Here is a 70,781-nt window from a genome sequence, read left to right on the forward strand (position 1 = left end):
CTCCCTCCCAGGTTGGTGGGATCCGGTTCCTCTATGACAACCTGGTGGAGTCTCTGGAGCGCTACAAGGGCAGCAGCGGGTTTGGCTGTATCCTGGCCCACAGCATGGGCCTGGGCAAGACCCTGCAGGTCATCTCCTTCATAGACATCCTGCTGCGACACACCGGGGCCCACACCGTACTGGCCATCGTCCCTGTGAGTTCACCGATAGGGAGAGTGGTTGGGTGTGTGGTTTGAGTGAGTGTGTGTGTGTGTGTTTCTCTTTGTCTCTCTTCCTTTCTCTCTCCCTCTGCTCTCTCTCTGTGTGTGTGTGTGTGTGCATCTATCTAGCTTTTTCTCTCTCCCCCAGGTGAACACGCTCCAGAACTGGTTGGCAGAGTTTAACCTGTGGCTCCCATCACAAGAGGCCCTGCCCCCTGATAGTGACCCTGCCACAGTCGCAGGACGCACCTTCAGAGTCCACATCCTCAATGACGAGCACAAGTATGTAACATTATATAGTAGAGCTAGCTAACACACTGGTGTGTGTTATCTCCATAACACAAAACACACTAACTAGTATGTGTGCGTGTTTACCAATTTTGACTTGTGTGTGTGTGTGCGCCCTACAGAACCACGGTGGCCCGGGCTAAGGTAGTGGAGGACTGGTCACGTGGCGGGGGCGTGCTCCTGATGGGTTATGAGATGTACCGCCTGTTGTCCCTGAAGAAGAGCTTTGTGGCGGGCAGGAAGAAGAAGTCCAAGAAGCCCCAGGGACCCGTCATCATCGACCTGGACGAAGAGGACAGGCAGCAAGAGCTCATGAAAGGTCAGGGGTTAGAGGTCGCTGCAGGGCCAGCTGTAGGTGCTCTAGGGCCTGTAGTAGTCTGAGTAGGAGTGCTGATCTAGGATCAGGTCCCACCTGTCCATCTAATATTATTCATAGTGATCTAGAAGGCAAATCTGATCCTAGATCAGAACTCTTCCGTGAGACCCCTGAAAATGAGAAATTGCATACCAGTATAACGAGGAAACAATACAGTATAGTGAGTTGACGTTGGAGAATAATGCGTTATCGACATCTGCATAAATGACCATTATTCAAATGCCAAGGCTGATGTATTTTCTGCACATCAATAACATCATAGTAAATGAAAATGATGGTATTAATCACTACTGATAGTACATTAGAGAACGGTGTTATTTAATTTATTCATCAGGCATTCCCGTAAGCTTTGTTTTACTCTCTCCTTTCTCACACACCTACACACACATACACTCTCTCTACTCCTCAATACATTTCCTCAACCTGTGCTTTGCGCTCTCTCTACCCCTCCTCTCCACCTACCCACCCAGGTATCGAGAAGGCGCTGGCCAGGCCCGGTCCAGACGTGGTGATCTGTGACGAGGGCCACCGCATCAAGAACTACCACGCCAGCACCTCACAGGCCCTGAAGAACATTCGCTCCAGGCGACGTGTGGTCCTCACGGGCTACCCTCTCCAGAACAACCTGATAGAGTACTGGTGCATGGTGGACTTTGTCAGGCCTGACTTCCTGGGCACCAGGCAGGAGTTCAGTAACATGTTCGAGAGGCCCATTCTGAACGGGCAGTGTGTGGACAGCACGCCACAGGACGCCAGGTTGATGAGATACAGAAGCCACGTGCTGCATAGCCTGCTGGAGGGGTTCGTCCAGAGGTAAGTTCCACGAATAGGATTTCTCCTGACTTGATCAAGAATTCCCACTTTGCTCACATTATCCTCCATTCACATATTATTTGTACAACCCTTTCCCCTGACTTAACCAAAATCCTGATCTCAAGTTGTCCAGTAGCCATATGTATCGCGGGTCTCAAAGTAGCAGTGCTGGTCTAGGATCATCTGTCTATGTAATCTTGTTCATTGTGACCTAAAGGGCAAAGCTGATCCTAAGTCAGTACTCCGGCTCTGCTACATACATACATATACGACCCATTATCGCATTACTCAAGAGCAGAGAACAGCCTTACTGGTGTTTAGGGAGAAGATTTTGGGTGACCCAGGCATCATCCCCAATCCCAAATCAACCCCTAGCCCCTACTCTCTCCTATAGCTCTTTTGAATTGTCTAGGTATACTTTCTAGTAATAAGCTGATCTTTGCGCGTTGTTTCCTCCGTGTCTGTCCCAGGCGAGGCCACGACGTGCTGAGGGACCAGCTGCCCTCCAAGGACGAGCACGTGATCATGGTGCGCCTGTCGCCCCTGCAGAGGGCCCTTTACGCTGAGTTTATGGACCGCTTCAGAGAGGCAGGCAACAGCGGCTGGCTGGGCCTCAACCCGCTCAAGGCCTTCTGCGTCTGCTGCAAGGTTAGTCTGAGATGGCTTCACTGGTGCTGTGGGGTTAGACAGACAGACAGACAGATACAGAGAGMCAGACAGACAGATACAGAGAGCCAGGTAACAGCAGCTACACAATTTCGGATGATTTGGAGATGAAACGCAGGGACAAATGCTAAAACTGGGGATATTATCTTGCATTGGATTTGTGCTACAAATTCTAAAAAGTTAGCATTTGGAGACAGTGGCCAGGTAAACAAAACCGAAGCATGGATTGCTGTCATAGCTTGTCCATAGACTGCTTACAGGATAAGGAAACCAATATGTAATTTGGGTGAACTGTCCCTTTAAGCAGTCAGGCTAATCAGCCTAATCTTGACACCTGGACCAGAGTAACATTATTGTAGTCCGTTCATTAATCGTGTGTGTGTGTTTAGATCTGGAACCACCCTGACGTGCTCTATGAGACCCTTCAGAAGGAGAACCTGGCCAACGAGCAGGATTTGGACTTGGATGACATCACGGCGGCCGCTAACCCCCGCTGCCCTGGCGCTGGCCTGAAGGCCAAAGCGGCCGACTTGGCCAACAGCCGGTCCAACGTTACCCTGCCCCCGCTCAACCCCATCCAGGAGAGAGCCAATCAGGTCATCACCTACGAATGGGTACGCCTTGACACCTCTCTCTGTCTCTGTCCTCCCCACCCACCCGCTGGTTGGTTGGCTGGAATTATGTCATGTGCTTCTCCTGAGTTAGTCTGGTCAAACCACACCGAATGTTGCTGTGTCTAGTACCAGGCTACCTTAGTGTTGGGAAAAATGTAAAATAACACCATTATTGCATGAATTTCCACTGTGGGGATTCTAACGTAGGGCTGTTACTTTGACTGTATTTACGCCACACCAGCAGTCACGAGTCATGATGGCAGTCAAATTCCATGTGACCCTTTAGTCATGGTAATTAGGCTTTTCCAAGCTCTGATGCTGCTGATGGTCATTCGTAGCCTACCATACTTGCTAACTGCCTGGTACTCAGCACTCTATTGTCCCTCTAATCACTCTGACATCAATGCAAATGTTCTCAAATATCTAATCAAACACTTCATGAGAGTCCATGTTTACAAATGAAGCATTTGTTTTTATGTGAGTCCACCAGATCAGAGGCAGTAGGGATGAGCAGGGATGTTTTCTTGATAAGTGTGTGAAATTGACCATTTTCCTCCATTCAAAATGTAACGAGTCCTTTTGGGTGTCAGGGAAATGTATGGAGTAAAAAGTACATTATTTTCTTTTGGAATGTAGTGAATTAAAAGTAAAAGTTGTCAAAAATGGTAAAGTACAAATACCCCCAAAAACTACTTAAGTAGTACTTTAAAGTATTTTTACTTAAGTACTTTACACCACTGGTTTCGAGTTTGGGGATGATAATTTTCAACATCAAAATGCACCTTTTAATAAAAGCATTACGTGCGTAATCGTATTTGTGTGCACATTTGCGCTTGTGATCTACTGTCGTGTGGGCATTGCTGTGCTTATTAATGTGAAGAAATAGTCTAATAGTTTATCAACATTTTATGCTAAACGTTCTCATCTGCTGCGTCAGGCTCATTGCTTAACTTTTTTTTTTATGATGGTGATTGTATTAATTGGGATCTATCGCATCCCACAACTGTCCCGGACTATGTTTGGAATATTTATTTCTCGCACAGAATAGGTAAACTTTTGTACTATGGGGGATAATAGATTGACATAGGCTAGTGCTTTTGCTGTTCGTTAGGCCTACTCATCTTTTTGGTAAATGTGGACAGTTCTTCCGATTACCTTATATGTACCTCGGAATTTGATAAGGACGAGCGCAGTTGCGTCTCCGATGTGTCTGTCTTCACTTGTAGCCTGTGAGAAAGACCCGATCACGTGACTGAGAGCCATGTGAGCGAGAGAGGTGCTTCGGCACGCAGTGGGGAAAAGGAAATTCTAATTATTATATTCAGCCCAAGGGCACAATGGCCACTGGCTGCAAAAGGCATGGATTTTTTTAGGTGGCATTACGGCCACACAAAGATGATGCAGCCTGGAAATTTGAGGCATTATCAAGTACTTTTCAAATTGTGAATGAGAGACTGGTGAAGTGTGTACAGCCTGCGCAAGAAAACTAAGCAGAGCTCAAACCTTTCAAGCTACTTTTTTCAAATCATCATTAGTTGCATCATGCAGCCTTAGAATGTATTAAAAATCAAAACATATAGCCCAATGTTTGTATCACAACTAAAGTTACATTAATAACTCTAAATTAAGCATATTGGAGGACCTGTTTCTTTGTTAATCGCTCAACACAGAATAGCCACAAGCGCGCACTCCCTCAAATCGTTTGGAGAAAATATCCTTCATTTTATTCAGCTATGTTCAATTGTATTCTTCATACTATAATATAAAATAATGCCAYGGAATTCTAAGCAAATCTTGTCTGCTAAATGAACTAGTGTAGCCCATAGCCATATTGCATAGCCAGATCAGGGCCTAAAATAAAGACAACTCCGTTTGCTATTCTGTTCTTCTGAAATAGACTACATTTTCTTCATATGATGTTTCTTTAGACCTGTCWAMAAAAAAAAAAGTGATTTATTGTGATGGTGTAGGCTATATTATATGGATTTATTATACATTTTAAAATGTAGATGTTCCAAAGGTTTGCATCACTGGCTTGTAGGCTATGCGTGGAAGCCAGGAGATGCTAAATGTTYTTATGTTAAYTAACAGTCAWTTACCGTGAWACCGGCAGTTATTTACTTGACAATCACCGGCTGACAATGTGACCGACCACAGCCCTATTCTAACGTTATATTGTAAAACGTTAGACCTTCCCTTGGTGTGGAAGAATGGAAAGCTTCACTCACCCACTTCCTGTCCTGTTCCATCTCTGTTCAGGCCAAGGACATCATGAGCAACTACCAGACTGGAGTTCTGGAGAACTCCGCCAAGATGCTGCTGCTCTTCCATCTGATCGATGAGAGCGTGATCAGAGGAGACAAGATCCTGGTCTTCAGGTTGGACCTATTCCTACAGCTGTTTCGGAGTGTGTTTATGTACATCATCGGTTTGAATGAAGTGTTTTCTCTATGAGCGTACCCTTATACTCTAACGATGTTGACCTTTTTTCTTGCAGAGGACGGAAATGTGTGTTTTTGCTTTTTAACCTAGAAGTATCCATATGGTTGTAGTTAACTGACTTGAATGTGTTTTTAACGTGTGTGTGTGTGTGTGACCATCAGCCAGAGCTTGTCCACCCTGACTGTCATTGAAGACTTCCTGACCAGACGACCAATGCCAGCAGGCCGTGTCTCCCCGGACAACCATGGCCAGAACCATACCTGGGTCCGCAACATCAACTACTACAGTGAGTCGTCGCCATCGTCCACATGACCCTGTTCCCATGGCAACCACTACTCCCGGGGCGGTGTCAGTGTCGTCGTTCCCATGGCAACCCTTTGACTCTCTTTCTGTGTCAGCTCAGCTGTGAACCAAGATCCAATTTAGATGCCCACTAACGTACTCTGTTGTTCCAGACTATTAGACCGGAGTTGTTTTCACGGCAAATTGTCCTGTGACATGTACTTGGCTTCAAACTGATAACTTTACTCATCTACACTCTCACTTCGACATCTCAACCATCAGGGCCCATATTCATAATCTCAGAATGGGAGTGCTGATCTAGGATCAGGTCACCTCTCTCCATTCGTTATAATCTCAGCCCGAAAAAACAATGAATGGATCTGAGCGGGCCAGGTGTTTTATTTTTCTTTATGAAGTCATACGGCCCCTTACTGCACTGACCACCGCACTACACTAGATCCACTAGTGAAGTATTTTTGCATCCCAAATGGCACCCTATTCCCTACATAGTKTACTACTTTTTACCAGAGCCCTACATGGGGAAATAGGGTGCCATTTGGAACGCAAGACGATTTGACTGGAATCGTCCCATGATGCTGATGTGGTGAATGTGTCTTGTCTGTCAACCCCCAGGGTTGGATGGGAGTACGTCTGCTTCAGAGCGAGAGAGACTCATCAACCAGTTCAACGACCCAGAGAACACCTCCACGTGGGTCTTCCTCCTGTCAACGAGGTACTAGACTGTACACACACACACTGATATGCATAGAAGTGAAATTGCTGTGATCTGATGGCTTCTGCCCTTTCTAATAATTATATTTCTATGCTTATATATTGTTCAATCAAATACACAACAAATGCAGTGTTAACACAGGCAGCCCAATTCTGATTGTTTTTCCTCTAATTGGTCTTTTGACCAATCAGATCAGCTCGTTTGCCTATAATTGGGCAAACGATCAGAATTGGGCTACCTGTGCAAACGAAGACAAATACACTCAATTAGACACACTCACTCGCACAGATATTTTTTCACACACACAATTGCATATATTCCCCCTTTTGCATACACTTGATCAGCCGTTCACTTAGGCATATATACACACACACACACACAGGGTAACACACACACACACACTTGTGCATGTTGTTAATAAGCCTGTGTTGTGTGACTTGCAGGGCGGGCTGCTTGGGGGTGAACCTGATCGGGGCCAACCGGGTGGTGGTGTTTGATGCGTCGTGGAACCCGTGTCATGACGCCCAGGCGGTGTGTCGAGTGTACCGCTATGGCCAGAAGAAGCCCTGCCACATCTACCGCCTGGTCTGTGACTTTACCCTGGAGAAGAAGATTTACGACCGACAGGTCTCCAAGCAGGGCATGTCTGGTAAGAGGGGGGGGTACAGTGATGCACGATATGACTGTGTGTGGAAATTGCTGTGTGTGGGAATTAATTTGAGATACTTAAATCGGAATGAATGGCAGCGTGTAGAATTTGAAGTTGAATTATGAATGACGGCATAGTACAAGCCAGGAGAGTCTAATTAAGCAATTGGGCCCTTGGAGGTGTGCTATATGGCGAATATACCACGGCTAAGGGCTGTTCTTTTGCATGATGCAACGCGGAGTGCCTGGACACAGCCCTTAGTCGTGGTATATTGGCCATATATCACAAACCCACCAAACAGCCTTATTACTATTATAAACTGATTACCAACATAATTAGAGCAGTAAAACTAAACGTTTTGTCATACCCGTGGTATACGTTCTGATATACCATGGCTTTCAGTCAATAAGAATTCAGGGCTCAAACCACCCAGTTTTTATAGTTGGTCAGTAACACACTGTGATTGGTTGTGTCCAGACCGCGTGGTGGATGACCTGAACCCGGTTCTGACGTTCACCCGCAAGGAGGTGGAGTCTCTGCTGCACTTTGCAGAGGAGGAGCCTAACCCGACCAAAGCCCCTCCCCAGCCCCACAAAGAGATGGAGACGGTCATCAGCCAAGCCTGTCAGCTCTACCCCCACCTCATCACTAAGGTACGCTCACACACTCACTCTCTCACAGATAAACACTGTCATGCATCACTGTACATCATTACTATGGTACACGCGCAATCAATCAACCCTGTTGATCTGTACCCTACCAGGAACCCTTCCACCACGAGTCTCTGCTGGTGGACCGGAAGGAGTCCAAGCTCACTAAAGCAGAGAAGAGAGCCGCTAAGAAGAGCTACGAGGACGAGAAGCGTGCCTCCGTGCCCTACTCTCGCCCCTCCTACGCCCACTACTACCCAACCAGTGACCAGACCCTCATCAACATCCCAGCCTTTAACCAGCGCAACTGGTGAGTGACAATCTCTCTCCATTCTCTTACCTGCGCTATCACAGCACTAACAGACAGGTAACTGCCAAAATAAAGGAAACACCAGCATTGTATCTTAGTAGGGCATTGGGCCACCACGAGCCAGAACAGCTTCATTGCTCCTTATACACATGGAATTATAGATATACCTCTCCTTAATGCAACTGCTGTGTCAGATTTTGAAAAAACGTTACGGAAAAAACAAAAACCATGCAATAATCTGAGACGGCGCTCAGAACAATAGCCAAATTAGCCGCCATGTTGGAGTCAACAGAAATACGAAATTACATCATAAATATTCCCTTACCTTTGATTATCTTCATCAGAATGCAGTGCCAGGAATCCTAGTTCCACAATAAATTGTTGTTTTGTTCGATAATGTCCATTACTWATGTCCAATTAGCTAATTTTGCTAGCATGTGTAGTACACGTGTCCAAACGCTCACGCAGATGCAGGCAAACGTTGGACGAAAACTTCAAAAAGTTATATTACAAGTCGAATAAACTGGTCAAACTTAGTAGAGAATCAATCTTCAGGATGTTGTTATCATATATATCCAATAATGTTCCTACCGGAGCATTCTTTTCAGTCTCTAGAAGTAATGGAACGCATGGCGATATCATGAGGAAAGTGCGTGACCAAGAACTGGCACTCTGCCAGACCACTGACTCAAACACCTCCCATCCGGTCCCACAACACAGCATAAGCTTCATTCCACGTTCTACTGACTGTTSACATCTAGTGGCGTAGGAAGTGCAAACAGATCCATATATTACGGGGAATTGAATAGGCGATGACTTTAACATCGACCACTCTCAGAATTCTCACTTCCTGTTTGGATTTTTTCTCAGGTTCTTGCCTGCCATATGAGTTCTGTTATACTCACAGACACAATTCAAACAGTTTTAGAAACTTCAGAGCGTTTTCTATCTAATACTAATAATAATATGCATACATTAGTAACTGGGACTGAGGAGCAGGCCGTTTACTCTGGGCACCTTTCATCCAAGCTACTCAATACTGYCCCTGCAGCCATAAGAAGTTAAGGACAACAAAGTCAAGGTATTGGAGTGGCCATCACAAAGCCCTGACCTTAATCCTACAGACAATTTGTGGGCAGAACTGAAAAAGCGTGTGTGAGCAAGGAGGCCTACAAACCTGACTCATTTACACCAGCTCTGTCAGGAGGAATGGGCCAAAATTCACCCAACTTATTGTGGGAAGCTATGGAAGGCTACCCGAAATGTTTGACCTAAGTTTAAATTGTTTAACCTCTTACGTCTGAAATCCCATTAATTAGCCATTTTGCCACAACTTTGGAAGTATGCTCCAGGTCATTGTCCATTTGGAAGACCCATTTGCAACCAAGCTTTAACTTCCTGACTAATGTTGCTTCAATATATCCACATAATTTTCCTGCCTCATGTTGCCATCTATTTTGTGAAGTGCACCTGACCCTCCTGCAGCAAAGCAGCAAACCACAACATGATGCTGCCACCCCCAGTGCTTCATGGTTGGGATGGTGTTCTTCGGCTTGCCAAGTCCCCTCCCCCTTTTCCTCCAAACATAACGAATGTCATTATGGCCAAACAGTTCTATTTTTGTTTCATCAGACCAGAGGACATTTCTCAAAAAAGTATGATCTTTGTCCCCATGTGCAGTTGCAAACCGTAGTCTGGCTTTTTATGACGTTTTGGAGCAGTGGCTTCTTCCTTGCTAAGCGGACTTTCAGGTTATGACGATATAGAACTCGTTTTACTGTGGATATAGATACTTTTGTACCCGTTTCCTCCAGCATCTTCACAAGGTCCTTTGCTTTGTTTTCTGGGATTGATTTGCACTTTTCGCACCAAAGTACGTCATCTCTAGGAGACAGAACGCGTCTCCTTCCTGAGCGTATGATGTGCTGCGTGGTCCCATGGTGTTATACTTGCTACATTGTTTGTACAGATGAACGTGGTACCTTCAGGCGTTTGAAAATTTTGTGGACTTGTGGAGGTCTACAAAAAAATGTCGAGCTCTTGGCTGATTTCTTTTGATTTTCCCATGTGTCAAGCAAAGAGGCACTGATTTGAAGGTGGGCCTTGAAATACATCCACAAGTGTACACTTCCAATTGACTCAAATTATGTCATTTAGCCTATCAGAAGCTTCTAAAGCCATGACATCCATTTTCTGGAATTTTCCAAGCTGTTTAAAGGCACAGTCAATTTAGTGTATGTAAACTTCTGACCCACTGGAATTGTGTGATATAAGTGAAATAATCTGTAAACAATTTTGGAAAAATTACTTGTGTCATGCACAAATTAGTGTCCTAACCGACTTGCCAAAACTATAGTTTGTTAACAAGAAATTTGTTAGTGGTTGAAAAACGTGTTTTTAATGACTCCCAACCGTAGTAACTTCCGACTTCAACTGTAAGTGTGCTGCCATCCTGTTAGAAGGTAACAGATTATTTTATTACAATGTTAAGATGGATTTTCATTGTGTTCCATTGGTGTATTTGCCCCTAGTGGAGCTTTCTTTACTTAGACTGTACGCAAACAGGAAGTAGAGAATTCGTTCTGCACTCATAGAAGCAGCTAAAAACAACCTACGGTGCAGGTCTTTCAGTGTGTATTTCTTGTCACGCTCAGCCTTGGAAAATATTTTGTAAATTCGATTCAAGCATTTAGCTAATGATGATAATTTGTTGATTGATAGAGTTTTTACATATCAATGTTTGGTTGCATTTACTCACACAAATTGCAATGCCTTTCATGTATGATGTTAGCTGTATTACTTTGCTCGTGCGTCATGCAAACGAATTGTAAAATATACAATACTGTATTTTTTACTGTTTCTAGTGTAATATGCTTTGTTATTCTACATAGATGGTTGTACATTATTAGATAATGAAAGGAGTTAGTCAATTACCATATGAGAAAGCAATTAGCTATATTGTTTGGCATCAGCCAGATGCATGGTACGTAGCACTGCTTTGTATCATGACACTTCAAATGTTAAGTTACAGCTACAGTATTCGGTGTGAATTGAATACATAAGAAATATATCTTTCTGTGTTTTGCAGTTTACAACAAACGTTTTCAATATTTCATTCAAGAAGTCACGCCTTGGAGTTTTTGAAAGCTTATTTTAGCTATCTGTCTAGTTTTGCATGGGAACCAACTCAAGGCAGAATAGTAAGTGTTCAATTGGGTTGAGATCTGGTGACTGAGACCACACACTCTTTAAACCCCCCATGGTCATTTGAGACCTCTCTTTCAAAGTCACAGATGTTTTATTCTAGCCATAGTAGGTCAAAAACATTGGGCAACTGGGTATTTTTATACATGACTCTAAGCATGATGATGTTTATTGCTTAATTAACTCAGGAACCACACCCGTGTGGAAGCACCTGCAAATACTTCAATAGGGCTGTGCAAGCCTAAACTACTACCTATCCAAACAAATGATCCCTTTTAAAATCATTGTAACAACTGGCATTTGACAACAAAAATCACCAAATTCCTCTTGGATCACTTGAATTAGGATCTGTATTTGTCTATTTCGTAATATTAATATGTTTATATATCAGATATTATGCATTTTATCACAATTTCCACCGTTTTCAAAGCCCCAAAAGTTGTAAACAAACCAATTTCTAATAATTTAACATTGCTCGCCTAATGAAAAGGCCTGAGTCGGACATAATTCATAGATTTCAAATGTAATTGTTAGAAGGTATTTTCTCATTACCTTAATGAATCTTGTTTTCTGTCATCTTCTGAATCTTCTTTTTTGTCAAAATAACTAGGTTTTCTGTAGGGTGTTCACCCATAAAATGATTTAATTCATTGTTTATGAATCGTACATGGTTTAAAAGTTAGACGGTTTACTCAGAGGATTAAGCACGATTTAAAGTAAATAGTATGTCATTATGGCCATGGTCAAAGAGTGGTCGCTGCTCAATAGAACACTGGCACTGCTCCATGGGCAGAATGGCAGTAACTTCAAACGTCAAGTGACAAGCTAGCTAGTGGCTGCAGCCTCGTGTGTGTGATAACATGGGCTTCTCTAAATGAAATCCACAGAATACCAAACAAAATTGAGCCTGACTTTTTCCACATTTTGTTATATTACAGCCTTATTCTAAAATGGATTGAATAGTTTTTCCCCCCTCATTAATCTACACACAATAACCATAATGACAAAGCAAAAAACAGGTTTTTAGAAATGTTTGCAAATTTAATATCACATTTACATACGTATTCAGACCCTTTACTCAGTACTTTGGCACCTTTGGCAGCGATTACAGCCTCGAGTCTTCTTGGGTATGATGCTACAAGCTTGGCAGAGTTTCCCCCATTCCCATTTGGGGAGTTTCTCCCATTCTTCTCTGCAGATCCTCTCAAGCTCTGTCCAGTTGGATGGGGAGCGTCGCTGCACAGACATTTTCAGGTCTCTCCAGAGATGTTTGCTCGGGTTCAAGTCCGAGCTCTGGCTGGGCCACTCAAGGACATTCAGAGTCTTGTCCCGAAGCCACACCTGCGTTGTCTTGGCTGTGTGCTTAGGGTCGTTGTCCTATTGGAAGGTGAACCTTCACCCCAGTCTGAGGTCTTGATCGGAGCAGGTTTTCATCAAGGATCTCTCTGTACTTTGCTCCGTTCATCTTTGCCTCGATCCTGACTAGTCTCCCAGTCCCTGCCKCTGAAAAACATCCCCACAGCATGATGCTGCCACCCATACTTCACTCTCGGGATGGTGCCAGGTTTCCTCCAGACGTGACGTTTGGCATTCAGGTCAAAGAGTTCAATCTTGGTTTCATCAGACCAGAGAGTCTTGTTTCTCATGTTCTGCGAGTCTTTAGGGGCCTTATGGCAAACACCAAGCAGGCTGTCATGTGCCTTTTACTGAGTAGTGGCTTCCGTCTGGCCACTACCATAAAGGCTTGATTGGTGGAGTGCTGCAGAGATGGTTGTCCTTCTGGAAGGTTCTCTCTTCTCCACAGAGGAACTCTGGAGCTCTGTCAGTGACCATGGGGTTTTTGGTCACCTCCCTGACCAAGGCCCTTCTCCCTTGATGCTCGGTTTGGCCGGACAGCCAGATCTTTGGAAGAGTCTATGTGGTTCCAAACTACTTCCATTTAAGAATGATGGAGGCCACTGTGTTCTTGGGGACCTTTCAATGCTGCAGAAATGTTTTGGTACCTTTCCTTAGATCTGTGCCTCGACACAATCCTGTCTTGGAGCTCTACGGCGGTTCCTTAGACCTCGTGGCTTTGTTTTTGATCTGACATGCACTGTCAACTGTGGGACCTTTATATAGACAGGTGTGTGCCGGTCAATTGAATTTATCACAAGTGGACTCCAATCAAGTTGTAGAAACATCTCAAGGATGATCAATGGAAACGGGATGCACCTGAGCTCAATTTCGAGTGTCATAGCAAAGGGTCATGGTAATGAGGCCCTTAGCTAAATCTGCAAATAATAGGAGACAACCATTATGAGTCAGCAAACAATTGACCACATCACTAAAGCCCATTCATACATGTTGGTACGGTAATGGTTTGAAGGCATACAAGCAAAGAAATGAACTTAAAGGTGCTTCACATAGAGGTTCTGCATTGTGTAATTTCAGAAAATGTCCATAATATATCTCGCGCTAATAGTGGAATGATGGTGTTTGACAGTATTACTTACCCGCCAGTGTGGTGATTGGGTGTGATATTCACCTTTTGATTTCTCCCGCTAGAGCGGCATCAGTTGCTGTTCTGTAGCACCTTTTTAGCTTGCGCTCATCTAAGGACTACTCATCTAGATGATGCATCATGGGTGAATAAAATTGTATTTAAAAACTGATTGAGGTTTTACAGGATCTTGAAAAAGTGTTACGGTAATGAGACATGTCCACAGACACTGTTTTTATGTAATAAATATTTTAGTCAAATGTAAACTTCAGCTAGTTTACCGTTGTTATGAATTATGGAAATACTACAGCGACATTGTGTTTTATTATAATAAGTTTGTTTTTTCTAAATTAAATTWGTATAAAATGACCTGAGAATTTAATCCGGACGCATTTCGGTAATGAGAACGTTTACAAAATTTAGAATTTACAAAATTCTAAAGAAAATATATAAAAAATTTGACACTTTAACATAAACTATGCATCTTACTCTTGAGAACAATAGTATATTTTTGCAGGTGCATCATGGTTTTGTAACTATTTTCTACAGACATGGTTAAAACTGGTTTCATGAGATTCATCCTTCTAGCCTCCAAATTCAACCATGCCATCTGAACCACATCAGACTGTGTATGATCCTCATCCTTGTGTGTTTTGAATCCACTAGGCGTCCCAGAGCTCGGGGTGATGAGAAGCCCGTGGCCAGCGTCCGGCCCGTCCAGTCCACCCCCATTCCTATGATGCCTCGCATGGCGGGCATGGGCGTGGCAGGCTCCAGCTCAGGAGTCGGCTACCCCGTCAACTACCTGCAGAAGGCTGGCGTCTACGTCCAGAGGATTGTCACTACCACTGGTACAATACATTTCCCTGCGGGGACATTTAAAAGTTTGAATTTAAWAGAATTGGTGTTGATTAACACTGATACGCTTGCCCTGGTCCTGTTCATTAGGGCACGCTGTAGCAAAATGGTTTGCGACGTAAAATGGAAATGAGCTTTTCTTATTGGATTACGTTTAGATAGTACCTCCCCTTTTCAGAGCACTTTCTTACATGTTGTGCCTACTGAACACGGCCTAAGGGTAGGTTTAAGAATTGAAGGAATAATTGAAACACTGTGGGGCTGCATTAGGATAGACCGGTGTTATAGGGTCTATGTCCCAAATAGTACCCTATTCCCTATATAGTTCACTACTTTTGACCAGCATAGGGAATAGGGTGCCATTTGTCATGCAGCTATGTTAAGTTGACCATTCCAACTTGAAGCAATTTTAGAAGGTTAGAATAATTTCATTAAAAAAAAAAATTATACAAAATCAGTATGTCTTTAACTCCTTGTTTTTGACCTCTCAGATATAGTGATCCCAGGAGCCAACAGCACCACTGATGTCCAGGCCCGTATCGGTGCAGGAGAGAGTATCCACATGATCAAAGGTTCAAAAGGTAACAAGAACACAGCCTACAGAGCCTTCAGAAATTATTCATACCTCTTGACTTATTCCACATTTTGTTACAGCCTGAATTCAAAATTGATTAGATTTTTTTAATCACCCATCTACACACAATACCCAATAATGACAAAGTGAAAACGTGCTTTTAGAAATGTTAGCACATTTTATTGAAAATGAAATATCAAATTTACATAAATATTTACACTCCTGAGTCAATACTTTGTAGAAGCATCTTCAGCTGCGACTACGAGGTCCTTCTTGCCCAGTTGCTCAGGTTGGTCGGACGGCCAGCTCTAGGCAGAGTCTGGGTTTTTCCATATTTTTTCCATTTGCCAATGGAGACCACTGTGCTCTTGGAAACTTTCAACACTCTAGAAAAAAAATTATACTCTTCCCCAGAGAWTTTTTTTTAAATAATCCATTTTGAATTCAGGCTGTAACACAACAAAATGTGGAATATGTCAAGGGGTTTGAATACTTTCTGAAGGCACTATATACAGTGCATTTGAAAAGTATTCAGACCCCTTCTTTTTCCCCACATTTTGTTACATTACAGCCTTAATCTAAAATGTATTAAATACATTTTTTTCTTTCATCAATCTACACATAATACCCCATAATGACAGAGGGAAAACAGATTTTTAGAAATGTATGCAAATGTATAAAAAATATACCTTATTTACATAAGTATTCAGACTCTTTGCTATGAGACTCGAAATTGAGGTCAGGTGCATCCTGTTTCCATTGATAATTTTTTATATGTTTCTACAACTTGATTGGAGTCCACCTGTGGTAAATTCAATTGATTGGGCATGATTTGGAAAGGCACACACCTGTCTATATAAGGTCCCGGAGTTGACAGTGCATGTCAGAGCAAAAACCAAGCCATGAGGTCGAAGGAATTGTCGGTAGTGCTCCGAGACAGGATTGTGTCAAGGCACAGATCTGGGGAAGGGTACCAAAACATGTCTGCAGCATTGAAAGGTCCGCAAGAACACAGTGGCCTCCATCATATTTAAATGGAAGAAGTTTGGAACCACCTAAACTCATCCTAAAGCTGGCCCCCTGGCCAAACTGAGCAATCGGGGGAGCAGGGCCTTGGTCAAGGAGGTGACCAAGAACCCGATGGTCACTCTGACAGAGCTCCAGAGTTCCTCTGTGGAGATGGGAGAACCTTCCAGAAGGACAACCATCTCTGCAGCACTCCACCAATCAGGCCTTTATGGTAGTTGCCATACAGAAGCCACTCCTCAGTAAAGGGCACATCATCCCTACGGTGAAGCATGGTGGTGGCAGCATCATGCTGTGGGGATGTTTTTCAGCGGCAGGGACTGGGAGACTAGTCGGGATCGAGGGAAAGATGAACGAAGGGAAGTACAGAGAGATCCTTGATGAAAACCTGCTCCAGAGCGCTCAGGACCTCAGACTGGGGAGAAGGTTCACTTCAAACAGGACAACGACCCTAAGCGCACATAGCCAAGACAATGCGGGTCAGCTTTGGAACAAGTCTCTGAATGTCCTTGAGTGGCCAGCCCGAGAGCCCGGACTTGAACCCGATGGAACATTCTCTGGAGCAGAACCTGAAAGCTGTGCCAGCGAAGCTCCCATCCAACTACAGAGCCTTGAGAGGATCTGCAGAGAAGAATGGGAGTAACTCCCCATTACAGGTGTGCCAAGGTTGTAGATCAATACCCAAGGGACTCGAGGCTGTAATCGTTGCCAAAGGTCTTCAACAAAGTACTGCGTAAAGGTCTGAATACTTATGTAATGTGATATTTCAGTAAAAATAATTACACTGACTCAAAAATAAAGAACACGTTAAACAACCAATGTAACATCCAATCAATCACACTTACTGTGCTGAAATCAAACTGTCCACTTAGGAAGCAACACTGTTTGACAATAAATGTCACATGCTGTTGTGCCAATGGATAGAACAAGAGGTGGACATTAATGGCAATTAGCGCACAACCCCCAATAAAGGAGTGGTTCTGCAGGTGGTGACCACAGACCACTTCTCAGTTCCTGCTTCTCGCTGATGTTGTGGTCACTTTTGAATGCTGGCCGGTGCTTTCACTCTAGTGGTAGGCATAAGACGGAGTCTACAATCACACAAGTGTCTCAGGTAGTGCAGCTCATCCCGGATGGCACATCAATGCGACTGTGGCAAGAAGAGTTTGCTGTGTCTGTCGCGAGCGTATGTCCCGAGCATGGAGGCGTACCAGAGACAGGCCAGTACATCAGGTAGACGTGGAGGAGGCCGTAGGAGGGCAACAGGACGCTACCTCCCCTTTGTGCAAGGAGGAGCACTGCCAGAAGCCCTGCACAAATGACCTCCAGCAGGCCCACAATGTGCCATGTGTCTGCTCAAACGGTCAGAAACAACCTTCAGAAGGTGTATGAGGGCGCTACGTCACAGGTGGGGGTTGTGCTTACAGCCCAACACCGTGCAGGCGTTTGGCATTCTGCCGGCGAGAACACCAAGATTGGCAAATTCGCCACTGGCGCCCTGTGCTTTTCACAGATGAAAGCAGGTTCACACTGAGCACATGTGACAGAGTCTGGAGACGTCGTGCATGGACACGTGTCTGCTGCCTGCAAATCCCTCCGCATGACGGCCTTGGTCGGCGGACTGGCGTCGTCATGGATGTGGGGCAAAACGGTAGATTTACTACTTGGTGCGGCACACTACAACCAGACACTTCAATGTGTCGCAAAGGCTGACACTGAACTGCCTTTAGGTACCGAGATGAGATACCTACAGGACCCTTCGTGAGACATATGCTGCAGTAAGCGACAAATATAGGCTGACAGGAATTCAGCATCAATGACAAGACAATAAGCTAGAAAACTCATAAATGAGCTGCGAAAGTAGTGTCAGAAGTTCTGCAAAGCAGGCAAGACACTTGATGCATATGAGACTACAACCACACCGTGACCCAACAACTGAAATCAATTGAAAGCCACTGGGACATCAATGATCTGCAGACCTCCAACCAATGCCACGATTGCACAACAAAACGTCAGGAAGGTTGAGCGAGAAAATAGCTTCTTGATCAAGTCTAGGAAGTAGAGAGATACCACTCAGGAAGAGCCAATACCGACCTACATCAAGGACAATGCCAAGGCAGTTGTTAGGGAGAGGCATAATACAGCAACAGTGGAGGCCAACCACACTACTGAGCCTTCAATAATTTGATGTTTTAAAGACAAATATAACATCAAAGTTCGGATACCAGCATGATAAAGGTGGCTTTCACTTTATTTTGAGTGTGACTCCAAATCCAGCCTCATGGGTTATAAACTTTGATTTCCAGTCGATATTTTTGATGTGATTTGTTGATTCAGCACATTCAACTATGTAAAGGAAAAAGTATTTAATAAGAATATTTCATTCATTCAGATCTAGGATGTGTTATTTTAGTGTTCCCTTTATTTTTTTGAGCAGTGTATATACATTTGCAAAAATGTATTTTTGTTTTTGCTTTGTCATTATGGTGTTTGTGTGTAGTTTGATGAGGGGGGAAAAGGTCATGTTAAAGTATGGCTGTGACGTAACAAAATGTTGATAGAGTAAAGCGGTTTGAATACTTTCCGAATGCACTGTATACTGTAGAAGCTGTGGCCCCATATTTACCTGCATGTCGTCAAATTACTTCTCTACATACTCTAATCCAAATACTGTACACACCTTAGAGAGTGGTTTACAACAGCTACATGGGCACCTGAATTCCCCAAGTTATCTCATTTAGATAAAGGGCTCGGTACATTAACCTAAGCATCAAAACTGACTGGTGCTTCCTTGCAACCTTATTTTTGTCTGAATACMTTTTATACTTTTATTAGTTGTTGTCGTGAGAGGAGAGCTTGCAAGTAAGCATTTAATTGCACTGCGTTAACTTTTCTGTATCCTGTGCATATGACAAAGTTTGATTTGCTATCATCCATTAACTGGAGTCTTCCTCACAGGTACCTACATCAAGACCAATGATGGCAGGATTTTTGCCGTCCGCTCAGGGAAGCTCAGCAGAGCAGTGCAGGGAGGAACTGCTACCAACAGAGGTGCACTATAAGTTAAATTACATTACATTTGATAAGGAATCCATTTGACAGGATATGATAGATCCAATTGACTTGGTATACAGTCTACAGAGAGAACCAGAGTGGACCTAGTACCGAGCCCTGGGGGTCACAAGTAGTGAGACCTCATCAATATGCAGACTTAAGGGAATCTAGTTGTAGCACTGTTTGAAAAATGAATAGTTACTCGCCATTTTTACCCTCTATTTTCCTCAGGTTCCCAGGTTTCACTTCTTCACGCCATCGGTAACGGCTGTTCGTCTCCCGCGGAGCGCCAACGGCTGACCCCCGACAGCGCCTTGTGGCCCTCCACCCCCGAGAGCCCCGAGATCCTACGCGAGCTCAGCCGCTATGCCGTCACCGCGGATACCGTCACCGTGGGCAATGAGCTGCCATCACCATCGGACACGTTTACAGGGGACAGAGGGGGAGGGGGAAGAACGCAGCAGCACAATCAAACCACAGAATCGGACCACAGCCGGCAGTTCAGAGATGACATCGGAATGAGCATCAGCGACGCTCTGCAACGCTCCAAACGCAAGATGGCCGAGAGCCGTGGACACAAGCAGGCAGGGGGAAAACGCAGCTCGACAGCAGCCGGTTTCCCCGGCCTCTCCCTGGGCAGCGGCGGCCTCAGCTTCCCCCCCCTGAACCAGGCCTTGGATGGACACATGAGCCACCCGCTGCTGATGGGAGGCAATTCCTCATCCCCCTTCCTCCAGTCAGCAGGACAGACTCTGGGAGACCTGCAGGCCATGTTCCCCTCGGCAGGGGCGGACCTCCTCAACCACGCCTCCTCAGCCACAGGAAGCAACGGACACCTCCCCTCCTCCTCCACCACCTCCTCCTCCACCAACACCATGCCTGTGTCCCCTGCCTCCACCACCCTGCCCCCCTACCTAATGAATCCCAGTGTGGCCGACCTTCTGTCCCCAGGCTTCCCTCTGAACTACAGTCAGTCCCTGCTGCCTGATCCCAGGATGTACCCCAACACCCTGGGAGGAGGCCCAGCCAGCTCTGGAGGAAGCTCCAGTTTCCTCTCCCACTACCCCTCTTCCCCCTCCAGCCTCCTGGGTGCAGCCCTGAGCCAGCCTGACACCCATCACATGTCCACGGACAACGGCGGCAGCAGCTCGGACGATGACGTCATCGAGGTAACAGGACAATGAGCCAGCATTCRTTAACCCTGAGTGGATAAGTTGCAAAAACAAACAACTCCCCGCCCTAACCTGGCTAACCCTCTTAGCCCCCCTCCACAAACACACACACACACAGACTCCTATGAGCGGGCAAGTGAGAGGGAACGAGGCGTACCTCAATGTGCTTACCAAGACAAAGTAACAAAATCCTTATGCTGAATATCTTACTGAAGAGACTGAAGATTTGCCCGAGCCCCTGAGGTTGGTGAGGCTGAGCACCAGAGACCATGGATGGGAATGGATGGACTTGTTGTTGTAGGGGACCAGTTGGTTGAACATGGGGCTTCTAAGCACTGCCTCCACCGCTATGTCTTCTAGCATGGCCGTGCAGTTATTTTACCCCCATGACGATTACTGAGGCCTGTCAGGACTCTATCTCGTCGGAGCGCACATCAGATGGTACTATGTGATCGTCTGTTGGACCGTTTGCATTCAAAATATAAAAAAATGTGATTTTAGAGCCGTTAGCTGTTTGATAGACATTGTAGCAAACCCAGTTGGAAAGGATGAGAAGACAATATACACTCCCCTATAAATTTATTTGGACAGTGAAGCTAACATTTTTACATTTGCCTCTATACTCCAGCATTTTGAATTTGAGATCAAGTTTTTCATGAGGCAACAGTACAAAATATCACCCTTTTTTTTGTGTATTTTCATACATACAGTGCCTTCAGAAAGTATTCACATCTCTTGACTTATTACACATTTTGATGTTACAGCCTGAATTCAAAATAGATTGAATATGTTTTGTGAAAACATGTTTTGAAATGTTTTGAAAATGAAATACAGACATCTCATTTACATAAGTATTCACACCCCTGAATCAATACTTTGTAGTAGCACCTTAGACAGTGATTACAGCTGTGGATCTTTCTGGGTACGTCTGTCAGAGCTTTCCACACCTGGATTGTGCAACATTTGGCCATTATTCTTTTCAAAATTCAAATTTGTTCATCATTCAAGTAGATGTAAGTCAAAACTAACTTGACCACTCAGGAACATTCACAGTCTTCTTGGAAAGCAACTTGTATAGATTTAGCCTTGTTTTGTAGGTTATTGTCTAGCTGAAAGGTGGCTTCATCTCCCAGTGTCTGGTGGAAAGTAGACTGAACCAGGTTTTCCTTTAGGATGTTACCTGTGCTTAGCTCCATTCTGTTTATTTTTTATCTTGAAAAACTCCCCAGTCCTTATCGATTAAAAGCATACCCGTAACATGTGGTACTCAGTAATTTGTTGCATTGGATTTGCCTATACAATACACTTTGTATTCAGGACAAAAGGTTAATTGCTTTGCCACATTTTTTGCTAAATTACTTTAGTGCCTTGTTGCAAACAAAATGCATGTTGTAGAATATTTTTTTTCTGTACAGGCTTCTTTCTTTTCACACCGTCAATTATGTTAGAATTGTGTAGTAACTACAATGTTGTTGCTCCATCCTCAGGAGAAAACTATCACAGCCATTCAAATCTGTAACGGTTTTAATGTTACTATTGGCCTCATGGTAAAATCCCTGAATGGTTTCCTTCCTTTCCGGCAACTGAGTAAGGAAGTACGCCTGTATCTTTGTAGTGACTGGGTGTATTCATACACCATCCAAAGTGTAATTAATAACTTCACCATGCTCAAAGGGATATTCAATGTGTACTGTTTTTAACAAAGGGGTTGAATACTTATTGACTCAAGACATTTCAGATTTTCCTTTTCAATTAATTTGTAAACATTTTGAAAAACATAATTCCACTTCGACATTGTGGGGTATTATGTGTAGGCCAGTGACAATTCATTTTAAATTCAGGCAGGCTGTAACAACAAAATGTGGAAAAAGTCAAGGGGTGTGAATATTTTCTGAAGGCAATGTATCTGTTTTACCATTTAGAAATGAAAGCACTATGTGTCTAGTCCCCCCATTTGAATACGTAATATTTTTTTTTACATAAGTATTTGGACATTTACTTACAGTGTATTAAAGTAGTCAAGTTTCTCCGTGGTTGGTCAGTACCTTTCTCGGTCTGTGATGTCATGTCAAAATCATTGTGAGTGGAATGGATCGGGCCTCAAGGTTCTGTTTCTCCACTGGAATAAAATCTGCAATTGGACATGGAATAAGCCTACTGGAGTTATTATGTAACTCACACTTTTTTGTGGAGTTTCAGTTTACGCTCTACTCCCTATTTCACCATACACTCCTCACAACCTCCACTCTACCCACCCACTACTGCTTACTTCCTTGTCCTCTTCCTTACACCCTGTTTCTAGTTGATCATGTTTTTTTCCACCTCACTTCGGAACCTCAACCTTTTTCTAATTGGCCATGTCTTGTGTCTATCAAATGATTTAGCCAATCATCCCAGTCCTTTTAACAGGGAACACTATTTCCTTGGAGAAGGAATCCCCATCCTCCCTCTCAATCCAAATAGTTACACTGTGCTTATTATTTCTTAGTGTTATCATGAAGAGAACATGATCTATATGTTGTTTAAGTAACAGTGTTATTTTATAACAACTTGATAATGTTAGCTTGCCTTGACTAGTTTGTCATTTATCTTATTGTATGAATTTACCAAGATTCTTTATTTATAATGATGGAAACAAATTCATTTGCTGTATTATTATATATTTTTTTTATTACTTTTTTTCCCCCTTCTCTTTTTATCCACGTTGATCTTTTGACCCGTGTCTGTGGAAGAGCAGAGCATTGGCACAGACTGACTGTGTCCCTCCCGTCACCCCCATATGACAACTGTGTTACTTCGTTAATGTTATTTTAACATAATAAAACACACTTCTCCTGCGTTGTTACTTCATTTTATTATTACACTGACAAAAACAATTATGGGCTTTGTATGTTCTACGCACAGATGTTTTTTGAAGTTACAGTGCATTTGAAAAGTATTCAGACCCCTTGACTTTTTCCACATTTTATGTTACAGCCTTATACACACAATACCCCATAATGACAAAGCAAAAACAGTTTTGTTTAGTTTTCTTTGCAAATCTATAAAAAATAAACTGATCACATTTACGGAAGTATTCAGACCCTTTACGCAGTACTTTGTTGAAGCACCTTTGGCAGTTATTACAGCCTTGAGTCTTCTTGGGTATGACGCTACAAGCTTGGCACACCTGTAATTGGGGAGTTACTCCCATTTTTTTTTCTGCAGATCCTCTCAAGGTCTAACAGTTTGGATGGAGAGTGTCGCTGCACAGCTTTTTTCAGGACTCCAGAGATGTTCGATCGGGTTCAAGTCCGGGCTCTGGCTGAGCCACTCACGGACATTCAGAGACTTGTTCCAAAGCCACTCCTGCATTGTCTTGGCTATGTGCTTAGGGTCGTTGTCCTGTTGGAAGGTGAACCTTCTCCCCAGTCTGAGGTCCTGAGCACTCTGGAGCAGGTTTTCATCAAGGATCTCTCTGTACTTTCCTTCGTTCATCTTTCCCTCAATCATGACTAGTCTCCCAGTCCCTGAAAAACATCCCCACAGCATGATTCTGCCACCACCGTGCTTCATCGTAGGGATGGTGCCAGGTTTCCTCGACGTGAAGCTTAGCATTCAGGCCAAAGAGTTCAATCTTAGTTTCATCAGACCAGAGAATCTTGATTTGCATGGTCAGAGTCCTTTAGGTGCCTTTGGGCAAACTCCAAGCGGGCTGTCATGTACCTTTTACTGAGGAGTGGCTTCCGTCTGGCACTCTACCATAAAGGCCTGATTGGTGGAGTGCTGCAGAGATGGTTGTCCTTCTGGAATGTTCTCCCATCTCCACAGAGGAATTCTGGAGCTCTGTCAGAGTGACCATCGGGTTCTTGGTCACCTCCCTGAACAAGGCCCTTCTCCCCCGATTGCTTAGTTTGGCTGGGCGGCCAGCTCTAAGAAGAGTCTTGGTGGTTCCAACCTTCTTCCATTTAAGGATGGAGGCCACTGTGTTCTTGGGACCTTCAATGCTGCAGAATTATTTTTTTTGCTACCCTTTCCCAGATCTGTGCCTCGACACAATCCTGTCTCGGAGCTCTATGGACAATTCCTTTGACCTCATGGCTTGGTTTTTGCTCTGACATGCACTGTCAACTGTGGGACCTTATATAGACAGGTGTGTGCCTTTCCAAATCATGTCCAATCAATTGATTTAACCACATCTCAAGGATGATGAATGGAAACAGGACGCACCTGGGCGTCAACCTAATTCATTGGATTGAATGTCATATCTCATAGCAAAGAGTCTGAATACTTATATAAATAAGGTATTTCTGTTTATTTTTTATAAATTAGCAAAAATGTCAAACCTGTTTTCGCTCTGTCATCATGGGTTATTGTGTGCAGATTGAGGATTTTTTTTTAAATGTAATACATTTTAGAATAAAATGCACTGTATATGCACATGGAAACATACCAATATGCAAAATGTATTTTTTATTGAAATTACATCAAAATATACATTTGACAAAACATGTCAACAATGATCAGTAATAATCTACAGTATATTCCATGAATTATGTTCAACTCGACCTTCAATTGCACTCTTGCAGCTGGAAATCTATGAAACGCCCATGTGAGGATAATGGATTTGAATATGATGCGCTTATGATGAAACTATGCGTACATCCTTTCATTAAGACAATTGAGGGTAATGGATTTACAGAATGTATGGGAGCAAACACTACGCTCTTTTTTTGACACTTCATTGCAGTCAGCCTAGCACATCAGTAAATATGACATCTTACGTATTTGGCTGGAATTTCACACCTTAGTGTAAACTAGCACACAAATGCATCACCTTTATAAAAACAAACCAATCACAAAAAAATGTGCATTGGTCCATTCAAGCCTAAAGGCAAATAAAATCAAGCAGCATCAGTGGCCTCTAGGAGTTGTTTTGCATAGTTAACAACCAATATTAGTACTTCCTTAAGACACATAACAGGCTTTCTTTGTCTCCTTGGCTCTCGGATACAAAATACTACTGTACTATACACTACTAAATACTCAAAAAGACCGAGGCCTGTCATCACATGGGGGAAAAAACAGCTAAGCTATGCTCATTGGTGATTCCGTGCACTTTTTTTTGCTCAAGGTAGAATTAACATACAAAGACCAAACTTTGAAATTAGAAATAGTTCAGCAGTAGATGTAACAAAATCATCATTTCACCAATGTAAGGCACTGGTACTTTTGGGCATTAGGCAGAATGCAGGTTGGTCTTCCAAACATAGCCCTACGGCGAGCCTTACAGTAAAGCTTTATTAAAGCTTCATTTGAATACAGTAATAGTTTATGGCTGCTGTTTGTGAGCTTGGTTTTGGCGGAATGCCTGGTTAGGACACCAGCCGTTTCTTAGCCATGTAGGTATTGGACACCTGGCTCATGATGACCAGGGTGCTGAGGGTAGGACACAGTGCTGCCAGGTACCAGGTGTATCCTCCCACAGCACCTGTAAACCACACTGAGCATATGCCCAGGAGCAGACTGACACTTCCCAGCAGGTAAGTGACTAGGCCAGATGCTGCGTGGTAGCGCTTCAGCTTAGCCAGGGACCACCCCTTAGCCAGGGAGTGGTAGAGGAGGGGCAGAGCGGCCAGAGACTGCACCCCAACAACACACAATGTCCCCAGGCCCACCAGGCCGTGCCACGAGGCGAAGTGGGGCTTGCCGTTCAGGTGCTTGTTGTAGAAGATGGATGCCAGGCCCAGGGTGGCACAGCTGGCACAGAGGCACTGCAGCATCCAGTGGACACGCCCCTTGGTCTTGTGGGAAAGCTTCCGAATGGGAGAGCAATGTGGAGAGAAGAGGAGCACAGCCTCTGTCATGCAGAGGGAGAACTAAGAGGGAAGAGGGGGATCAAGAGAACGGCAAGAAAAGAAGGTGAGAGTGGTGGAGGAAAGATGGAATGACCGTGAACTGTTGTAACACTTCTGAGACATTTGAATGAGATGAATTCACAGATTACATTATGCACACACAGATGTGTCACCTTACCGCCAGTGTCATCAGGAAAGGGTGCCAAGAGAACAAACCTGAAAAACAGATCAACCCCAAAAATATTGTCTCGTTTCATCAACTCAATATAAAGTATTCCATGTGTTATATGCAGATATGGAACAGCATTGATGGGTGCTCTGCTTCTGGCGCCAAGGCTAGGTTACTCACTTGTTCCAGGCTTGGCCAATACCGTGATAAACACAGTGAAGACAACACAAAGCACGTGAGTCAGTATCCCACATGCGACTTTCCCAAAACTGTAAATTCGGGGCTCTGATTCGGAGAGTTTCGCCATGGTTTCCCGCCTTTCCCTCGTACAAGAGACGGACAGGCAGAACTGTGCGCATCCAACGTCAGGGCAACCACATTTGAACCCACAGCTACCTTTTTACCCCACAAGGGGGAGTTGATTCCTTTTCCTGAAAACAGAAAAGCTGACTTTTTTGTATATTCCTCGAAACACATAGTGAAAGTTAATACCAAAGCATAACACCATTAAATTCCTCACTAAATTGATTCAGTAAAGTAGAATATGCTTAACGAGAAAGCTATTGCAAACCGTTATTGACAAGTGAGAGTGGGATAAGCACGTCAAACAGTAGCCTACCACAATAACCACACGTGTTGCTAAATAAGACTTATACCTACCGGAATGTAAATATTTAAATTGCATAGAGATTATGAAAATGGTCCTTAATTGCGCGCAATGTTCTATTCTCAATCAGCATGACTATGCGACGTTTGCTTGACGTTGAAATTCTGGCTGCGGTGTGACGTGGAAAGAATCACTATACACTTCCTACTTTCTCAGGTGCATTTTGGGGATTGTAGTTCAGTTAAGCAGTTGCGTTCCAGTATTTCAAAGCTTTTGGAATGCACTGAGCGCATTCTTCCTTATCATGACCCGACTACATAAAGAGAGGTGTTAATTACTTAATTTCCATTGTGGAACAGGCTGGATTCCAACTGTTGCACCAACACTGTGTTATATTCAGAAGGAAATGCTAAAAAAAAAAAGGAATGATCATGGAGCACAAACCATCAGCTGGCCTACATTGTCTTTTCTTCACTGCACTGATTAACCTTTCCTAATCATTATTTTATGGGGAAAGTCGGATTTTGCCAGTAGAGCAAGCCCCGAGCAGTAGGCCTAGAGAATGAACAAGGAATCAAGAATACAACAGAATGTCCAGAAGTAGTTTGCTAAATCTTGAATAATGCAGTCTGTAAACTCATCATGGTGCATAATGATCTCTCTGTGGAGCCATGGTATGATTGTAGCATTGTGCTGTGTGTTGCGCACTGCTGTTAAATGGGAACCTGGAATAGGCTACCGCCCATTTCAAACTGCACCACTCAATGGACACAGTGCTCCTCCATTCACTACTCAATGTGCTCCAATTCCTCCCAAACAAGCATGAGACTTGTGCAACACGGCTAGACACTAGAATGACACATTCTCACTAGGGCATAAAGGCCCTCGTCCACTCAGATACACTGCAACCAACTAGTCCTGCAGATAGCTGAAATAATTGTTCCATTTTATGATACAAGTATCAAACTTGGTACACTAATACTAGATAACTTAAGGAACATTTTAAAGATTGGAGGCAGTCTGGGAAGCCTGTCAATCACCAGGGAGGCCACTTTCAAAAAACAGCTGCCATCCGAATTTCCTGTTAGAAGAAAATAGGGTAAAATCATTCTAAACAATATAAAAATGACTTTAATGTTATCTACCCACTAAATAAACTCCACAGATAACATAGACAATAATTCTGATCATAAAGTACTCGTAAGACGTTAATAGGGGTCATATTGAGGTAATTTTGACTATAGTCCAGCAGCTACATTACTTTTTTGGGTACTTTGTGATAGAGCCACCAAATTTCACACACTAGGGCATGTCTAAAGTATTTTTGGCAATAATGTTGTGGCCCTTTTTAACAACTTTTCTACAAAATATTTAAAAGATAGATTTTATTGTGTTCTCCAGACCCGCTCAAACATTTTAATTAATCATTGGGTTGTATGTCCCAATTATTTATGGAGATATGGCCATGTGAATCCTGTCCAATATGGCCCTATGGAGCTGGTTGGTGGTCATTTTGGAAAACGATGTATAATCATGGGTATAATGCTGCCGGAGCACACCAGAACGATGAATCAATGTCTCGCAAGAACACTTAGTAAATGATTCATTATGATTCTGTATAACAGCCTGAGCATAATAGCATACTACAACATTACTGTAAGACCAAAAACACCACGTAATTTCTTATGACATTTATGGATGATTGTACTGAATGGTTGCGTTTTTTTTCTCATGATGCTGCTATAGAATAAATGTGCACAGATGTAAACAATATAGGTAGGTTAGTCTGTAGCTTGTTAATATCATATGCTCTGAAATCCGCTAAAAGAGTATTTACTCTCATCACTCAAGAAGGTTTATATGCATATTCTCATGAGTGATTAGAATATTATATATCATTGCAGTCAGTAGACTACAGGGAACACCCATATACCTTTTTAGAGTGTTTACATGTAAACTATTGGAACTAACAATAAAAAACATTTACAAAACACTGTAATTTGGCATGCGTTTGCACCACTTGTCTACTAAAAGTTTAAAGGATACGTATATTTTTTTGTCCATTTCATTGTGTTTTTTAGACCCCCTCAAACATTTTAAGCCATCATTGGGCTGTATGTGCCAATTATTTATGGATATATAGCCAAGTGAATCAAGTCCAATATGTAACCCACCACCTCAATTCGGTCTTATGTAGCAACATTTTAAATTGTTTTTTTTTAAGTACAGACTCAGAGCTACAGTATGGCATATCATACACTGTAGTTGAGGTACAATGGGAAAGTCATTCTGTTTTGAAAGTTGATTAACTTGTAACCCCACTTTTGAGAAAATGTCCCTTGAATGATTTGGTACACCTACTGGAGAGCTCTTCTTTGTCAACATCCATTCAAGGTGATTTGTCACATGCACAGGATACAGAAGGTATAAACAGTACAGTTAAATGGTTACTTGCATATTTGCATAGTAGCAATATCAAAAATAGAAAGTGTGCAGATAAAAATATTGTATAAATATTTAAAAAATATTAGATTATGCTTACCCAGACACACCTGGCTAACTTGATGGGTCATGTAATCATCTGGCGAAGTGGAGTCTTTTGTTTAGACATGTAGCTAGAAAGCTTGCTAAACAATTAACCATAATCCCAACCCATACAGTACAAATATATTGTCATAGCTAGCCACCATGTATGAAATGCTGTAGTATAAGTCTGCTGGTTAATAAAGTTAACCAACTATATTTAATGTTAGCTAGCTAGCTAACATTAGTCTATAACTAGCAATGCAAATGGGTTTCTGAGATACAAATAATATTACTACACATATCAAACACGTAACGCTAGCTAGAGAGCCAGGAAGCTAATGTTTGCTAGCTAGCTAACAATACGCTTGAACTTGCAATGAAAATGAGTTTCTGACAAAATTAGAAACGTAAAGTATAATATCTGAAAATGTAGCTAGACCAAATCAAATCAAATCAAATTTTATTGGTCACATACACATGTTTGGCAGATGTTATTTCGGGTGTAGCGAAATGCTTGTGTTTCTAGCTCCAACAATGCAGTAATATCTAACAATTTCACAACAATACACACAATGCACACAATATAAAGTAAAGGAATGGAATTAAGAATATATAAATATTTGGACGAGCAATGTCCGTGCGGCATAGACTAAAGTACAGTAGAATAGAATAGAATACAGTATATACATATGAGATGAGTAGTGCAAAATATGTCAACATTATTAAAGTGACTAGTGWTCCATTATGTCACATCTATTCCCGCTCCCCCTCTCTGGCGCTCATTGTTGCCAGTTTACTTATTATTACGCACACCTACCACCATCGTTACACGCACTTGTGCCTCATGAGACTCCCTGGACTCCATCACTTCTATGATTATCTCCCCTATATCTGTCACTCCCTTTGGTTCTTTCTGCAGGCAGTATTAGTTATGTTTCTCATGTCCAGACGCTACTCTTGTTTGGTATTGTTCCATGTTTTTTTGTATTATTAAATTCACCCCTTAGACTTGCTTCCTGACTCCCAATGTCTGCGTTACACATTATTAAAGTGGCCAGTGATTTCAAGTCTATGTATATAGGGCAGCAGTCTCTGAGGTGCCTGTGATGGCTAGTTAACAGTCTGATGGCCTTGAGACAGAAGCTATTTTTCAGCTATTTTTCAGCTTTGATGCACCTGTACTGACCTCCCGTTCTGGATGAAAGCGGGGTGAACAGGCAGTGGCTTGGGTGGTTGTTGTCCTTGATGATCTTTTTGGCCTTCCCGTGACATCGGGTGCTGTAGGTGTCCTGGAGGGCAGGTAGTTTGCCCCCGGTGACGCATTGGGCAGACCACACCACCCTCTGGAAAGCCCTGCAGTTATGGGTGGTGCAATTGCCGTACCAGGCGGTGATACAGCCCGACAGGATGCTTTAAATTGTGCATCTGTAAAAGTTTGTGAGGGTTTTAGGTGCCAATCTAAATTTCTTCAGCCTCCAGAGGTTGAAGAGGCACTATTGGCCTTCTTCACCACACTGTCTGTGTGGGTGGACAATTTCAATTTGTCAGTGATGTGTATGCCAAGGAACTTGAAGCTTTCCACTTTCTCCACTGCAGACTCTTACCCGTATGCATGGATGAACGCTTGTTTGGCCCATTATGTCAAGTCACTCCGGTTCATACTGACAGTGTGCAGAAAGTATTCTATCACAACTTTTTCCTACAGATCTTTGTCAATAGTGCCTGCTAAATTCAGGGCAGCAATTTTGTTGAGCGCAGCAGCAACACTTTTGCAGTTCTCCATGGCTAACGTTATATCTTTCAAAAAAGCCGCGGTAGCAAGGATCATCTACACATACTGAGCAGCTCATGTTATAGACAGAAGCATGATACATGGCAGACCAATCCGAACGCATCTCTCGGTATGTCCAGCCCATCCATTATCTCAGCCAATAATGGCTAGCGGGAAGGTTCCTGACTTTTTCAGTTGTTAAACCAACTAGGCTCATAATTAAAACATTTTATTTGTATTTACAGATGGTATACAAGTTTGTTATTAAGGCACATGAATGTTCATATGTTCCAGAAGACATTTCTGTCAAAAAACGCATTTTGATTTAAAAAACTATTGTTTTACGTTCAAATGCCTCTCCTGTGAAGTTGTAACACGTGACATACACATAGCTTGAGTAAAGGTAAAGATAACTTAATAGAAAATGACTCAAGGAAAGTGAAACTCACCCAGCAAAATACTACTTGAGTAAAAGTCTAAAGGTATTTGGTTTAAAATATACTTGAGTATCAAAAGTAAATGTAATTGCTAAAATATACTTAAGTATCAAAAGTAAAAGTATAAATAATTTCAAATTCCTTAGATTAGGCAAACCAGACAGCACGATTTTCTTGTTTTTAAAATGTACTTATAGCCAGGGGCACACTCCAACACTCACACATAATTGACAAATGAAGCATTTGTGTCAAGTGAGTGCGCCAGATCAGAGGCAGTAGGGATGACCAGGGATGTTCTCTTGATAAGTGCGTGAATTGGACCATTTTCCTGTCCTGCTAAGCATTCAAAATGTAATGAGTACTTTTGGGTGTCACGGAAAATGTATGGAGTAAAAAGTACATTATTTTCTTTAGGAATGTAGTGGAGTAAAAATAAAAGTTGTCAAAAAATATAAATAGTAAAGAAAAGTACAGATACCCCAAAATTTTTACTTTAAGATATGTTTACTTAAGTACATTACACCACTGGGTCTTAAGAATATTTTATGATCAGATTGATTATCTATATTATCTGTGGAGTTTATTTAGTGGGTAGATAACATTAAAAAGTAATTGATGATTTTATCCTATTTTATTTGAACAGAAAAAACGAATTGCAGCCATTTAATAAAATGGCACCCCTGGTTTGATACTTGTATCATAAAACGGAACGATTTCGGGTATATTTGGTTCTTATCTGCTGGACTAAATTGTCTCTTCACTCACATGTGGTCGTAGTATGTTCTCCATCTCTCTCTCTCGCTCTCTTTCTCTCTTGCTCTCTCTCTCTGTTTAATTATACAGTACTTGTCTCTTGGTTTCTATTTCAACTGTGTACAAATGGGCAGGAAGGATACAAAATGTTTGACATCATGATAAAGGTGTATTTTACTTCCTCTTGCCTTCTATTGTCCCTCTCAAGAATGAGAAAAAAAGTATGTTTATACAAAACAAAGGAATATACTATTTTATAATTTATGAAATGGTTTCGGTTCAGGACTTCCAACTGGGCCAGTGTTAATAATGCAACATATTTCTTGTCAAATTAGTTTTGCATTCAGTTCACTAATGTTGGATTACTGGTCAGAAAAGAGCCTGCTCAGATTGATGCTTTGAAATGAGTGGATTAATTTCGGACTCCAGCAGGCAGCAACCATAGCAAATCAGCCATTCAAAACCAATTAACATATTTTTCCAATGGGAAAGAAGGAGAGGATTCCTTCCATTCTTGTAACCAATGGCCCAGTGCCAGACTCTCTCTCTCACTCTCACTGCCCAGTGTTTGTTATCTACTGTGGGCCTCTCAGAGACCCYCCCTCCCTTCCCCTTGATGAAGACAGCGTTTCCTCTCTGAGCAAGGAAGAAGATAAAGGATAACATAAACTCACACTGGGTTCATCATAAAAAGGAGGGAGCATGATAGTTAAAGGCCTACCGTGCAGAGCAGTTATCCTATTCACCTGCTGTTCATTACTCCATTCATTAATCTTGTTCAATATTGTCTGCAAATGCTATACTAAAAACACATTACACTTTAATATTCATACAATGTACACTAACATCTCTGCTTTCATCTTCACTGTGTGGTTTTGGAGAACAGAGCTCCATATTTCTAACCCGAGGCTTCTCTTCGGGTGATTTCCAAAACATTGAATATTTAATCAGTGAAACAGCCAATTTGACTAGGGCCAGGCTACATTTCGGGGGGTTAGGGTGACAAAATGTCTTGGAATATCAGATCTTTGAAATATTGTAGAATGCAAAATTACATAGGAGGCCTAGTTAATATCACATCTTATAAAGTGGACTGTTAGATCTCACTTTCTCCAACACCTTGCGGATCGATTTCAGCAACTTCAGCAATGGACAGCTCCCCACTGGCATGCATTTACAATTTGTTTCATGTGAGCACTAACATCATTTCTAGGAATTTAGTCTATATAAATACTACATATAGAAACATTTTGCTTTGTTTGATGGAGAACAGCCTATCCGGGAAAACCTCATGGCATGAAGATTGAGGAACAACATGAAACACGACAGTTAAATACCGGATTAGGCAGCAGTAATCTGACTGCTACAGAGTGCATGCGCAAACATCGAAGAGAGTGACTGTCAGGCAGTTTTGAGGGGAGAAAAAAACGAATTGATGGACCTCAACCTTGGACCCCAGTCAAAATGTAGGCTACCCACGATTAATGCCTAACCAACAATGAGGAGGTGGACACGAAGAGAGGTGAGTTAGTTGGGTAGAAAATACATTTTTACAAATGTGCTGTTTGTGGTGCATCATGTTGGGTCGCGCGCGGTGTCAGTAAACCTGTGTCAGTAAACCCGGTCCCTCGGAGAGCTCAGCGGTCGGATTGAAACTGGTAGTTAACTGGTCGTTATTAACATGGTCATCGATAATAGTGCTGTTCTGGGATGTATAGGATAGTTTTAATTAAATTAAGTTCATAGAAACTAGGCTACCTAATAATCTTCGATGTGATGACCTCAATAACAACTCCGATGGTAAATTACAATTTAACGTCAATACACATAGGCTATATTTTAGTCTAGTCATTATTATAAACGCTGCAAACATGGTCGAGTCTGTGTAACTAATTTGTAACCAATGTGGATAGTTGTTGCGCTGCGCTGCACGTAGTGGTGACCCAGTTGGCCAGGTGTAAATCCGTGCAGCTCTTGTTCTTATTCGTGTCACTGAATTAGTCTATAAGAGACACAAAAGGGGTTCATTGAAGGGGGAACGAAAAGTTTCAACAACAGCTTGGGTTGGGAGAAAACATATTGAAATGAACTGCATTCCTAATATTAAAAAGATAGGTACTTTGCCCTGGTCACAGCTAGGGCACCAGTGGATTTAGGGTGTCCTCTGTCAGGGCTCCTCTTTTATCTGAGATATATCTATTTCAATTTAGAGGGAAGGAATCCCTTTATTCTATATACAGAACCTATAGCCTAAATCAGTGGTTTCCAACTCCATTTTGCTCTGCCCGGAGTACCCCTACCTGAAGTACCCCCTCATGTGCATTTTACCAGTAGGGCTAGGGTCCCATGAGTGTTCGCAGCTATCCCATAGGGATAGSCCAAGTACCCCCAGGGGTCCTAGTACCCCTGGTTGGGAACCACTGGCCYAAATGAGCATGCTGCACATGCTTGGGATAGCAATGGATAGGCTATTGTAATTCACCCTCTCAATTGTATGCATTCCCTAGTAGAATAGTGCCTTTTTTGTCTGCAGTCTATAGTCAAGTATTGTTTTTCCCTCATGTCAATCCCTGCTGAGTGCCTCTTTCCCAACAGTCACAGGAACACAGGTGGCCTGCAATGTTGTCATATTTCTGTCATGTCAAAGGCTATGCTCTCCGCTGCGCTCTCATGCAGGATTAAACTAGTCATCTTGTCCCACATTTTATATAATCTTATTAATTCTAGCTTTGGCCAAGAAATATTAATCTCCTGTTTTTTTCATTTATAGGATATATATATATATGTGGTAGTCAGAGCCAGCTGTATTCTACCAACAACTTGTGTTGCCTATTGAACTGTTAAACAGAATTGAAATGTTTCTCAAGTTTTGGTGGATACAAATGAGGCCTGTGATGGCATGGTGAAGGGAATGATTGTAACAGCTGGTATAGACTGCAGTCAGAATAATGCTGAGATGTGATGAAGTCTAATTGTTATTATAGAACTCCGGTATGATTCCTTTTTTTGAATTCCCTCTGATTTAGATAACCAGCTTGGTCTATGACAGAGCCTGAAGAGGACTCCATGGACACCTGTTCTGGCACATTACACATCACACCGGAGATGGACTAAACCCAGATAGCCTCAGTCAACACTTTCTCTGCACCATAGACATCACCTCATCTGACATGGTCAAAGATCTAAATACAGATGCTGCGACGGCCAGTGGATGGATTAGTGCCAGCGAGACTGAGCCGGGTGTAGTCCATGCGAACCATGGGAAGTGAGCCGCCACAAGCCGTTGCCCGGCTGTTTGCCTGGGTAAATGGCATGTCCAAGTGTGAGCTGATTGAGCTGAAAGACCTCAGCCTGAATGATCGCATTGAGCTGGCACCAGACCCACCAGCCTCTCTGCCCCCAGCAGCGCCCCTGACCCCCAGGCAGGTGAGGGCTCCGGAGAGGCCCAGCCACGTGGTCCGGCTGGTGGGGGACAGTGTGAGTGTTGAGGGACCCTCGTGGTTCACAGGTCAGGTTGGAAAGGGACATGACTTCCAGCCCTGCAGCTACACTCAGATCAGCTGGTGCGATTTGTGTGGTGAATTCATCTGGGGCATTTACAAACAGAGCCTGAGCTGTGCTAGTGAGTAGCAATCGTGTGTGTGTTTGTATGTGTGCGCGTGTATGATCACTTTCTGTGTTTTCAAGGTTTGGGAGTAACTGATTACATGTAATCTGTTACATCTACCAGCAAAAATCTACCAGCAAAAATATTGTAATCAGATTACAGATATTTTTGAAAAACTAGATGATGACTCCTTAGATGACTTTTAAATACACAAAGGATGTTTGTGAAAAAATATGTCATGACACGTTTCTGTTTTCTCAATGACATTCAATCAGCATTTTAAAAAGTTGCAAGTTTAAACTTGTTCCACCTGAGCAAGTCTGACCACAAGTTAGATACTTTTTGTCTTCTTCTAATGCCTCTTAAGAGGAAAGTAATCCAAAAAAGTAAGAGAAAGTAATCAGATTATGTTTTGGTAATCCAAAAGTTACTTTAATTATGTTTTTTTTGTGGGGGGGCTGGTGTTTCTTTTTTTGCGTTAGGGACCACGTGAGCATGGGAAAAAGTTTCTTCCCAAAGAGTCGTTAGACTGCATGCATTTCTGAATCTACAGCAGCATTCAAATGTATATGTGTTAAATATGTGTAGGTACTATGGGGCTGAGTACAGTAAACTGTATAGTCAAAGCCACTCATTCATTAGTCTCGCTTCCCAGTGCTACTAATGGGCTCCGGGCTGAAGTTTCCCTCGTAGAGATCTAGAATCATCTTTCGGTCCCCGAATTCAAAATTGACCTCAGATCAGTGTCTAGGGGTAACTTCGCCCTACAAAGTGTTGGGTAGCTACTCTGAAAATATAGTTTTTATTTTACTTAACCTTTATTTAACTAGTTAAGTCAGTTAAGAACAAATTCTTATTTACAATGACGGCCTACCCCTAACCGGGACGACGCTGGGCCATGGGATTACCAATCACGGCCGGTTGTGATACAGCCTGGATTTGAACCAGGGTCTGTAGTGATGCCTCTAGCACTGAGATGCAGTGCCTTAGACTGCTGTGCCACTCGGTAGCCCCCCAAAGGAGAGTTTTACAAGCTACCAATTACTTCACACTGGAAGAAGTGAAGATACACTAAATCTACCCTTTAGAAAAATAGAGTTTACTTAACTAAAGTTACTTTGAAAAAGTAGTTTACCACATCCAAACTACTTCATGAAAAATTATCACATGTAAATCTGAAATGTCATAGACTACAAATTACAAGAACACTTCACTTTGGGGTCATATGTTAACAGAATGTGTCATTTACCCTGTTAAACACAACAGTTATGTTTTAAGTGAGAATCAGGCACGTCTGATGCCAAAAAAAGAAAGGAAATTATTGCCTACTTCAACAATATTTTATTTTAGTTTAAAAAAAGTTGTTTGCAGTTCCAGTAGGTAGCTACACCGCTACATGGCAAAAAAACTACTGAAAACACTACCTAGATTTAATTTTAGTTCAACTACTACCAAACGACTGCAAAATGTAGTTAAATTACTAGTTGAACTTCATGTAGTTTACTACCCTTGAACACTGACCCTAGAACACCGACCCATGGTGAAGAGACTCCTCATTCACGGTTGATGTGGTGGGCAGAATCAACAGCAGGGGGCAGTGACGACCTATATTTACTGTGTTGCTGGTGACCCCAATGCCACACCATCATGAGAAGGCTGGGAGGGTGAATTCAGTTAACTTAACCCCTTAGTGTCCATCCACAAGATGAATGATGATTGGCAGTATAAACCAATTTGAGGCAAAATGGTTGATCAAAAATGTGTGAATGTTAATGGTTGAAGCAATCGACCATCCTCTAGTCCTCACGTGAGCCATCTCCCTCTCTCTCTCTCTCTCTTTCTCTCTCCCTCTCTCTGTCTTCTCTGTCTCTCTCTCTCCCCAAAGACTGCAGTTACACCTGTCACTTCCAGTGTCGACCCTTTATCCAGTTGGATTGCAGCACCGATAGTAGACTTCTCACTACTGACCAAACAGATGTTTCTGAAGACACCGTAGAGACAGACACTGACGTGGATGTGGTGAGTAAGAGATACAAGGTGTTGCAGTGTGTATCTATTGTTTGTCAGTTTCCTTTCCATTGTAAATGTTATTTCAACAAAGGAGAGGGAATTCATGCAGAACATAATATATAGTGTGCGGTTAGTAGAAGGGGTAAAAGGGGCTACAATATGTAGTGTTTGTGTATTGTAGAGATAAACCAAGGTCCAAGGTCTGTACTAATCCAACAGAACACGTTCCTGTGATTTGTCTCTGTGTGTGTGGGGGGAGGGGGGGTTGTTAGGCCTACTGCTTTTTAGTGCCATGTGCTCACAGAGAAAGAGATTTTATTGCCTTCCTCCTGAGACTGCCTGCCAGGACAGCCAGAGACTCATCAAGCAATTTAGGAGAGGGGTGGAGAGGAGGATGTTGCTTGGCAACATCACAATAAAACAGCTGTTCAGCTTTTGAACCAGAGAAAAAACCTATMCTTACATGCATAAAGCATCAAATAATAAAGTCAACACATTTTAATATATTATTCAACACGTCTGTTCTGCTACATATTTTTCTAGGCCGATGTGTAGGCTAGTCTCTTCTTGACAGCACAGGAGCCAGAACAGTCCAATGTGTTTGTTGTAGTTTGACTATTGTTGTTTTTGTGGTGTGGTCTGGACAATGGCCACATGACCAATTGCTGTCACAGCTGGACTTTCCACTTGCTACATTTTTCACGAGAAACAAGGAGGGGCTTGCGCGTATGATGGCAGTAGGGGGAGGGGCTAGACGCTTATTCAGTCTGTTAATTTCACGGTCTGGAAGGGGCAATGGGTGGGACTCAAGAACCACATAGTACTCCCCATCAATTCTAAATCATGTGAAGAACTGATATAACGGAACGAGTAGAGTAGTAGTGGGAATGGTAGAATATTAGAACGTGTAGTGATGAGCTTTTGGTTAAATTTTCCAGTTCAAAGTTTTTCTCGGGTGGATATAATTAATTAATTAATTAGCTAGGCTATGATTGTGACCACTGATGAAAATTGGCGATGGGATCCACAAATATGTTAATATTGTAATATAGAGATATGGCGTTAAAAGAGGCAATGGAAAATAACCTATCATTTGAGATGACTTGGGGCAGCACGACCAGCAGCGGATACTGTAGCCAGGATGACTCGGACTCGGAGATGGAGCAGTTTTTCACAGCGCGCACATCCTTCTTTATCAAAGTCAAAAGGAAAAAGGTGAGGCGTCCGCGGCAATTAAAAAAACTCAAGAGAAGTCTGGTCTATCAAGTTGATAACGTACTATCCCCCAAATCATATTTGCCTTTATTTTCTAATGACTATGTAGCCTAAAAGTTTGTGCAATGTCGTTGTTGATAGTCTTCATAGTCTGTTGTCAAAATAATGTAGTTTTTTCAGTTCTAAGTGTAGCTGGCCTAATAGGATTTTCTACATGTACATTGCTAGACTCATTTGTGTAATACAGTGACTTAAACATATGTTAATGAATCATAGGGAGAAGGGAGATGAGGCTTTTGTCCCATAGGTTTTGTCCTCTTCAAATATTTGAATAATGCATGAGTTTATCAAATCAAATTGTATTTGTCACACGCGCCGAATACAACAGGTGTAGACTATACCGTTAAATGCTTACTTATGAGCCCTTTCCCAAAAATGCTGTTAAAAAGTTAATAATAATAATAAGAAGAAGAAAATAAGAAGAAAAAAAGGAAATAGTAATAAAATAACAATAACGAGGCTATATACAAGGACTACCGGTACTTGAGTCGTGCAGAGGTATGAAGTAGTTGAGGTAATTTAGGCAATATGTACATGTAACATATTCATATTCATTCCGCGCTGAGTAATAGGCTACCACTTAAATAAATTAGCTACAATAGTTTCAAACTGTACAGTTTTCAGCTCATTTGCATATTGTCATGTCATGGCCACTAGCCTACAACAGTCTCAAATTTATCCTATGGCTATCTACTAGGCTATTACATATGTTGTCAAACTATTGCCATTTGATGCAAGAAAGTAACACATACACAGAAATTCTGTTACTCTACAGAGTTTTCTCAGGTAATATGCAGGTATGTGCAAATGGGGTGCTTACAAAGCTTTACACTGCCCCATTTGTAAATTGCTGTTTTTCCAGATGGGAATTATTCCGTTTTTGCATGACACACTGGAAAATTGGTACAAAGAGATATTGTGATACTGTGTGGAAATTCTTAATATGGTGGTTGGAACTGGCAGATATATACCACCAAAGCCTATATTTAACATTTGTGTGTGTGTGTGTGTGTGTGTGTGTGTGTGTGTGTGTGTGTGTGTGTGTGTGTGTGTGTGTGTGGTGTGTGTGTGTGTGTGTGTCCTCACTGACTTCCTCTCCTCTGTTCTTGTGGAAGGCGGAGTTTCCTGATGTTCTTGCTAGTTGTACTTGGTAGGGAGGGGGGTTGAGAGAGCAAGGCTGGACACAACTTCCTGCTTGATGTATCTGGCTTTAAACCCAAGGGAGTGAACTTGCTGATTACTGTACAGAAAGAGAGGTTGTGTTATGTGAAAACATTATGCCAGAGGACATAGGCTGTTGTACTATTGTAATACAGTACCATGCACTAGCTACTGTACGCAGAACGGACATAGTCCACGTTGACTTTCCACATGGCTAAACCAATAACTTGTTTAATTAAAAACTATTTGGGAGATGATAAAGCAGGTTTGTGATATAGCTGTAGAAAAACAAGTAGTCTCTCTGCTGACATCTTGTGGTTGGATAGTCAGTGAGCTTTGGATTTTGATTCTAGACTATAGGTCATGGAAGATTGGTTTTGATACTCATCTTCCTCCTCTATTTAAGATTGAACCTATTGACTGGGGGAAACAAGTGCTGTCTGTCGGTGACATCCAGCAGAAGGTGAAGGAATATAATGCTCAGATCAACAGCAATCTCTACATGGTGCTGGTAAGGGATTGTAATTGCATGCACACACACACACACACACAAATGTACACAACAACAGATCTCGAATCCCCAGTTAACCTCATTCTGTAGATGAGTTGCTGTAAATAATGTCCTGTTTCCTGTGTACGTATGTGGTAATCTGTAAGTTAAAATTTGAGTTCCTGAGGCACGTTATGTTCACATTGTATTGACATGTCCATTGACAATCCGTCTAAGGACTCTGTGTTCCTGTATCCCTCTTTCAGAACCGAGACCGATCATACACTGGCTTCATCAGGGTCCTTTTTAAGCTGACTCGGCCCGTGTCACTCCCACCCGCTCGGAAGGCGTCTTCAACACAGGAAGAGGGACAACAGGAGGGGGAGATTAAGCACCGGACATCTTTCTACCTCCCCAAAGACACGGCCAAACACCTGCACATAAGCTCCCAGACGCGGGCACGTGAGGTCATAGAGGCCCTGCTCAATAAGTTCACCGTGGTGGACAACCCTGCCAAGTTTGCTCTGTTTGAGCGCAGCGAACGTGAAAACCAGAGTGAGTGTCCGTAAGCAATGTATCCTAAATGCACTGTCATGAACATGCTCAAATCATTCCACTCAATATGATACCAAACACAATGTAATAAAGTGTCAGTGTCACTCTCTCCCCTGCCATCTCTCTCTCTCCCCTCCCATCTCTCTCTCCCCTCTCCATCTCTCTCTCCCTCCCATCTCTCTCTCTCTCCCTCCCCTCCCATCTCTCTCCTCCTTTCTCTTTCTCTCTCTCCCCTCCCATCTCTATCTCTCTCCCCCATCTTTCTCCCCTCCTATCTCTCTCTCCCCTCCATCTCTCTCTCTCCCCTGACATCTCTCTCTCTCCCATCTCTCTCTCTCCCCTCCCATCTCTCTCCCCTCCCCTCCCATCTCTCTCCTCCTTTCTCTCTCTCCCCTCCCATCTCTCTCTCCCCTCCCCTCCCATCTCTCTCCTCCTTTCTCTCTCTCTCCCCTCCGCTCTCTATCTCTCCCTCCCATCTTTCTCCCCTCCTATCTCTCTTCCCCTCCCATCCTCTATCTTCTCCCCTCCCATCTTTCTCCTCCTATCTCTCTCTCCCCTCCCATCTCTCTCTCTCCCCTCCCATCTTTCTCCCCTCCTATCTTTCTCTCCCCTCCATCTCTCTCTCTCCCTGATATCTCTCTCCCCCCCATCTCTCTCTGTCCCCTCCCATCTCTCTCTGTCCCCTCCCTCCCCTCCCATCTCCCTCTCTCTCCTCCCATCTCTTCTCTCTCTCTCTCTCTCTCATTTGTCGTTCTTTCTTTCTTTTACTTTTCTAGTACCTTCGTAAGCTGTCTGATGACGAGAGGCCGCTCCACCTGCGTCTGTGTGCCGGACCCAATGAGAAAGTCCTCAGTCTGGTGTTGAAAGAGAAATGAGACGGGGGAGGTCAATGTGAGTACACACCTCTAAAACGCGCACACCACACACACACACACACACACACACACACACACACACACACACACACAGCACACAACACACACACACACACACACAACACACACAACACACACACACACACACAACACACACCACAGCCACACCACACACCAAACACACACACACACACACACACACACACATTAAGGCTCTAGTATGCTCAATACTGAAATGATGTGCATTGAAAAGTGTTGACAGTGATTATGTAACTTTACTCTCCCACAGTGGGATGCATTCAGCTTTCCTGAGCTGCGTAATTTCCTGCGGATCCTTCAGCGTGAGGAAGAGGAGCACGTCCGGCAGATAGTCAAACGCTACGCTCTGGCCAGGGATAGGATGAAGGAGGCCATGGCCAGCATCACCACCCCCGGCTGATGTGATGGCATGATGGGTGACATCATGGTAGAGAGGCATACACACTGTTGACCAGCGGCCACCAGGAGCATGGCACACAATGACACTCTTGAGTTCAAAGTTCAAATGTCTTTAGTGCTGTCCCTGCTGTAGCAGATAGAGCACAGCACAGCAACCCCTGCAGCTGTGAAGGGCAACTAGGGCCAATAGGGGGTTAGATAGGGGGCGACATCGAAAGTCAGAGATCAATCATGAACACGTCTTTGAGACAGACAGGGTAATAGCAGTGCAAGTTAGGAGAGAGAGTAGAGCTATTTAGTGCAAACCAGTAGGCTACTGCTACGTGTTGTGTGGCCTGGATTGGGCATTACTGTGAAGGACAGGAGGAAGTTATCTGAGGAATGAGGACAGACGATACTGTCATTGACTGGACACCTAGGAGATTTCCTGGTCTGGACACTGCTTAACTGGAGAACTGGAGTTTTTCACTGGGAACATTGTATGTTGCTGCTCAGTTGTTGTGGGGAGGATTGGGTAAATAAAGATGTAACTGTATTGAGCTGTTGTTACTCTCATATTTCCCCTTTGTAATTAATAACAGGATCCTTGAATGTGTCTGACATGTCAATCTGTTGCAGACCAGGGTTGTGTTCAGTAGAGCATACTGCAGCAAAATGTTTTGCAATTGAAAACAAAATTCTGTGTTCTTACTGGGACAGTTTAGGTCTCTTCCTACTGAACATGGCCCAGCTTTCTGGGAAGCCATCTGCCCTAATTACTCAGAGAAATCCTGTTAACTTTTAATTAGCTTTTAATGCATGTTTTATTATGGGAATGAAATATCTAGGGAACAGAATCTGTTGTAATGTGTTCATACTTCCACTTCTAATAAAAATATAACACATGATCTACATGTCATTGAATCTTTATTTTGTTATCAGTGTTGTTGTCATGTTTTACGTTGCCCACTTTAGAGTAGGCTATTATTTTTCTTATCTGCTCTCTCTTTCCTCATCATAAAGAACTTTCTCGAACCTTCCATTCTGTATAAAAAAAATTGACGGGAAGTGACGTAAGTACATGCCCTCCATATGATGGAAGTGAGGGAGAGGGTATAAACGGTGACTAGCATTTTCAGTTTGAGAGAGCTAACGTTAGCTACCTGTGCTTCGAAGACATTCGGCGTCTAAGGAAGTTATAAAATACGACTAATTGACATCAAGCTGAAATTACTCGGTATGTCGACAGTGAATGTGCTTGCAAGCATGCAACCTAAATCAAAGGGAGACGTTTAACGTTAGCTAGCTGGTTAATGTTAACTTGACAGCAAGTATGGGGTTTTGTAGCTAGCTAACGTTAGCTATCTGATATTCTAAAAGGCCCTCAGCTACCATATCACAGACACGATGGTATGTTCTGCCAACCAACTCAAGACTTCAACCTGTCTCAGATATGAAATGCTACTGCTGTAAACAGGTCGCTAACCGATAACGTTAGCTGGCATTGCTAGCTAGCTAATTGGTTTTGAAAGCTAATAACATGTAGTTAGCAGATGATGCCAACATAAGATTCCATGTAATCTGGCTAATATGATTTTTAGTTCAAACAGCTGCTGCCAGAGAAACATGTCACCATTCATCAACGGCTGCTAACTTCCTTTCTCTGTAATTCCTTTAAATTGTAGCTACCTACTGTCTTCTACTTTATAAATAACATCCCTGTCTCAAGACCTGTCAACACCTACATCGAACATCAACTCGCTACATCTCTCCTGGGTGCAGTCCGGCCAAGAAAATAATGTCCTACAGTTGAAGATGGGCGGGAGTGGCTCCAAAACCAAAGGTTATTGGCCTTTTGCAGGTTCAGGCAGTGGTGATGGTGATCCGACCAAAGAGGGAGTCGACGAACAGTCGCTGGCAAGGCTCCGAAGTTTCCGAAATGGGACACCCTTCGTGTTTACCAGATGGAGGTAAGTATAGCATCACAAGTAGCTATGTCATCATAACATAAAGCACATGCTACAAGTCAGAAGACCAGTCACATCTCAGGATTGAGCAAGATTTGAATGTCCTAATTCAACTTTAAACTGAAGCCAATATTGTGTACTTACACAATAGTGTACCCTTTTTATAGTGTAGCTTTCTAGAAACTTCCCCCCACAATGTCAGTAGCTCTAGGTCTGTGTCTTGGGGTGTACATAGATCAACACATGGCACATGTTTGACATTCCTTTCTAGCACAGTGTGGCAGTGAGGGGTTTAACCATGCAACATCTGTACTGGGTAGACATTTGTCATGCTCTTATTTCTCTGGACCCCACCCAGCAGTAACCTTTATCTGCCTTCAGCTCCCTGTACTTTGACGAGGATGGAGACCTGGCCCACGAGTTCTACGAGGAGACAGTTGTGATGAAGAATGGCCGTAAGAGGGCCAAACTGAAGAAGATCCAGAAAAATCTCATACCTCAGGTAACAGGGACTTCTCTCAAACTGTCAGAATACAAAATTCAGGGGTGTATTCACTAGGAAACGAACAGGATGAAATGGGGGGTCCTACCTGAATTTGTCCAATAGAAACTGCTTGCTATCGTGTACACTCATGAATACACCCCCGATCTTCAATTTTTTTCCCTCTTCTGATTAACACCTTAGAGTGGATGTCCGCGTCCCTGTGGAAATGTAATTAGCATTAATAAAAAAAACCATATCTGTCAATTTAAGCTATAGATATTTGATTTGTTGCATTGGATGAGCCTCAATCTGCACATGTCACACTTCCGCATCAGCCATGAAAGGTGACAGCGCTAGAGCAGTGTTTGTCAGACCATGAGACAACTGATTTTCAGGATTTCTCACAATCATCTGTAGCGTCCGAACGGTTTGGCCTACACACTAATATGACCTCTGTGGAAAGGTGAGACTCTAGGACGCCAAAAGGCTTGTCTGAAGGTCCCCTGGTACCAGTAAAACATTTTTTTTTTAATGAGTTAGTTCCAAAAACAAGGGGTTAAATACATGTACTTTAAAAAATAAAAATAAACTTCCTTTAGATATTTGTTCCATCTAGTGAATGTTATTCAATGTGTTTGTTTGTGCTAATAGCAGTAAGGCAAACATTTTTGTTTTATATTTTTTTGATACTTCAAGGGGTCTTAAAATTCCAAATCAAATAGCTGTATGACCTTCTTAAAACAATTACATATAGCTTAGTAGAACCCCCACTCCCAGCTCAGACTGTTAAGGGTTAAACATGAATTCCATTATTTTCTGATGTCGTCATCTAGTACGCATGATTTAAATTGTCCCGTCCCCAAACCAGTATATTCAATATGGCAATATCCTGATCACATCTCTGAATGTTACGGGCTAGGTAAATAATGAATGATCATGTGCTTAGTTTTGTGTTTTCTGTCTCCTTTCCCTTCTAGGGAACCATAAAGCTGGATCACCCCTGCATCCATGTGGATTTCCCGGTCGTTCTCTGTGAGGTTTGAGGGAGCCTAGTTCCATGTTTTGAGACCAGACTGACTAGCCACTGTCAACTCGGTCCCTTTGTTTCCCCCTCCACCTATACTTTACCCTGAAGCCCTAACCTCCTCTAATCTGCCATGGTCTCCCCGTGATGATGTTTGGCCGGGGCGCCCTGACCTGTGAGGACAGACGTGCTGTTGCTCAATGCGTGTTGAGACTGCATGACATGCGGCTCTGTAAAGTGTGGCCCGTGTGCAGTCGCGCAACACACAGTAGTGAGTGGTCACTCGCGGAGTCCCATCAGTGATCTGTAAAAGATGTCAGAAGATGGATGATGATGATGATGATGATGAAGACATCATTCTGCTCGCGCTACCCTCAACCTATTCAATATATACAATGCAGGTCCTGTGTGTTAGTGGATATGAAATGTGACAATGTGTCTCCTTGTCTCCCTGTCTCGCATTAGTGTGCTCTGGTAGGATGATCCACTGTACTTTGTAAGGAGAATGTAAGAGGCCAATTGACCCATGGGCTGTTAAGTAGAGTAGTGTCTCTCAGAATAGTCCGGAGGTCCTATATATTTAAACCCCGGCCTAGAGTGAATTTACCATCTGTACGGAGCAGCGAGGGGAACAGATATTAAGGTGTGAGATTTTCCGTTACCTGTTCAGTCTTCAGAGCATCCAAAGTAGAGTTGCAAAATTCCAGAAACTTTCAATAAATTTCCTGGTTTTCCAGAAATCCCTGTTGGAAGATTCTCAGAATGGGCAGGAAATCCATAATCCCCCAACCAGGACTTCTCGAAAACAAGGGAATTTATTGAAAGCTCCTGGAATTTTGCAACTACTTTGGATGGGGTAATGATGGGGCTTAACCCATTAGGGCAAAATCCTGAGGTCAGAGGTATAGGAAGATTTTAATGGACATTTTACGTCCAGTCCTCGGGGGGTCAAGTAGGGTGTCGCACTTTTTCCCCATCGTTAGTAAACACTGCTGATTTAAACATTCTGAACTGAAGATCATAATTAGTTGATTATTGGAGTCTGGTGTGTTAGCTGGGGCAAAGGTGTGACATGTTTGATTGACTGGCTGTGGTGGTCAATCCTAATCATGAAGCGTGTCAGAGTAGGTGCTGATCTAGGATCAGTGTTAACCCTTTGAGATTATAGTCAATCCTACTCCGAGCCGCTTTTTAAATATGGGTCCAAGCATTGACTTGAGTCTCCCTGGGAAAGTCCTGTTCCTTCGCTGCTTTGGGCGATACATTTAATTGTTAATTTATTATAACTGTTATACAACGGCTTTGTTAAAAAAAAAAAAAAAAAAATCACAACTCAAAATGTATCTAATTGTGTGTCTGTCCCTTTTTATTTCTTCCATGCATCATTACACAAAGACTGCGTTTACACAGGCAGCCCAATTCTGATCTCTTTTTTTTTTTACTGTTCAAATCAGCTCTTTTGCCAATAATTGGACAAAAGATCAGAATTGGGCTGCCAGTGTTAACACAGCCAAACCCATGTTTCCCTAATTTCAACTGTGGAACTTCTGTGTCCTCTGCCCCTGACGTGTATAAAAGCCGATTTATGGTCATTCCGGAGTCTGTTGGCCGTACAGCATTTACTGCGATGCGGGCATCTGCAGAAGTTTGGTTCATACTTGCGCTTCGCAGAGCTGTTGTCAAGGAAGTGAGTTTGTGTTTATACAGGACATACTGTCCCCACCTACCGTCAACCAATCATGCCAATGTGGAGTGAAACGCAGCTCTCCGCATTGTTACATTTGTGAGGCGCAGGGCGATGCGGTACGGAACTAGATTTGGTGTCCAGAAGCTCCACAATTGAGTCACACCCTCCATAAGGAGCTTCCGGATGCAGTTTTGGAGTGCCTGGATACAGCCCTTAGTTGTGCTATATTGGCCATATACCACAAATCCCAGAGGTGCCTTATTGCTATTATGAACTGGTTACCAACAAAATTGGAACAGTTAACAAGCCATTTTGCATCATACCTTTCAGCCAATCAGCATCCAGGACCCAAGCTACCCAGTTTATAAGTCATTTGATTCTGCAGAACCTTTTATATTTCCCTTTAACCTCCAGTAGTAGTGATTGGCTCAAGCATTTCCCCTTGTGACCCCAAAAGAAAGGAGATTTTTTATAAATTTTTTATCTCTGCCAGCCTGGTCTTATAGACTAGACGTAACATAGTAAACGTAAATCCAGGACACTCAAATTAGTATGATATGTTATGTTTGGTATGATTACATAAGACAGATGGTTACTTAAGGCAAAAACAAAAGTAGGGGTAGATGGGTGGCAAACGGCTAGCAATCCAATGGTTGCGAGTTCAAATCTCATGGACAACTTTAGAATTTTAGCTAATTAGCAACTTTTGAACTACTTACTACTTTGCATCTTCTTAGCATGTCAGCCAACCCTTCCCCTAACCTTAACCCTTTTAGCTAACCCTAACCTTAATCCTTTAACATAACTCCTAAACTTAAGCCTAACCCCTAGCCTAGCTAACATTTGCCACCTAGCTAGAATTCATAACATATAAGTTTGGATTTACATACAGAATAATATTAAATGCTATGAGACCAGGTAAGCTCATGTCCAACAACACCATTGTTCTGGCCAACCAATGAGAGCATTGCTCTAAGGGACATTTCCAGATGATTGTATTGTCAGCCAATTGTATTGAAGTGTAGGAAGCTTGCCTTATCTAACAGGTATAAACTTCCAGACCTTTCCCTGATAGATCAACATTGGGCCAGAGCATGTTCATGTTCACCAAGGCACATTCTTTTGAATTACCATGTCCACAGACACACACCTCTAGCCTGCCTCACAGGGGGATGTTAATTGGATTTCACAGCCCCTATTGGCCACTCTCCCACACTGGTCCCCTGCAGTCTCATTTCCTTTAGTTAATCCCTGTTCCGAAGACAGGCGCTGAGTTCCCTGGAGACAGCAAGATGGGTTTTAATTGGGTAAGGGGTGGGAGTTTCAAATCGAATAATTTATGCCATATGGGCCCATGTAAGCCTGTTTTATATGCTTTTGTCTGATAAATTGCTACCTGTATCCTCAGTTAACTATGAGCTCAATGGAAGAGGTATAGATAGTGGTCAAATCTAGCTGAACATCAGCAGAGCCTTCTAATACCGTATGTCTCTATGTAAACAGAAGGCTCTGGACATGACTGTGCTTGGGTTCTGGGTACAGATGACTCCTGCAGTGTCAAGCCATAATATGAAATGCACTGTTAGGGAAGTGATTGAGCTTGTTTGACATTGCAACTGACATGATGCATTTTCAGTAAATTATGACTGACTGACTGATCTACAAATAATACTGAATAGGATGCAAGGTGATTTGCAGATCAGTCAGTCGGCAGTCGCCTGCAATGTTTACCAAGTCCTTTAACTTTAGTTTGACAACCAGGGTGGTACAGTGGTAGGGTGCATGGGAGGGGAGGATGGAGTTCATCAATCAATGTGAGGGTGTGTTTTTACACATTCTATGTACCTTCTCAAGTGGTCCTTCCACTATGTCAGTGTGTTTGATATTCCAGGTAAGGGGGTTTACCTGTGTTTGTGTGTGTGTGTGTGTGCTGCATATAGCATGTCGTTCTCTGTTGTAAATGGTGTCTGATTGCTAGCAGATGACACCACAGTAATTACACTGACTTCATTAAACTCCAGAGCAGTGGCTACATGCCACAGGCTGCTGCTGCAGTTTCTCTCCCACTGATCGGAGCATATGTAGACTGGAATGCACGACTTGAAAAGTTGTCACTGTCATTCACTATATTGTGTCTATGAAAAGTGAATAGTAGGTTGCATAGATAGAATCCGTTTCACTAAGATCACAAATGGCTCTGACCTGAACCCTTATTTTACTCCAGAGGTTAGCATTAGATTTGTCCGACATGCTTCAGAGACATTGTTTTGCATTTCACGTTATGGAACTATTGAAGGCTTTGAATCGCTAACGTGTTTATACAAGATGGTTTCGTCTGAATGTTCCCTTGACCCTGGCACAGTTGGTAGCTGAAGATTTTGCCCAGGCAGTACCAGTACTGTATCTTCAGCAGCAGTGTGTGGCATCATGTCCTTGGCTGGTGTCACACCAACGGGTACTGTGCCGACGTGCGTTTGTCGGTGTCACACTGTCACAGCAGCCACAACCCACTAATGTTCCTGTTGTTCTGGGGGGCCTCTTCCTGTCCTGTGCCGATGTGCTGAGAGGAGAAAATGCAACCTGGGGAGGATGTCACTGACGTCCAAACGGTGGAATAAGTGACCCCAACTACTGCACAGGAAACAGCGGAGGGCAACTCTCACCAGGGGTGTGGGTATGAATGTGAATGTTTGTATTTGTGGGGCTACCTTTCACTCACACACCTTTCACTTATGTATTTGTGATGAAAATTATATGTTTGTGCTTTTCTAATAACCAATTTCTGTGTTCATGCAAGTGACTGATTAAACGTGCCTGGGAGGAATCCTCATTATCAGTATCTGCAATTTGGCAGTATGCCCAGAACCTTGTTTTGAGAACGAAAGGGATATCTCAGTTTCAAGGTCTCAGTTTTGAGAGAAGAAGCCTCGTGAGCTATTGGTCGGTCACATGCATGAACCAAATGTTAATGATGAATTAATTATGAATAATGAATAAGCAGTATATAGGAGAACTAACGGGACTGCCCCGGTGGAGCTTACTTCAGACCGGTACTATATGCATCTAAGTTTGACTGTGACCTCTCCAGCTTGCTGTTAATAAACAATGATTCATTTAAGATTGACTTTGAGTGTTCCATGTGTAGAACTTACACGACATATTATTCAGTTGAAAGGTGTTAAAATAAGCCTTTGTCTTTTTCAAAACGATGTTTTGTGTTATTTGACCATCTGAAGGTGTATTGAGTGTGTGTGTGTGTGCAAGGGTCAGCAGAATGGTCATGCCCACTTCATGCCATGGGAAATGTTCTTCATGCAGAGCTGTCTGAGTTATTGTTCTGCTTAAAGGATAAAAGAATGCTGGGTCAGGATCCACTCCACTTTATTGCTTTTATACACTTTTTCTTTCTTTACCGACTACAAAAAACTCTGAGAAGAGTCGCTGTGTATACTGCGTCACAGGAGGGAGATGAAACAGCGGTGAAGTGTTTTTTTGATGTCTCTGCACTTTTCCACAAAGCTAGAATAATATTCCAAAGGTTGGGTGAAGGGTTATGCAGAGGTGAAATGGAAAGTTTTGGTGTGTTCTGAAATTTTGAATCTTTCTGTGGGGGACTTTCGAGAAGCCCTAAATTCTCTTTGGGCCGAAAGTGAACATGAGTGACCTATTTGTTCATGTTGGCTGTTATACAACCATATAGCTTTTTCCCACACATAATATACACCAAGTGTACAAAACATTAGAAAGCCGGTGTGGTCGTCTGCTGCAATAGTCCATCCGTGACAAGGATCGACGAGTTGTGCGTCATTATATGTCTGTTTGTGGCCCGCCTGTTAGCTTGCACGATTCTTGCCATTCTTCTTTGACCTCTCTCATCAACGAGCTGTTTTCGCCACCACAGAACTGCTGCTGACTGGATGTATCACCATTCTCGGTAAACCCTAGACACTGTCGTGTGTGTGACATACTGGATCCAGAGTGCCTTGCACTGACTATCATACCATGCTCGAAGTTGCTTAGTTCACTAGTTTTGCACATTCTAACATTCAATCGAACAGTAACTGAATGCCTCGATGCCTGTCTGCCTGCTTTATATAGCAAGCCACGGACAAGTGACTCACTGTCTGTAGGAGCGATCCATTTTCGTGAACAAGGTGGTGTATCTAATAAACTGGCCAGTGAGTGTATATATATATATATTTATATATACACTGAGTATACAAAACATGACATACTGACCAGGTAAATCCAGGTGAAAGCTATGATCCCTTATTTATGTCACTTGTTAAATCCACTCCAATCAGTGTAGAGGAAGGGTGCGGAGACGGGTTAAAGAAGGATTTTCATGCCTTGAGACAATTGAGACGTGGATTGTGTATGTGTGTCATTCAGAGGGTGAATAGGCAAGACAAAATATTTAAGTGGCTTTGAACTGGGTAGCATAGTAGGTGCCATGTGAACCGGTTTGAGCGTGTCAAGAACTGCAACGCTGCTGGGGTTTTTACACAACAGTTTCCTGTGTGTATCAAGATTGGTCTAACACCCAAAGGACATCCGACCAACTTCAAATCAAAATCAAGCTTTATTTATATAGCTCATTTCAGACATGAATGCAACACATTGCGCTTCACAGGAAAAAAACATAAATAAACGATGAAAATAAAAACAGAAGTATTTACTACATAACCAACACAAGAGGATAAAAAAGTAACGATAAAAACTGAGACTAAAAAAGTACCCTAAGGACAAGCAAAGCCAATCGTGGATTGATTTAAAAACAAATAGAAAAATCTTAAAATTAATTAAAAAACTAACAGGCAGTCAGTGCAGATAATTTAAAACCAGTGTAAAGTGTGCTCTCCGTCTGGTCTTGGTCAATACCCGTGCTGCAGCATTCTGTATGTTTTGCAGTAGATCAATGGCTTTCTTGGGTAGGCCAGACAGGAGATCATTACATTAGTAGTCAAGCCTGCTTGTAATAAAAGCATGGATGAGTTTCTCTGTATCAGCCTGAGATAGAAACAGCCACACCTTGGCAATGTTCCTCAGGTGGTCACATTCCTAGCGTGTGATTTGAAATTTTGAGTTCAGTATCTAAAATGACACCTAGGTTTATTTCCTGGTGTTTTATATTTATTGCTTGTGAATTCAGATGTGTGGCCAGATTCTCCCTCTGTGCTTTGGCTCCAATAATAAGTACCTCTGTCTTGTCTTGATTTAGCTGGAGGAAGTTGTGAGCCATCGAAGTATTTAAATCACTAATACAGTCTAATCATTTATCTGCGGAGCTAAAATCCTCTGGTGACACAGAAATGTAAAGTTGTGTATCGTCTGTGCAGCAGTGAAAATCAATGCCGTACTTTCTGATAATGCTGCCAAGGGGTAACATATGTCAACTGAACAGTACAAAAAACTATCAACCGTTTAAATAGGTCCTACACCAATTTAGAACTGGACCAGAGAGGCCAACCCACCTCTACAGTCTTTACAGAAGTACATCATGGTCACCAGTGTCGAGTGCAGCACTTAAATCCAGGACTACGACAGAGAGCGGTTTGGCATCTGTGTTGGCTCTAATATAATTTACCACTTTAACTAAGGCTGTCTCTGTGCTGAGGTGGGCACCGAAAACCAGATTGGAATAAAAAAAACTGCATTTGCTGTTTTTTTGGGGTTGATTTGCCGAAAGAGAGCTGAGCTGAATAATCCAGATTTTCATTTCTTCAGAAGGGGTTTCACCATAGCAGTTTTTAGTGCAGTGGGGAAAGTGCCTGTGAACAGGGAGTGAATAACAATGGCTTGCACTTCTTTAATTATGCAATTAAAAACTGTTTTGAAGAAGGTGGTGGGGAGATGATCAAAAGGGCAGGTAGAAGGTTTAAGTTGTGATATCACTTTCCTGAGCATGTCTGTGTCAACCACGGAAAATAACTCATGTCCATTTCCCTGGAGGACATTTTTCTTTCAGTTCAGGGAAGAAGAAGTACTTCTAGAATCACACTTCTGAGAAGGGAATCATATTTTTTTTCTTTCTGGCTGTCAGCAAGCCACTCCCTTCAGAATGTTTTGTAGTTGTCATTCCACTGAATTTTGCGTAATGTTGCATTTAGGGAATTACCATGACACATTTTGTGGGTGGGACTGGAGCCAACCGAACTGTAAACACATCAGGAAATGCAAGGATATTAAAGCAAACGAAAGCCAAAGAAAGACAAGGAGCCATTTGGAAAGACAAGGATTCAAGGAGCCATTTTCCTCTACATCATGTGGCTTTTCTGTTATCCCTGACCATCTCTTATGTCCTCACAGGGCTGTGGTATTATGGGGATGCAGATGAAGCTAGAGCCAGTGGGTCAAAGGTCAAATTCCCCATGCAGGACAGATGGACAGGAGTCTTTGAATTGGCCCCATCTCGTCTCAGTTTACCTCTTCAGGGGTGGAATTCAAAACTATTACATTTTGCCAAAGTGGAATGCAAACTATTTTGATTGGAGACATCCAGAGGTTCTACCCAATTATATCCTATAGTTCTGTAATGTTAAATATGGTGACGGCAGAGAAAGGGATAATCACTACCATCACTAGCAGTGAACGTCTGTAACAAGGCAGTCTTGACGCCAGTCGTTCTAAATGTATCCATAGAAACTAACTAGAATATGGTGTGATGTCTGGTAGTGCAAGACTAGTACAAAGGTACTGCTAAAACCTACATAAAGTTCAGACTGAGCAACCTGTTGAAGATCTGAACTTGATGATAATAATTAACATAGTTAATACCTTGAGTAGTACCCTATTTTTACCGTAACCCATGTCACCCCACTAACTGGCACTAATGATTATTCACAAGCTGCCTTTGACCTATGGCCTAGGAACTGTTGCTTATGCCCAGCGTATAAAAGCAGCTTTTGTTTCTGCCTACAGTATATAGGGACACACTGAGGACAGGGTCTATCACTCAATGAGAAAGTGACTATTATATAGGGCTCAACACATTACAGCACAAAGTGGCAATGTTCCTACCACAGAGGTCTTATGTGTCAATAGCTGGACAATGGGAGATGCTTTGGGTCGTCCTGCAGTCAGCTGATCAGTGACAAAAACAAAGAAAACCCCTGGCTTAAAAGCTAAACTCTATCATGTACCTTAATGCACAAACACACACAAACAGGATTTTTTGTAGGGTTTGTGCCTTTGAGGATTGTCTTGTAATAATTTGTATTGTATAATAAGTATCTTTATGCTTCATAGAATTTATACCTAGTCCAACAACCTGTCAGTCTACTCATAAATGAAGGGGAAAATCTGAATTTACTTGTGAGCGTGAGAGGAAAGGAAGTGCCTCTTGGTTTGTTTGAGCCCCTGGTGAGAGTGGTATATTTTATTGAATTCACGAGCCTGGGGTCAGGTTGTCAGGGTTATGGGGGAGGGACAGAGGTGGGGTCTGCCAAAGGTTGAAATAAGATGTAAGGCTGTTTTTTCTAACAGAGAGAGAGGGGCAGTGCACCTCTGCCTGACCTACTGGCACATTCAAAGGACTTTCAATGCAGGGGGACCCAAGACACTTAAGCCAATGTTATAAGGGGGAGAGCAACTGGTCTATACTACACATACCTCTTCGGTAGATTTCAGAGGAAAAGGACTGTAGCCTCTGTTGGGTAAGTGGGAGACAGATTCATTCAACAACTGATTACAGGGTCACATATTTGTAGCACATATTTGTCTGCGTTCTTATTTTTTTTAACTCTATTTCTTACTCTGAATGTATTACTTATTATAATATAAAAAATGTTTATAAAAAATGATGTGCTCTACTACTTGAATCAGTTATCCCAGCATGATTAACAGCTGTATTTCAGACACAGTGTGTGTTATCTGCTATGACAGGAGGCACATCACATTAATGCATTTGTAACAATACCACACACAGGCCTCAATGCGTAATGTAATTTTAATTAGATAATATGACAATTTCCTCTAACAACTGTTTTCAGCTTTTTCATATATGTTTAATGTGTGTGTGTATGAGTTAGTGAGTGTCCGTGTGTGCATACGGGCATGTGTGTGTGTGTGTGTGTGTGTGTTCTATGTACGGGAGACAGTCGTGTTCAGAAGTGGAAACCATGTGTTTGATGTATTTGATACCTTTCCACTGATTCCGCTCCAGCCATAACCACGAGCCCGTTCTCCCCAATTAAGATGCCACCAACCTCCTGTGGCACACATCTGTGTCAATAGCTGCCTAGCTGTGGGTGGCATACTATGGCACTGATTGCATTTTGCTAAATGAAAGCAGCAATAACGCAGTCCCTCTCTACTGTAGAGGCTTCACTACTACTGTAGGCTAACTCCAGGTGTGTTAGTAGCAACTCCAAACTAAAGCCCCGATTACTGCTCACTCCACAGGGCTTAGAGAGGAGCAAAGAGCAAGGCTTTCAACCATGGACGTTCAGTGCAGACAGACTAGCCTACAGACAGATACACATGACACTGATGTAAAGCAAGCCCTGTTTAAGATACCTTTAGGTATCACATATCACTTAAAATGGTCTGGTCTTCTGTGTTCCCTGTACTGAAATGGCATCTGTGAAGAAGCAAACAGAGAGTGAGAAAGAGAGACAGAATTTCCTGCTTTAGGTTTTGATATGCTTGGTCAGCACCCACGGGAGAAGTTTTCCCAATCTACGTTTTTTTGAACCCACCAGGTGAGTCAGCACCGGGAGTCAGTGGTTCCAACTCTTTCAGGAACAGCAGCTATGTCCACAGCAAACTCAAAGGCTGCTGACATCCTGCTTTCTAGGGGGTGAACCGTGGATGAAAGGATGTAGTTACACAGCTGTACGCTTTATTGCTGCAAGCTTTATTGCAGTTTCCTGAAAAGTTGTGAAAAGTTGTAACGAGTAGCTATGATCACATAGCTTTTCAGTTCCCAGAAAAGTATCAGTAAGGACTACAATATTGTGATTGAATTATAACACACACACACATACTAACAAGCCATCTACCGCCAATAATGTTTATATGCTCGTTTAAAGTGGACATCCACACTACTGTAATGTGATGCTGGTATTATTAGGCTAGCTAGAGGTCGTTGTACAGTAGTTCAGCTCAAGCAGTGCCTGTGATATCCCTTCCTCGGCGAAATTGGAAGACTAAACCACTATTGAAATTTAAGGGGTGTAATCGGAAGCAAATATCAAATCAAAAAAGCCATAGAAAGATATTACTATTGCTTTAACATACACATTCCCCCCCCCCCATTCATTAGACCACTGACATAGATGTTTTATTGATCCGTAAGACAAAGTAGCCTAAACATTGACGTCAATTTCGAAATGTATCGCCCATTTCCCGTTGAATAGAACGAGCAGTGCTGAACTCGTAGCACCTCGAATACTTTTACTTGGAAGTTGGAACTGGGCTCAATGCCGAACATTAAGTGACGTAGGCCATATAGGATTTGCACGAAATATAATATGTTGTCAGCAAGAAAACTGCTGGAACATTTCCATCATAATGATATGTATACCAGGAACTCGGCAGAGTCGTCTATCTCGTTTTTTGTTTGAAACCACACGAGTGGAATAAACCGGTGTCCTGGGACCGAGAGAGTCGTGTGCTACAGGTCAGAATCACTTGGTCAACTAATGTTGCTACATTTCGAGCGAGTAGTGTGATATTATTGCCCAGTTCGTAACTGTATCACACACTGGTCCGTTCTATTGTGTTTGGCTACAATGTAGTAGTACGTAAACGCAGGACTGTGAAACTAGCTCTTGCTAACTTTGTCGGCATTTACCGCTACAACGTGTGCTCGAATGCGTTTGTGGTGAATTTCGTATTCATATAACGTTAATTACTTCACGAACGTATTCGTTTAATTTAATGATAATCATTCAGACCAATCACATTGTGGGAAACTGGCGAGCTGGTTTGGTTTTACGTTTGAGTGTATTGTTCTATTCGGATCGTGTCAAAGGCAGCAGAAATTGACACAACTTGAATTGCATTCAGTTCTACGTCCGGCAGAAATGAGCGTTTGGATCATAAAAGTTTCCTCTCGCGACCTCTAGGCCTACAAGCCAGTGTTGAATAAAATTATATTTTTTACTTTACCGGTTTTCCATGTGTTTTTTTTTTTCTTCAGGTAAGAATGTGAGACAATACAGCCATAGGAAAGTATAATTACCAACTTTTCAGAGCGTTTGTAGTGCGAGAGTTCTATCACCGGAATCATGCTCACAAGACTTAAAAAAGCATGCATACTTGCCAATAAAATGGTTATGTGCATGCTTCAAGTGATATAAATCTGAGCACACTAAAAGCACTTAAACGTTTATTTAATTATACTTTCCTGTGTATATATTGTCTCACATTCCTACCTGCAAAAGGGCCTACCGCACTGGACAACCGGTATTGTAAGTTAAAATATAATTTTATTAAACATTTTGGCTTGTAGGAGGCAATTTTACAAACAAATGTATGGAATTAATCTGACTGTGAACCAAAGGTATCAGTCTGATTGCCAGGCAAGGTCAAATGCAGTCATCAGTATTTGTCTACAAGGACATGGACAGAAATAAGATATTATATACCCATGCATTTGTAACAGTATAGCTTCCGTCCCTCTCCTCGCCCCAACCTGGGCTCGAACCAGGGACCCTCTGCACACATCAACCACAGTCACTCACGAAGCATCGTTAAGTCACCGATTGAAACACTATTAGCGCGCACCACCGCTAACTAGCTAGCCATTTCACATCGGCCACACATTGTCAGTCAGTTCTGTGTCTGTCTCTTTGCCTATGCTTTTATTTTAGTATTTTTACTGTAGACCTACTAGGGCTGTCCCCCCAAAATAAAAAATCTATAATTCCTATAATTAAATATTTTAAATGTGTATTTTTTCCATATAGACACAACCGATGTGTTTCAATAAAATCAATTATATGCATTGAGCTCGTCTGATGCTTTAAGCTTACCATTTGATGAATAAGACCAATTCCTTAAGAGGGTGCCAGAGATCCAGATAACCGAAATAAAAAACTTAACCTGACCCAACCTCGTGCTGGCTTTTGCAGACTCTGACATTACTCTCCTGAAGTTGCTGGTAATAGGCTACACGAGGAGGCTGCAAAAAAAATTGTGAAACAGTTTAATTAAATTTATAATAACGTCTCCATATCTCAATCATTGTAATGTGGTTAATCAAAATTCTATCTAAATGAAAATGATACTAACCTAAAAAGTTACTTCCATTGCCAACTATGTAAAAATAGCCTACATAAAGCCAACAAATAAAAACATTGCAGCCTGCAGGTAAAAAATAATATACTGATAAAAATAAATATCTGAAATCACATTGGCTACACACGGCCTGTCTGCAGCATACTAGAAACATTGTATTAACTTGGGTCAGGCCCGAAACTTGTGCTAGCGAACTTGCAACATTGAATAAAATATTCTGGGCCCTCAGTTTTCAGCGGCTAATGAGCTCGTGACAGACACAACTGTAGGCTATTTGCGCAAGGGATAATAGACAGTGCTTGACTTGGGCAGGAGCTAACCGGAGCTGAGTACCAGCACCTCAAATTTTCTCCTGCTTGAGCTCCTGTTCCTCTTATTAGCTCAGAAGTATTGTAGAGTTCATATATCTAAATATAAACAGTGCCCGTACACAAAATGAGTACTGGAACGTATTTCAGTCCAAGTCCAGCACTGATAAGAAGTAATCAGGTAGACCTATTTTATGATGTTTCCATTGGATCAGAGCATTACATTTTTCCCTTTCACGGTTAGAACCAAAAATCTAAAATTTGGACTCATCAGATTAAAGGACAGATTTCCATCGGTCTAATGTCCATCGCTCGTGTTTCTTGGCCCAAGCAAGTCTCTTCTTCTAATTGGTGTCCTTTAGTAGTGGTTTCTTTGCAGCAATTTGACCATGAAGGCCTGATTCATGTAGTCTCCTCTGAACAGTTAATGTTGAGATGTCTGTTACTTGAACTCTGAAGCATCTATTTAGGCTGCAATTTCTGAGGCTGGTAACTAATGAACTTGTCCTCTGCAGCAGAGGTAACTCTGGGTCTTCCTTTCCTGTGGCGGTCCTCATGAGAGCCAGTTTCATCATAGTGCTTGATGTTTTTTGCAACTGCACTTGAAGAAATGTTCAAAGTTCTTGAAATGTTCAGGATTGGCTGACCTTCATGTCTTAAACTAATGATGGATTGTTGTTTCTCTATGCTTATTTAAGCTGTTCTTGGACTTGGTCTTTTACCAAATAGGGCTATCTTCTGCATACCCCCTTACCCTGTCACAACACAACTGATTGTCTCAAATGCATTAAGGAAAAAATCCACAAATTAACAAGTCACACCTGTTAATTGAAATGCATTCCAGGTGACTACCTCATGAAGCTGGTTGAGAGAATGCCAAGAGTGCGCAAAAGTGTCAAAGGCAAAGGGTGGCTACTTTGAAGAATCTCAAACATAAAATATATTTTGATTTAACTCTTTGTTTTGGTTACTACATGTTTCCATATGTGTTATTTCATAGTTTTGATGTCTTCACTATTATTCTACAATTTAGAAAGTAGTAAAAGTAAAGAAAAACACTTCAATGAGTAGGTGTGTCCAGACCTTTGACTGGTACTGTGTGTAGTGTATATATATTTGTTACTGCTCGACTAAAACAATCTCGGTCGACCAACAGCCTAACAACTAATTGGGGTCAGCCCTAAGGCTTACATTACCTTTAATCAATCAATGTTAGTAGAGTACCAAAATGTAATTTTAAATGTCCCTCTATCTTACACGTTATTATACCCTGTCATGTTGGATGGTCATTTCCAGTATATGTGTGCCAATCAGTGTGTGAAAGAAAATGTTGATTTGCTGTCGATAACACACCCACTCTTGCTCAAGGGTAATTATTACACAACACAGTGAGAAATAGTTTTTGTGAGGGCACCTAAGGGACAGTAAACATGCCCTTTCATTCAGCAATAGCTTACTTTGGATCAAGGCCAAATTATATAGTCTATACAGAGAAACTAACTGGAGAGACTGATTCCGTTGGCTGTGTTTTTAAAGATCTGCATTGTCATTGTGTGTCTCTTCCAGGGCAGAGAAGGTGGTCATGGGGTTAGCGCTTCACACTCTCCTGGCCCTGACTGTCCAGCTTCCCTGGCTGCTGCTCCTGGCTCTGCTCGTTCCCAGGAATGTCCGAGCTGAAGAGCTGAAGCCCACTAGATGGCCCCTGTTCTCCCAGAAGCCTTTGCTCCTCGCCTGGAATGCCCCAACGGAGGACTGTGGCCCCCGGCACGGTGTGCATTTCCCGCTGGAGCAGTTCCAGATCGTAGCTTCACCCAACGAGGGCTTCGTCAGACAGAACCTCACCATCTTCTATAAGGACCGGTTAGGGCTGTACCCGTATTACGAGCGTGACGGCACCGCGGTGAACGGTGGAATCCCTCAGGCCGCCAGTCTCATGCAGCACCAGGAGAAGATGCCCGAAGGTGTGCACAAATACATACGCGAACCAAACGCCAAAGGCCTCGCCGTCATTGACTGGGAGGAGTGGCGTCCGCTGTGGATCCGCAACTGGGACGTCAAGAACGTGTACCGGGACCAATCCCGGAAACTAGTGGCCGAGAAAAACCCGGATTGGCCCCTGGAGCGAGTGGGGAAAGTGGCTCAGCAGGAGTTTGAGCTGTCGGCCCGAAAGTTCATGCTGGAGACCCTCAGGCTGGCCAAGAGCCTGCGTCCTAACCAACTGTGGGGGTTCTACCTGTTCCCAGATTGCTACAACCACGACTACCGGAGCGGCCTGAAGAACTACACAGGCCGCTGCCCTGATGTGGAGGTGGCCCGTAATGACCAGCTCACCTGGCTGTGGACTGAGAGCACGGCTCTGTTCCCTTCAGTCTACATGGGCAAGGTGCTGAGCTCCACCACGTTCGGGCGCCAGTTTGTCCGGAACCGGGTGAAGGAGGGGATGCGGCTGGCTTCGGCGGGCGACGGGGTGGCACGGCCCGTCTTCGTCTACACCCGGCCTACGTATGCCAACGAGCTGACTCCGCTGACTGAGGTGAGGGCCTGACGTTGTCTAATTCTGTACCTATAGATATTAGGCTACTCACCACGACCATAGCTTGTGCTGTGCAGAGACCTGATATCACTGTTATTGTTATTCCAGTAAGATGTCAGCCTGGCGCACAGTAGCTTTTGAAATTCTCAGCGGACTGTTTCTATAGCTGCTTTTCTCAGTTAATTCTTCTGTGGGTTTTATGGCGGACTACAACCCCCAAAAAGGTATATTGCCGCAGCCAACTGGACGGGTTGATAACAAAAACGAGGTAAAGAAAATCCATATGTGATAGTTTCCCTAATCCTTAATCCACCCAAATAAAAATAGTACATTGACAAAAACAAAACTCCCACTTCTTCCTTCTTTCAAATCTCCATATCTTCCTTCTCGGGTTCTAGGGCCTGAGAGGGTGGTACGGCTTGTGCCAATATTCCATGTAACTCCACCGCATCCACAATATCTATCTTCCTGGACCTTCTCTCCACCTTGGCAGTGCCATTAATCACCATAGCTATAAAGGCCACAAAGTCCACCTTCTTAACCTTTAAAATATCAGGGTCCTGCTGGTGAAAGGCAACCCCTGCAGTGAAGGCCTTTCCACCACCATGGACTCTTCAGGAGCACCATTCAAACCCTCAACCATTAACAGCTGCTGCATATGAAATGCTCTGGACAGCCCTGCATTTGGCCACCTCATTCTCTTTTACCCTTGTCAGGCAATCGAAATATGTAGCTTCATGGTTCCCACCACAATTGCAACATGTCACATTTTCCTCACTTTTAAAACGCACGATATGTTCTTTTCCACAACTTGGCCATTTCGGGCTTCTCCCTTCTGCAAACACTTGAAACATGTCCAAAAGCCTTACAATGATCACACTGCATTGGTCTTGGGATAAATGCTCTGACTGTAGTTTATATAACCCAACTGCAGGGAGAAACTCCATATAATGTAACTGCCATATAGACTGTTAATTATTTTCACCCTTCACCACACGATTCATCCGACGTGCATCAAGCACTCCAGGAATATAACCCCACGAAACGCCAGCTATAACCCCCTTAAGGGGTGCCCTGTTCCGAAGGGACACTTCAAACTTATCAAATCGGGTGAGATGCAACGCACGTTCCTTTCTGATCCGCAGAAGCACAAAAATCGAAACAAGCCCGCCTCTCGTGAACCTCACAGCCTTCACTTTACCCATCACTCTCTCCACCAGTTTGGATAGCTGAAATGGTTTCTTCAAGATTGGTACTCTGCTCAACTGCTCCTCATTAACAAACCGCACTCCTACAAGATACGAAGGGACATTCTCATCACTGTACACTACTTTGCTCCGTTTCCCATTCTTTTGGACAATACTCCAATTGTCCTTGATTTTACCACCATTAGATTCAGAATCCACTTCATTGTGCGCTTCCGCCATATTTTTCCAGCCTGTTTGAGTCCGCTTTCTTTGTCAACAAAAAGATGCACTTGAAAGCCACCCTCAGCATCTCTGGTCTTCTGCACCCAAATGCATCGTCTTAGTTTAGTGAGTGTGTGTGTGACTGCATGGCTGTGTTTACACAATTCTGATCTTTTTTTCACTAATTGGTCTTGACCAATCAGATCAGGTCTGAAAAAGATTGGATGTGGAAAGATCTGATGTGATTGGTCAAAAGACCAAKTAWWGGGGGGGGGGGGGGGGTCAGACTGCCTGTTTAGATGCAGCCAATCACGTTTCCATAAGAGCATCAGTGTGCGGTCTTTCTGAGTGATGTGGATAATCACAGACCGGTTCCTTCTGGTCTTGCAAAGCAGGTGTTACTCTTGACAGGGCCTAAAAATCGAATGATCCATCATCAAAATGTTCTCCGGTTTTTAAATAGGGTTGATGAGAGGAGCCTCCCTGTGAGATGTCAAGACCACATACAGTCAAGACCACATACAGTGTTAAAGGCTTTATACCCTGTCGAAACGTTKGTTATAAAATGACTTCCTCTGAGCTCCTAGAATGTGCGGCTCTCCTTTTTTCTCTTTTTTCTTTTTTAAAGCCCATGGCTTACATAATGTCAGGTGCTAAATATAGAACACACACACACACACTCATTACTAGCAACAGAGTCGCCTGTGTTTCCCCAGAAACCTACATATGTCTGTCTGTCTGCGGTTTCTACACCAAATATCATTACCCATCGCCAACTTTCCAATAACACACACGTGCAGATAGCGGGTGCACATAGCGGCGCACAAAATACTGTGTCTCAAGCAACTGATCCTTACCCAAACTAGAGTCACAAACTAATTGATAGGCTTCTAGGCTGTTATAGTCGTTAGCTGTTATACTGTACATGTAAACAGAACTGAAAAATGACTGGTAGCAGGAATATACAGTGAGTGTACAAAACATTAAGAACACCTTCCTAATATTGAGTTGCACCCTCTTTTGCCCTCAGAACAGCCTCAATTCATCGGGTCATGGACTCTACAAGGTGCCAAGCGCTCCATATGGATGCTGGCCCATGTTGACTCCAATGCTTCCCACAGTTGTGTCAAGTTGGCTGGATGTCCTTGGAGTAGTGGACCATTCTTGATACACACAGGAAACTGTTGAGCGTGAAAAACCCAGCAGCGTTGCAGTTCATGACACACTCAAACCGGTGCGCCTGGCACCTACTACCATACCCCGTTCAAAGGCAGTTAAAACATTTATTGCCCATTCACCCTCTGAATGGCACACATACACAGTCTATGTCTCAAGGCTTAAAAATCCTTCTTTAACCTGTCTCCTTCCCTTCAACTACACTGATTTGATGTGGATTTAACAAGTGACATAAGGGATCATAGCTTTCACCTGGACAGTCTGTCATGTTCCTAATGTTTTGTACACTGTGTATATATTGTATACTTATGGTAATATATACATGTAAACGGGAGTAATAGTGACCAGTAGCAGGATACATAGATACTAATGGCAATCAATGAAAAACAGCGTAGTGGTAGTAATAAATCTAATTGATAATAATTTTAGCAGCAGCAGCATAGGTATTAGGGGGAGCAGTAGTTGTTAGCCATTTAACAATGTTATGGCCAGGGGATAGAAGCTGTTTAGGTGTCTGTTGGTCTGAGCCTTGATGCACCGGTACTGCCTGCCGGGCTATGGAGAACAGTACATGTCTCAGGTGGCTGGAGTCTTTTGGCAATTTTTGTGTCTGGTGGTGATGTAGGAGTTGGTACTAGTGTGTGTGGTTGGAGAGGTTGGTACTAGTGTCTGACTGGATGAATGAGGTGCCGTCAGGCAGCCGGGGCGTCAGTGTTTACTTTCCCACTGGACCACTCTTCACACAGACACACTGGATGGGAGACGGACCGAGAGAGAGGTTTTTTTGCGTGTCGGAATATTCTGAATGAATGAACGAGGTGTCACGGTTAGCCTACAGGCCTGCCGACGCCATGCTTGATTTCTTCGTTGGAGTGTGTCTGAACTGACGACTCCATGATATAATTGCCCTATATCTCTCCATGTTGAACGAGTGTGTGAGAGCGAAAGGATGTGTGTGGGAGAGTGACACATCTGGTGTCTGTGTTTTAAATCAGGGTGTCTTGAGAATAGATTGGATGATTCAGAATGTCGAGTATAATGGAAATGCGTCTCATCTGGCGCTACTATTGACCAGAGCTCATTTATTTAACTAGGCAAGTGAGTTAAGAACAAATTCTTCTTTACAATGACTGCCTTGTTCAGGGGCAGAACGACAGATATTTACCTTGTCAGCTCGGGGATTCGCTCCAGCAACCTTTCGGTTACTGGCCAAACTCTCTAACCACTAGGCTATCTGCCGACCAGCTCTATGGGCCCTGGTCAACGGTAGTGCACTATGAAGGGGACAGGAGTGCCATTTGGGACGCAGGCGTGAACTGTAAAGGGCATGGGGGAGCTCAGCTGGTCAGTGTTAACTAAATGATGACATGTTCCTGTTCATAGAGGGCAGGGTGTGTGTTTCAGATCGATTACGTTCAACGTCATAGTGGTCAGCCACTGACTGACTGACGTACAAATCACCTTACGTCATGAATGACCACTCATTTAAGATTTGTAGATCTGTCAGTCTGGTCGCTGGCTGCAATGTAGTCAATCTCAAACATGGCCAGTGTGTTCATAATGTGCTGCCGGACTGAGTGTGTGTGTTTCTGCAGACAGACCTGGTGTCCACCATTGGGGAGAGTGTAGCCCTGGGAGCAGCTGGGGTCATCGTCTGGGGAGACCATACCTACGCCAGCAGCAAAGTGAGTGTTCTCCTTCAAGAGCTATTTTGATCACGAATAGATTATCCATAGCTTAGTTTGAGTCATCAATCTGGTGTTCCCCTCTGTAACGTACCTACAGCAGCAGCAATGGGAGTGTTCTCCCTGAAAAGTCCCTATTCCCTACATAGTGACTCAAACTATTCATTATCTAGGAATGACCCCATTTGGTGTGCTTCCCAAATGACACCCTATTCCCTACATGGTCAAAAAGTAGTGCACTAAGGCCCTGTATGGAAATAGGGTTCCATTTGGGACACACTCCTATTTGATCATTCATAGATTATGCATAATGACTTTTGAGTCATCAGTCTGGGGTTTATTCATTAGTCGCAGGAACCAAACTGAAGCCAACAGCGAAAACAGAACGAAACTGGGAGGGACCTACATGTTTTTTTTTTCAATATAATCAAGTTTTTGTTGCAAAACGTTTTCTGTTCGGAGTCAACGATTTCCGTTGAAAAACGTTTTGCAACGGAATCTGACTAATGAATACACCCCTGGTGTTCCCCTCAGGAACAACTATTTCCTGTCCGTCTATCCACAATTTAAATGTTACTGTGTGTTGGTCCATTCTGAGTCTGCACCTGTGTTTCACTCTCTCGCTCTCCTCCCTCCCTCCCTCAGGCCAGCTGCTCCAGTCTGAATGACTACCTACGGGGTCCGCTTGGACAGTACCTGCTTAACGTCTCTACGGCAGCAGAATTGTGCAGCCAGCAGCTGTGCACCTCCCATGGCCGCTGCCTCCGCACACTCTCAGACACTGACGCCTACCTGCACCTCAACCCCCTCACCCACAGCATCAGCGTCCAGGGGGGCAGGCTGAAGGTGACAGGTCAGCTAGATCAGGGGGAGCTGGCTAGGTACAGGCAACACTTCCAGTGCCAGTGCTACAGCGGGTACAAGGGCGAGGGCTGTGCCCAGAGAGAGCTGGGGAAGAGTGCTGCCGCACCTGTCTGGGGAGTCTGGTCTGTACTCACCCTGTTGCTCCCTCTAGGGCTTCTCACTCTGCTCCACTGAGGGAGGCGAGCAGGAGCTGACAACGTGCAATATGGGGGGAAACAACCACGCCTTGGTCCTGGCCTTTGCTGGGCCTCAGGGAGATTCCTGGTCAGGGATGGGCTCTAGCTGTTCTGTGGGACTGATCCATATGGAGAAGAGGACATGGGAGTGCCATTTGTCAACAAGGTGAAGGAGGGGACTGAAGATGCTCCTCAGTACCCTTCAGTTACCCACGCAAGCTAAAGGGACAGTATGTGAAGTGGGAAAACAATAGGCCGTCTATTTTTGACTTGATGTTTTTATTGTGAGTGCTGTGAGGTAGAAAGGAAGGTCTATGCTGGACTGGTCTATCCCTCCCTTCACCAGATCTGGAAGACATCTGGAGCTAGCAGCCAGAACTAGAACTAAGATGTCTGTAATGTGTATGAATGCTGACCTCAACTGTATATTGAGTGTGTGTGTGTCTGTGTGAACTGTGTCATTTAGAGGTTGTAAGGTTACTACGGGCGGCAAGTAGCCTAGTGGTTAGAGCGTTGGGCCAGTAACCGAAAGGTTGCTAGATTGAATCCCCTAGCTGACAAGGTAAAAATCCGTCGCTGTTCCTAGGCCGTCATTGAAAATAAGAATTTGTTCTTAACCGACTTGCTTAGTAGTTTGTATACATTTTTTTTATTTAACTAAGGTAGTAAGGTTACTACTAGTGAGACTAGTTTGTTAGAATGTTCCTCTCTCTCTCTTGCCTTATGTGGAACCGAGGGAATTGAGAAACCTCAACAACAGAAACTAACGCACCACACAACAAGAATGCTACTTTTCGATGGAGACTGTTCCACTGTGAAGCTTTTGTCCAAAGAGACCTGCGCTGTGCTTGGATAGTCCTAACTCTCTCGGCTAGATGGCTATACCTTCACCCAGCTCTGATCTAGCAGAACTGCAGATAGGACAAGGAAAAACGCAATCTTTTTTAAAAAGTTTATCTTTTTATATCTTTTCGTAACAATCTCTTTTCCTACGGTCTTTTTTAAGTCTAATGTTGTGGAAAATAACTGGAATATTTGGAACTGACTCTCGAATATTCATGAGCTTCAGTATTGTGGCAACGAATACCTTTAATCTATATAGCTGTCTTTCTGTGTCACGTGCACTGCTTTTGCAACATTTTAATCACATTAGCAAGAAAGACTCATCTAATCATTTTCAATTCATATTTTTAGCCAACCTGTCCTTTGACATTTGTGAACACACCACATCGGCACAGATGACACGGTATGCCAGTGTCTTTCCAAAAAGTGTGTTTGGCCTAACATGTCTCATCCTTATTCTGGTGCCTCTACCATCTATCTTTTGTAGATGTTATTTGAGGGTCTGTGAGGATTGCAAACCAAAACTGAAAGCACTGTTTTGCCATTTGTTTCTACTCTATTCTTCCTTCTGTTGCCTGAAACCAAAATTCCTTTGAAAATGGCTCTGGCCTCATGCATGTTTTTTTTTTTATCTAGAAGGAATACAGCTTTTGTCAATTTACTTTTTGTAACAGGTTTAGGATAACTTACACAGCAGGTTAGGAGAATTAGGTGGGTTTGCTGAAATGCACAAAAAAAAAATCTACTTTGACGTCAATTTCACAAGCTGTATCCCATCTAGACATGACCCTCCGGGCGCTTTTTCAGGGGACCACAGTCAGACCTCCAGGGGGCTCTGTGTTGGTCATCTTCACTGCTCTTATTTATGTCCCAAACATGCTTCTCATTTACTGTCACATGTGGATTGGATGTAATTGTAATTAGTAGTTATTTACATTTAAACTTGAAATATAAAAAGGCTCTCAATGAATTTGAATCTTGGATTTATGCTGTTCTGTCATTATTTACATCATGGTGAGTCAGAGTTTAATCACTTGCCACGTGTTGCAGGGTGAGCTGTTTCAAATGTTTGTCCCCCATGAATGATCAGTATAGAGAAGCTAAATTGAGTTTTTGTAGGATTTTACCATGTCATCACGTGAGGGCCTTTGCCACTTGGTAGCTGTTCCTTGGGCTCCTCCCCTCTGTGCCTTTTACCTTCCTTTTTTYCCCTCTTGATTTTTTTTCTTTCTTCCAAAAAGCAATATTGGGCTGAGAGTACAGAGTGAGCCTTGTTTTATAACTAAAACCAGACTGAGCCTCTGCTTCTTTAGGGACCCCCCCCGTCAAAGTTGATCCAATGTTTTGGCACGTGTAATACCATTGATGTGTGTACAATTGGAATATTGAAGGGAATGTGTGGACAAGATGTGAATTCCATGAATCAATAGATTATACTCTGAACAAAACTATAAACTTAACTTGTTGGTCCCATGTTTCATGAGCTGAAAGAAAAAATCCCMAAAATGTTCCATATGCACAAAAAAGCTTCTCACAATTTTTTTTTTTTTACATCCCTGTTAGTGAGCATTTCTCCTTTACCAAGATTATCCATCCACCTGACAGGTGTGGCATATCAATAAGCTGATTAAACAGCATGATCATTACACAGGTGCACCTTGTGCCGGAGACAATAAAAGGCCACTAAAATATGCAGTTGTCACACAACACAATGCCACAGATGTCTCAAGTTGAGGGAGCGTGCAGTTTGCATGCTAACTGCAGGAATGTCCACCAGAGCTGTTGCCAGAGAATTGTATGTTCATGTCTCTACCATAAGCTGCCTCCAACATTTTTGAGAATTTGGCAGTACGTCCAACCAACCTCACAACCGCAGACCACGTGTAACCACGCCAGCCCAGGACCTCCACATCCAACTTCTTCACCTGCGGGATCGTCTGAGGGGTGCTGAGGAGTATTTGTCTGTAATAAAGCCCTTTTGTGTGGAAAAGCTGATTGATTGGCTGGGCCTAGCTCCCCAGTGGGTGGGTCTGGCTGYGCCCCTGCCCAGTYGTGAAATCCATAGATTCGAGCCTAATGAATTTATTTCAATTGACCGATTTCCTAAAATGAACCGTAACTCCGTAAAATCTTTGAAATAGTTGCATGTTGCATTTATATTGTTGTTCAGTATATGAATGCTTGCAAGACTGCTATTAGTTTTTTTGTTTTTTTTATCAAACATAAAAAACATGTTATAGTGGCAACATATTGTAATTAAAGCCATTTAAATCTTTGGCTTTTCACAGGATCTTTATTCCTGGAATATAACATGTGTTTATTCACAGGAAAATATGTATCCTTACTTTTTGGGGACATTTTCTGTGCCCTTGTACTAGTTTTTTAAGAGGGGAAAAACAAAGATATTGTGACATGCCAGATCTGTGGATGGTGAGGGATGAACACAATACCATCCTAGACGAATGTTTCCTTAATATAGAAGCCTGGGCCACAACAGT

At 42.9% G+C, this 70,781-nt stretch overlaps 5 protein-coding genes across 8 annotated transcripts; 4 read left to right on the top strand and 1 right to left on the bottom strand.

The window, feature by feature from the left end:
- The first annotated feature begins 13 nt into the window (after positions 1–13).
- Positions 14–23,230, top strand: LOC112070378 (helicase ARIP4-like). The gene is made up of 16 exons (XM_024137797.2): positions 14–194; positions 349–482; positions 611–807; positions 1,335–1,677; positions 2,148–2,325; positions 2,733–2,957; positions 5,217–5,335; positions 5,561–5,685; positions 6,315–6,414; positions 6,858–7,063; positions 7,541–7,716; positions 7,827–8,023; positions 14,376–14,560; positions 15,059–15,148; positions 19,126–19,218; positions 19,453–23,230. Exons 1-16 carry the CDS (start codon positions 105–107, stop codon positions 20,403–20,405), a joined length of 3,411 nt encoding a protein of 1,136 aa, XP_023993565.2. The 5' UTR covers positions 14–104; the 3' UTR covers positions 20,406–23,230.
- Positions 23,231–24,830: 1,600 nt separating this feature from the next.
- Positions 24,831–27,194, bottom strand: cyb561d2 (cytochrome b561 family, member D2). Its single transcript, XM_024137782.2, has 4 exons — positions 27,060–27,194; positions 26,580–26,830; positions 26,409–26,446; positions 24,831–26,251 (listed from the first exon to the last, which is right to left on the bottom strand). The coding sequence occupies exons 2-4, from the start codon at positions 26,704–26,706 to the stop codon at positions 25,748–25,750; spliced, it is 669 nt and encodes a 222-aa protein (XP_023993550.1). The 5' UTR covers positions 26,707–26,830; positions 27,060–27,194; the 3' UTR covers positions 24,831–25,747.
- Positions 27,195–33,865: 6,671 nt separating this feature from the next.
- rassf1 (Ras association domain family member 1) lies at positions 33,866–43,791 on the top strand. Its single transcript, XM_070438944.1, is given in 8 exon segments — positions 33,866–34,015; positions 35,520–36,115; positions 37,986–38,119; positions 40,953–41,057; positions 41,303–41,605; positions 42,368–42,460; positions 42,462–42,482; positions 42,756–43,791. Coding segments are annotated over 7 exon segments (1,179 nt in total). The 5' UTR covers positions 33,866–34,015; positions 35,520–35,742; the 3' UTR covers positions 42,906–43,791.
- A 148-nt stretch (positions 43,792–43,939) lies between these two features.
- On the top strand, positions 43,940–47,701 carry tusc2b (tumor suppressor 2, mitochondrial calcium regulator b). Of its 3 annotated transcripts, none has more exons than XM_024137783.2 (4): positions 43,940–44,120; positions 44,569–44,853; positions 45,232–45,352; positions 46,312–47,701. In XM_024137783.2, the coding sequence occupies exons 2-4, from the start codon at positions 44,699–44,701 to the stop codon at positions 46,375–46,377; spliced, it is 342 nt and encodes a 113-aa protein (XP_023993551.1). In that variant the 5' UTR covers positions 43,940–44,120; positions 44,569–44,698; the 3' UTR covers positions 46,378–47,701. The 3 variants fall into 3 exon arrangements, with proteins under 3 accessions (XP_023993551.1, XP_023993552.1, XP_023993553.1); XM_024137784.2 differs by having other exon boundaries at positions 43,971–44,293; XM_024137785.2 differs by having other exon boundaries at positions 43,971–44,120; positions 44,613–44,853.
- A 7,827-nt stretch (positions 47,702–55,528) lies between these two features.
- On the top strand, positions 55,529–69,266 carry LOC112070371 (hyaluronidase 2). Of its 2 annotated transcripts, none has more exons than XM_024137787.2 (4): positions 55,529–55,700; positions 61,164–62,130; positions 66,311–66,400; positions 67,046–69,266. In XM_024137787.2, the coding sequence occupies exons 2-4, from the start codon at positions 61,180–61,182 to the stop codon at positions 67,436–67,438; spliced, it is 1,434 nt and encodes a 477-aa protein (XP_023993555.1). In that variant the 5' UTR covers positions 55,529–55,700; positions 61,164–61,179; the 3' UTR covers positions 67,439–69,266. The 2 variants fall into 2 exon arrangements, with proteins under 2 accessions (XP_023993555.1, XP_023993554.1); XM_024137786.2 differs by lacking the exon at positions 55,529–55,700 and adding an exon at positions 57,407–57,667.
- Positions 69,267–70,781: the final 1,515 nt, after the last annotated feature.

The sequence above is a fragment of the Salvelinus sp. IW2-2015 genome, unplaced genomic scaffold (assembly GCF_002910315.2).
Source record: "Salvelinus sp. IW2-2015 unplaced genomic scaffold, ASM291031v2 Un_scaffold1306, whole genome shotgun sequence".
NCBI lineage: Eukaryota > Metazoa > Chordata > Actinopteri > Salmoniformes > Salmonidae > Salvelinus > Salvelinus sp. IW2-2015.

Excerpts from the sequence above, each read along its gene's own strand:
- LOC112070378 (XM_024137797.2), top strand. The coding sequence starts at position 105 with ATGGGCCTGGGCAAGACCCTGCAGGTCATCTCCTTCATAGACATCCTG. Across the intron at positions 1,678-2,147 it reads CTGGAGGGGTTCGTCCAGAG|GCGAGGCCACGACGTGCTGA; the intron begins GTAAGTTCCACG and ends TGTCTGTCCCAG. Across the intron at positions 7,064-7,540 it reads CTCCAAGCAGGGCATGTCTG|ACCGCGTGGTGGATGACCTG; the intron begins GTAAGAGGGGGG and ends GGTTGTGTCCAG.
- cyb561d2 (XM_024137782.2), bottom strand. The coding sequence starts at position 26,706 with ATGGCGAAACTCTCCGAATCAGAGCCCCGAATTTACAGTTTTGGGAAA. Across the intron at positions 26,447-26,579 it reads ATTGGCCAAGCCTGGAACAA|GTTTGTTCTCTTGGCACCCT; the intron begins GTGAGTAACCTA and ends TCTGTTTTTCAG. Across the intron at positions 26,252-26,408 it reads CTTTCCTGATGACACTGGCG|TTCTCCCTCTGCATGACAGA; the intron begins GTAAGGTGACAC and ends CTTCCCTCTTAG.
- tusc2b (XM_024137783.2), top strand. The coding sequence starts at position 44,699 with ATGGGCGGGAGTGGCTCCAAAACCAAAGGTTATTGGCCTTTTGCAGGT. Across the intron at positions 44,854-45,231 it reads TTCGTGTTTACCAGATGGAG|CTCCCTGTACTTTGACGAGG; the intron begins GTAAGTATAGCA and ends ATCTGCCTTCAG. Across the intron at positions 45,353-46,311 it reads AGAAAAATCTCATACCTCAG|GGAACCATAAAGCTGGATCA; the intron begins GTAACAGGGACT and ends TTTCCCTTCTAG.
- LOC112070371 (XM_024137787.2), top strand. The coding sequence starts at position 61,180 with ATGGGGTTAGCGCTTCACACTCTCCTGGCCCTGACTGTCCAGCTTCCC. Across the intron at positions 62,131-66,310 it reads AGCTGACTCCGCTGACTGAG|ACAGACCTGGTGTCCACCAT; the intron begins GTGAGGGCCTGA and ends GTGTTTCTGCAG. Across the intron at positions 66,401-67,045 it reads ATACCTACGCCAGCAGCAAA|GCCAGCTGCTCCAGTCTGAA; the intron begins GTGAGTGTTCTC and ends TCCCTCCCTCAG.